Source organism: Apodemus sylvaticus, chromosome 2 (assembly GCF_947179515.1).
Source record: "Apodemus sylvaticus chromosome 2, mApoSyl1.1, whole genome shotgun sequence".
In the NCBI taxonomy this organism is placed as follows: domain Eukaryota; kingdom Metazoa; phylum Chordata; class Mammalia; order Rodentia; family Muridae; genus Apodemus; species Apodemus sylvaticus.
Window position 1 is genome coordinate 128,248,796 of NC_067473.1, and position 72,089 is coordinate 128,320,884.

The following is a 72,089-nucleotide window of genomic DNA, read 5'->3' on the forward strand; positions in this document are numbered from 1 at the left end:
TTGATTTTCAAATGAGGCTGAATGTAGTGGGGACACTCTCTGGTGGGTAGTGAAAATACTGTAGATTCCAGGGAATTTTACCTGTCCATGAACTGTCAATTTCAAAGGCTACTCTTGTTTAATTTTTATGTTATTTTTCTATTCTGCTTGTTTAGGTGATCATGATCACGTGTATATGCATCTCCCATTCTTTTCCTTCTTGGCCCCTTGTAGTTCCAGCATGTCTTCTGTAAAGACAACCATTAAATTCTGATTCAAGGCTGACTAGCTCAAAGTTTTCAAAGCGCTTGTGCAAGCCCGATGACCTAAGTTATGCCCTAGGATCTCACCACCGAAGGAGAACCCACTCACTAATCTTGTTCTCTGACCTCCTGGACACCTTCATATACACCTATGACACCTTCATATACAATATTAATAAATGGAAATTAAAGATCCAGCCTGTATTAATGGTGTCAAAAATAAACATGCTCAGATACATACAGTTCACAAGGCTTGCATGTCTTATAAAGCTATAATAAGCCATTATGAGAACTGAAACCAGAACTGGTGGTTCAGGCCTGCAGTTTCAGCTACTCTAAGGGCTGAGGAAGAAAAAAAGAGGAAGTGTTAAGACGACAGGGCTATTAAGTAACCACAGAGATGAATGCTCACCTAACATGTACGAGACCCCAGGCTCAATCCCCAATAACATACAACATACACATGGACCGGGCATGTTAAGGAAGGCCTTTCTTTAATCCCAGCTAGCATTTTGGAGGCAAAGGCAGGTGGATCTCTGTTAAGTTTGAGGCCAGCCTGATCTATGCAGCAAGTTCTAGACCAGCTAGGAGACACTGTGTTATATATATGTGTGTGTGTATAATTTGTATTTAATATATGTATATATGGTATTTAATGTTTAATATGCATACAATTTGTGTTTTATACCGTTCAGTATGTATTAATGTTAGCATGTTATTTATGTGACAAACATACACTGAAGAATACTACAGTAGTTTTTTAAATGCAGGTACACATGCACACACGTGTATACACACACACACACACACACACACACACACACACACACACACACCGGCCAGGAAAGGGCATCAGATTTCTGGAACTGGAGTTAAAGTTATTAGCTGCTATGCATGGTGTACCAGGACCTGAGCTCCAGTGCTCTTAACTCAGCCACTAACCACGCTGGTAAGCTGGTAAGCACGGCAAAGGCAATGGGCCCAGGCCCTTGTGTGAAGTGACCACAGCAGCTACTTCGGGAGACTGCTCCAGCTCGTTTGCTACCATCCTGGTTTTGTTGTTTTTCATCCAATACAGCTTTCCTGTTACTTCAAAACATGTCATTATGGTTATTTTGAATTAAAAGGAGCTTGAGGTGCAATGATACACAGTTAAAAACAAGTACCTAGAGTATATGAAACGTTTGCTATCACAGACTAGACCGATTGCAAAGATAAACTAATCACACTGGCATGCTATCTACATGGGGCTCTTTCAGATACTAACATATTAAGGAGTCACTGAGATTCATAGGAAACAAAATATGGAATTTAAAAATGAGACTGAGTTCTGTATTACTGTAATAGTTATGTCCAATTTCCTCAAAATATATCATTGTAAAAATTTAAATTTTGACTCTTCAAAATGATCTTTTGAGACATGACTTCTCTTTGTAGCCTGGCTGTCCTGGAACTCACTCTGTAGACCAAGAAGGCCTCAGAGATCCGACTGGTGGGATTAAAGGCGAGCACCACTGCCACCCGGCATAAATTGATATTAATATAAACTCAAATGCCCCCAGCAGAAAATTGAGTGAATAAGTTAGCTCTGTTAGCTTTTCAGTCTCTGTAACAAACCTCTAAAATAATAAGTGATTTTTTTTTGTTGTTGTTTAAGCTCAGTTCAAGGACTACAAAGATGACTGAATAGACTTGCTACATGATGAGGAGAACCAACCATATTTAGAACTTTACAGGAACAAAAAAAGTAATTGGCAGTGTCTTTGTACACTGCACTTTACTGAGTGGAAAATGCCGTCACTCACTTACCTGAGGGGTACACATCATCTACACACACACACACAAATATACCCACACACAAATATACATACCAAACCCACTGACACACATAGACACACACACACAATAAACAAACACAACACACACCTCCCAAACAAGACACCACACATGTATCACACATATGTCTACACATACACGTACATATACTTCACAGATGAAATATTTAAAATGTTTACTAAAAGGAAGGACTATTGGTATAAGAAAAGGGATCTTGAATGATGCAGACAGTTACATTATAAAACAAAATTTGAAAACTATGCAACAATCCTTGAAAGTTGAAATGGACCTAAATGTTCCCCAGTTGCTGCATGTAACTAACACAAAGGAACTACTCAAACAACTTTAAAACATACTCTGTATCTCCTTAGCGGGAGCTACCTTCAAAGATGGAGATAATTAAAAAACCTAGGCTATTCTCAGCAATTGGACAGTTAGTGACAATCCTGGCATTGTATGTCAAGCCAAGTGGAGTGGCTAGGATGAAATAGCTGACACCGTGAGGGAAGAAAGATTCAGGAAGTCATACGGATATTCTGCAGTTCTAAATTTTCTTGCAAGTCTCAACAATCTCTCTTGCATATCCCACCACACAGGTCTGTGTATAAAGGCACACTTCTCTGAATTACGGTAAAATGAAATATATAAGCAGACTTTGAAATCTTTATTTAAATCAGATCCATGCTTATTTACATTACCTTTCATTTGGAATTAAAATATCAATCTGTAGTTTAAATCATACTTTTAGCCCTTTACAAAATATGTAGTTTTTTTTTTAAACTGACCAAGGATAAAAAAACTTGGACAGCTTTTTTGCAATGAGAAATGATCCCTAGAACACACGTCTATACTAAACATTAGTAAAATAAGACATTTTACACCTATTTCTTCTTAATTTGGGTGCTTTCTTTTAAATACTATAAATTGTGTGCATCTAAAACATGTTTTTACTCTGTGTATGGACGTTTTGTCTGCAGCTAGGCCTGTGCACCACTATGTGCCTGGTGTTTGAGAACACCAGAAGAGAGTGCTGGATCCCCTGGGATTGGAGATACATACAAATGGTTGTGAGCTACCACATGGGTGCTGGGAATTGAACCCAGGCCCTTCAGAAGATCAGCAACTGCTCTCTAGACCAAAATCATGTGCTTTTTTAAATAAGCATTCATATAAAACTTTCAAGTACTGAAATAACTGATGGGAAATATACTTCCCAAATATTCTTTACATTTACTTAACTACAAAACCCAAAAATTCTTCTAAGTCAGAACTCATCCACATTTAGAATATTTTGAATTGTAATGCCAATGTATTTGGTACATTCCACATGCTAAATGCTATAGAGTGTTCTCAAGATGCCTAGCAGCAGCAGTGTTCACTCAGCGTCCCAGGGAGGCACAAGGATATGATACCTCCAAACACCTGGGCCTCTTAATTCCAAGTATCTGAGGGTTTTTTTCTCCCCCAAGAATGGAAGCATCTAACTGCAAGCTATTTTATGCATTAGAATATTCTACTAGCATATGGGTAGATAATTTTCAATGATTCATAAGAAAGAAAATTAATTAAAAGAACAACCAATGTTTAATAAGTCTTCTGCCACTTACTGGATTATTTACAAGAAATTTATTCAGTATCGCTTATCAACTTGAAATGTACTGAAAGGTCTAAGTATATTCTAGCCGACACAGAAGCAGTGTGAACATCAGGTATTAATTTAGAGATGAAGCAGATACCAATGGTTGCATGTCATTTTATAAATAAATAAGTTGAAAACATTTTAAGATTTTAAGTGTGCTGATTTTATTAATCTTATTAAGGACCAAGGAAAATATTTAATGTTGTTATTATAACATTTAGAATTTAATACAGGAAATTGTAATTTCAAAATCTTTTCTCTGCCACATTTCCAAATTATTTGTTTAAAACGTACTTTACTTTCCCAAACTACGGAATTGCCCAGAATTTTGAATTCAGGTATCCTGTCTCTTCTAACTCTATATATTTATTGCTATCAGACTTATAATCTTGCCCCTGAATATTAAAACATTTTAAAGCTAGCAAAAAGTTATGAGGATGCTTTCTACCACTAAAATACAGAAACTTAATTTTATGACTGTTACCTTCACCAAAAGAACACTTATTCAGGCTACAGATCTGAGCTCCCACAACAGAAACATAAGAACACAAGAGGAAAACAAGGTCACTTGAATTACACCCTAAAAATTCTCCATTCTGCAAGATGGCTACTCACAGCTGTGCTCTTAAGTATAGCTTAAAATATCACCAATGTAGTTTCTACTTGACCTCCTGCCTTCTCGTGGTGGGAGACAGTTTTGAGACCATCACGGATGCCTGAAACAGTACGAGCTAGCGGCTTCCAGCAAGACAGCCAATGTTGATGCTCACCTTTCCATTAAGGAAGCACTTCTGGCTAACCTTTGGCTTGGTCACTTTGGGGCCATTAAAGAACAAAGGGATTGCCTGAACACAAGCACGTCCATACTATTACAGTAGACACAACAGCTGAGGTGGCTCGGTGATGACACGGGGGTGGGAAGGTCCTGGACACATGGAGGCAAACAGTGAGACTCCAGCAGGCTACTCTGAGCAGCATACACTTCAGCATTTATTAACTCTTTCTGGAATTTCCATGTATTTTTGGATTATTTTTTACCTTAGCTAGAACCACAAGAAGCAAAAAACAGATAAAGAGGGGCCATGATAAAAAGCAATTAAATAATTTTTGTAATAAAATCTATCAAAATATTTTTCAGGTCTAAAACACAACCTAATTAATTTTTAAACAAAGTGACATTTGGAAGAGGTGAAAACTATATTCTAAAGTTATTCTACACTACTCTTTGCTCTTCTTTTGTTTGTTAAAGATTCAAGGAAAAACTGTTAAACTACACAAAATTATAAAATCCCCAATTTAAACACACCCCTATTACTTTTCTGTTTTACTATGGAGTTTGTTTTAAAACATTCATTTTTAATGTTCCAAAATATAATTATAAGAAACTAAACAAGTAATTTTAAAAGAGTAAACTGACTAATTTTAAGAGTAAATTTTATTAATGATTTTATTTTGTTAGATTCATTTAACCATGTAGTAAAATACTTCAAAATTACCTGCTACTGATACTATCACAATTTACTAAAAGCAACATTTCCCACTACTCAATTATGCCTAGTTAATATTGAATATTTATAGCTTTCTTTGGATAAGTAACAAAGAGCATCTAGATTTTGCTCACACTTCATTGTGGAAGATACATGGAATAAATTTTCAAAACAGAAATATTTTTAAGTTTAAATTACTCTTTAAATTTTAGACATGTCAGTGTGACTCCTGCTTTTAAAGGAAAACCTTAGTTTATAATTTAGTAGTCATAGGCTTAATAACCTTTATACTCAAATATTTAAAACATTTTTAAGAAATATGTTGAAGATTTCAGTGTGAAAGATTTCAAAATTTCAATGTTAACATTACTCTGTAAATCTCTCAATATGTACAAACACATACAAATTAGATACAATACAATTAATTATATATCCACAATAATATGAAAACACCAGTCTCCTTTCCTGTGGATAAAGTAATAAATCTCTGTGCTGTTCAAGGCACCAAAAAAAAAAAAGTTTTAAAAAATAAAATTTAAAGAATAGTTTCAAAAATAAAATTCAAATATTACATAAAATAATTTAACTGCAAATATTACTACATACTAGAAAATAATTTTTTAAAAAGTTTTTTACAATCTACAGCAAATCCCAGTTTCTAATTCTGTAAAAGAATTTATTGGAAGTCTTTATTTATATTAAGTGTTTACATTTAGTTTGATGGGAATCCAAACTTCACAAGTTAACTGAGCCTTTGTCTTAGAAGTTCATCTATTTGGGTTTTATACATATTTTTTACATCTTCAAGATCCAGGCGAAGCTCTTCCGCTTCTTCTGCTTTTTCTCCATACATCTGCAGAATAGTGTTGTATCTTTGATCCAAATCCTAAAAAAAGTTTATATTTTTTAATGATCATACAAACATCTACAGTTGTTACAAGTCACTAAAAAAAATATAAACTCATCACTTTTAAAAGTTAAACTCATAGCCAATCTATCTAGGAAGACAGAGCAAAACACACACACAAACACACACCTCACCCACAACACATACAGACACCACACACACACACACACACCTCACCCACAACAGACACCACACACACACACATCACACCCACACACAAACAACACATACAGACACCACACACACAGACATCACTTACATACCCCCCCCCCACACACACTCCAACCATACTTCACCACTAAATGTACAATTCTCTCCAACTAAGATTTTGCCAGTCTCCTTGATGAGATTTTTGTCTTCGTGATTAACTTGGTTTAAGTATTGCTTGGTGTTTATCGCACAGGACAAGTCTGCCCTAACATTCAGTTATATCATAGTGATGTGATGAAACAAACATCAAGTCAAATACTGAAAAGGCATACATAAAATCCTGTTCTTTTGGTTAGAACTAAACATTTTTATCTAAATAGTTTAAACAGCAACACAGGCATCTTTAACATTCTTTACTCAACTACTGACTCCTTAATTTTCAATGAAATTACCAAGTCATCCATACACATTTTAGGTAAAATGTGTAAAAACAGGGAATTTAAGAACTAGATCAAACTATCTTAGACTCATCCCTAAGTGAAGACCACTTACCCGCAGCTGAACTCGAAGCTTGGGTATCTCTTTCACTTTCTCCTCAAGTTCATCGTTCTGATTTGTTAATTTAACTAGTTCCTCGGACATTATGGATCGAGTTTTTTCTAGGTTACTAATTTCTAGCTGAGAAACATAATCATAAAATGGTTTCAATAAAAACATACTTTGTTTAATGCTCTTATTAATATAAAAATAATCAGTGTGTCATTTTTTGAAGACAAACATATCACTATATAATCCTGAAGCAGTGGGAAAAAGGTGGCCCCAACCTTCTTTACAAGTTTATTAACTAGAGAGTTTACTAAGCAAGCAAGAAGGAAGAAAATTCAATGATCTGTTGCAAAAATACAGTCAGATTTTTCTCCAACAATGCACATTTCCATTATCCTAGGTTACAGAAAAGGTCATAGGAATGAGAATATAATGCCGTCCCTCCCAACAGTCTGGGCTTTATCGCGAAAAGCTTTCACTGCTCTTTGAGAATCTAAGCAGCACTCTCAAGCACAGCATCCTGGGAGATCTACATCAATCCATATTAAGCTAGTCATTTTCAGTGTATAAAATTTATCATCATAAACTGAAAACAGCTTTGCTAATCCTCACTCCATAAGCAATACAGCTTCGCCTCTCTGTTGCTTCTTCCATGTGCAGGTCTCTCTCATGTTATTCAGTCCCTGCAGTGGGCAAGTTAGAGAGACTGTTCCTGTGGCATATATGGAAAGAATGAAGCAAGCATGCTATTTCAGGGCTTCCTTTTTCCTTGTTGAGAAGAGACACTGGGAAGGAGGGGTCCTTCCTGATCTTAGATACCCTAAGTCCTCTCTGGGGAAGGCCAGGGCATAGGCTCTCAGCATGTCCTAGGACAGAACAGATAAATCTACCTAATTCTGGCAGTCAGCCAGTTAGGAGAGTCAATCATTTGACTCTAGCTTTATTAGTATGTGTGATACACACTGGGTTTTACATGTCACCAATTCCTGTTATTTTTCAATGTGCTCAAAATCCAGATGAAATGAAGGCTACTACTTATTGGGACCCATTATTTCATTGGCTTCTACAGCATACTAATTTTTTTCAATACCTGTAAATGACTAATTTCTCCTTCCCTCAGCTTTAGCTGAGACTGCAGATTTTCAATAATGCTCGATCCGGCTCCCATCCTTACAGCTTCATAGAGATTGCTTCCACTGGCTGATGTAGACATTGGCCCAAATGAATGGTCATGAGACTCATCCTATTCAGTTACAGAATACACACAGACAATTAACATATAGTATGTTCTATTACCAAGTTCAAAGATCCTGTTTGTTCTTGCTTTGAAATGTCTATTGAGTTTTCTCAAAAGGAGAAAATCATGTGTATTTCTTCACTTCAATTAGCAATACATTCCCCATGAAGGTCATGGTGAGCCAATCTGGTAACTGCATGTTCCCTTCAGCATTATTCAAGGTAAGAACTAAATACCTGTAAGAAACGTAAGCCATTACCTGAGACAGGAAGGATGCTTGCAGCCCTGCAGCATCTACTCCACTTATAGAGCTGGAGCGTGACATGGTGGGAGTGCTAGAAACAGAAAACGGCTTGTGGTCCTTAGAGGGAAAAAAAAACTCTGTAAGACTGAGAAGCACAAAATAAAGCAAGCAAGAACATTTTCTAGAATTAATGAAAACAAAGGCATTACATTGTCCATAACATTATAGATATGATTTCTCAAAGCCACAAGGTCTTACTATTAGGAACTGAGCTGGCAAGATGGTCAGCAGGTAAGAATGTCAAACCTGATCTAACCATGACCCATATAGTAAAGAAGAAATAATTCTAGCCTCTAGCATGTTGTCTTCTGACCCACACAGGATGCATGCACACACATGTACACACACACACACATACACACACACACACACACACACACACAAATATGCATAATAAAAACATTTTAAATTAAAATTTAAAGCCTGGGGGCTTGAGAGATGGCTCAGCAGTTAAGAGCACTGGCTGCATTTCCAGAGGTCCTGAGTTCAATTCCCAGTAACGACATGGTGGCTCACAACCATCTGTAATGGAGTCTCTCTTCTGATATACATGAAAACAGAACACTCATATACATAAAATAAATTTTAAAAAGCCAAAAAAAATTTTTTTTAAAATATTTAAAGCCTGCCTTGCCCCATTTATAACATAATTAGCCAAGGTTTTTGTTTTTTTTTATTAGAACTATTTATCTATTTCTTTATCCATTTATTTGTTTATTTAATTTATTTACATTTCAAGTGTTATCCCCTTACCAGGTTTCCTCTCTCCTGGAAACCCCCTCTCCTAATCCCCCTCCCCCTGCTTCCATGAGGATGTTCCTCCACCCACACACCTACTCCCACCTCCCCACCCTTTGATTCCCCTACAATCGAACATCTATAAAAAGTCTTCATAAGACCAAGGGCCTCTCCTCCCATTGATGCCTGACGAGGCCATCCTCTGCTACATATGCAGCTGGAGACATGTGTACTCCTTGATTGGTGGCTTAGTCCCTGGGAGCTCTGGGGATCTGGTTGGTTGATATTGTTATTCTTCCTATGGGGTTGCAAACCCCTCCAGCTACTTCAGTCCTTTCTCTAACTCCTCCACTGGGGACCCTGTGCTCAGTCCAATGGTTTTTTTAATGGAATCAGAATGCTTTGGTTGAAAAGTCTACAGAAGCTAACTATATCATGCTATATAACATTTCAATTACTCTTAAGGTTGCTAAAATATCTGACTTATTCCTTTTATTTTAATGTGTTAAACCCAAAAAATGGCCAGGCAGTGGTGGTGCACGCCTTAATCCCAACATTTGGTAGACAGAGGCAGCGGCAGGCAAATCTCTCTGGGTTTGAGGCCAGTCTGGTCTACAGAAAGAGTTCCAGGACAGTCAGGACTACAAAGAAAGAACCTAACTTAAAAAACAAAAACAAAAACAAAAACATGTTTTGTGAAAATGACCTTTAGAAGCTAAGGAGGTGGCTTAGTGCATAAGGCATGGAGACCAGAGTTCAGACACCAGAACCCATAGAAAAGCCAGGCAAAAAGGGTGGCTCATTATAATCCCAGCACCCAGGAGGTAGAGATGGGCTCCCTGAGACAAGCTAGCTATTACACTAGCTCTAGGTTTAACAAGAGACTTGCCTCAATAAAACAAAATAGCGAATAACTGAAGACAACCAATATCAAATTAGGGCCTCCACATGCATGTGGACACAGACACACATGTACATATACAAACACACATACACATATTTCACATCCCACATTAATACACATGCAAAAAATAAACAACAACAAAAACCTCACTTATATTTACTAATCAGAAAGATAAACAAGACAATGCATTCTGAAGTTACCTTTGGACCATTTGCTGCATTACTTTCAGTGATACATAACAAAATTCATTTTTAAAAGTATAAAAGTTTCTATAATTCACATCCAATCACAGACCAATTTGAATGTACTTCAATGCGTTCAAACCTGCTCCTGTGGAGTACTGACAATGCTGCCACACTCAGTCCAGTAATTTTAGAAGGGGGAAAACTTAAGACATCAGGACAACCAAGCCACAGACCAACCCACAGTCACCCACAACAGCTTAGCTATACATATTAGCACATTCAGTACCTTTTCTTTTAGTGCTTCTTGAGTGAAAATGGTTTTCTTCCTTTCTTGTTCAACTTTCATTCTTTCCATTTCTAACTGACTGCTCAAAAGCATCTACAGGAGAAAGTACAGCGAGATCATTTTGAGATATTAGCCCATGGCACGAACATGAGTCAACTGCAAAGCTCGGAGTGTCAAGTGCAAGCTGCCCCTTCACCCCTTTAGACAAGGTTCCAGCTCACCCAGCTTAGCTCCGCAGCAATTTGCTGCTGTCCCCATCCATCTCTAAGGCAAGTCCCAGAGGGAGCAAACACTAAGAAATACCTTTTCTTTCCTTGTCTCTTCAAGTGTTCTTACATATTCATCTTTTAAGTTTTCCAACTCAACTTGGTACCTAGTAAACCAGAGGGAATTGAACAAAATAAAAAAAGGTGACAGGACAGACTATTAAAACCTCTCCACTTGTCAAACCCCAGTTACATTGCCAGTAGTCATTTTGTCACCAGCTCAGCATCAGAGACTTTCCAGCTGACTGCTCCAGATCACTGAGACTCAAAAGTTCTACTCCACCGCCATTTTTTTAACCAGTACTCAGAGATTTAAAATGAGACATTTAAACAGTAATTTAAGTACCACCATTTCAAGCTCAAATATGGCAAAAAAAAAAAAAAAAAAAAAAAAGAGAAAGAGAAAGAGAAAGAGGGAGGGGAGGGGAGGGGAGTGGAGGGAAGGGAAGAGGAAGCAGGGGTCAAGGGTAAAAGCATATCCATTATGACTTTATGTAATTTCAGATAGATGATTTTACAGGCCATGGTTTTAGGAGAATCCAAATTCTTATTTAGAAAAAAATGGAAGACTGCATAGCCACCACCCTCTCTTTCCTTCCTTCCCTCCCCAACCCTTTGCTTTGGTTGGTAGCATTAGCCTCTTTTTAAAAAGCTATATTGATAGGACAAATAATTTACCTGGAAAACCACAATATATGTAGAATATAGCATGCAGCCTCACAAGACCTACAGTGGATCCCTCCCTAGCCTGATGACAATGCTGCTAAGGACCCTAACTTTAAAATACTGCAAGGTGTTCAGTTCTCCATGCAATGAAACTAAGACCCAACGAAAATACTTTCCAAAAGTTCTTTACAATGTCAAGAACCACAGAGACTATCATATAAATATACTCACCGACTATTTTCATCCTCTAGTTTTCTTAGTTTATTTTTTTCTGACTCTAACTGGGCCTGAAGTCTACTGTTTTCCTGTCGTAATAACGCATTCTGTGACTCCACTGAAGACATCTGGATTTTGTTGGCCAGGAGTTCTTCTGTAGCTGCACGTTCTCTTTCAACTGCTGCAGCCAACAAGGTCTGTGATTCACCTGATTATAGAGGAAGAAAAATCATACACATACACCAAGGAAAAATCAGATACCAGGTTGGTTCTGACCTCAAATTTCTAGTGACTCAGGTTTCCAGACTAAGACAAGAAGCCAGCATTGCTCAATGCACAAGTTAGCATTCTCTCCTTAGTGTATCTACTTGAAAATACTGTTATTCAGTAACAGAGTAGTGAGTCAACAAATAGCACTGAAGCAGCCAAATATTCACGGACAAAAGTAGACTAATAAAAGACAATGGAGTTTCGCTGGCTGTTTACTTGTATAGCAAGCATGAAGCCATGGTTTCATCCCCAGCACTGCATTAATCAAGGTCCCTGGTATGCATCTATAATCCCATGACTTAGCAAAAGCAGGAGGATTAAGAGTTCAAGGTCATCCTTGGCTACCTAGAAAGTTTGAGGTCAGTTTGGCTATATGAGACCCTGTCTTATTTATTTAGTTGTTTGTTCCTAATATAAAAAAGACAAGCTACAAACCGGAAAAAAAAATGCAAGACACATGTATAGATTTAATACTTAAAATACAGGTAGGCCGGACGGTGGTGGCGCATGCCTGTAATCCCAGCACTCTGGGAGGCAGAGGCAGGTGGATTTCTGAGTTCGAGGCCAGCTTGGTGTACAGAGTGAGCTCCAGGTCAGTCAGGGCTATATAGAGAAACCCTGTCTCAAATAAACAAAAAACAAACAAACAAACAAACAAACAAACAAAAAAGTACAGATAGACCTCTCAGAAGTGAAACTGTAGACAGTTTACTTGAAAAATGAGTAAAATGTAGGCAGTTCACCTTACAGAGTGGGCAAAGCTATGGACAGGCGGTTAGTTCACCCTCAGAGTGGACAAAGCTATGGACAGGCGGTTAGCTCACCCTCAGAGTGGACAAAGCTATGGACAGGCGGTTAGCTCACCCTCAGAGTGGACAAAGCTATGGACAGGCGGTTAGCTCACCCTCAGAGTGGACAAAGCTATGGACAGGCGGTTAGCTCACCCTCAGAGTGGACAAAGCTATGGACAGGCGGTTAGCTCACCCTCAAAGTGGACAAGTGGAAAACAAGCATATGAAACAATGTTCAGCATCAGCTCTCATTAGGGAAAAGAAAGTTAAGATGATGAGATAGAAGAATTTATGAATGATAAATTAAAACTAAACAAAACACAACAAAAACAAAATAAAACTGCTACCAAGGTTGTAAACAAGCTGGATCACTCCCGCACTGTGAAACAGGTCAGCATTTTCTCTAAAATCTAATGTGCACATGGCCCAGCAACTACATATTTGGTCCTTTATCCAGGGACATGAACGTTTTTTACACCCACATTCACTCCTGAACGGACATTTACAGCACCTTTATCTAAATCTGGAACCCGTCCTTCCCCAAGTGAATGGGGACATAAACTACAGAACAGACATTCTAGACTAACAATAAAAGACCACACTACTGAAATGTTTATAACTTTTTAAAATTTTGTTTGTGTAGGCTAGAAGTATATGAATAGAGTAATACTCTCTATTCAGTAATTTCCCTCAGCCAATTTCAATGTCCCAAAGTTTAATTAACAGAACAGGGACACTGCCCTGAACTGAACTCAACACTTTGGAGTAATAACTTCTATGTGCATTTCAGAAAATAACACTGAGACAACAGGATCTGAGCTGGGAGTGCCAGCACTCAGGTAAAAGACAAGTACAGTAGTATATGCCTGTAATCCCACAGCAAGGCAGGTAGACAGGAGGATGCACATGGCTTGCTAGCCAGCCAATCTACCCAAATGAGTCAGCTACAGGTTCAGTGAGACCCTGTCTCAAAAAATAAGGTAGAGAAGCAACCAGTATATTGAAGAAGATACCGGATATCAACCTCTGGCCTCCACATACATGCACATACATATGGGCACATGAAATTTCACACATACTAGTACATACAAACACCCACACAAACACAACAAATGAAATGGCAGGCAGTATGTGGCACACTGTGTAAGAAAAAAAAATGCTTTTAAAAGAATCCTGTAGCCGGGGGGTGGTGGCGCACGCCTGTAATCACAGCACTCTGGGAGGCAGAGGCAGGCGGATTTCTGAGTTCAAGGCCAGCCTGGTCTACAGAGTGAGTTCCAGGTCAGCCAGGGCTATACAGAGAAACCCTGTCTCAAAAAAAACAAACAAACAAACAAAAAAAGAATCCTGAGGTATCCATGAAAAGATGTATCTATACATTAGACACAAACGTCACCCTGAGATAGGGGAATTTCAATGTGATACCACTATTCTACTTCTACAGACAAGACAGAAAGTCTCCTGCATCAAACATAAAATGCTAAAGACGTTACCAAGTCTATCAGAAAGGCTCTTCTCTAGTGTCTCCCACGATGACGTCTGGGATCCCAGAGTGGCTTGTAAATTTTCTATCTGTCGAAGTAACGGTCTTGTTGTTGATGAAACACTTTGACTTAGCTCTTGGTTTCGATTCTCTGCTTCTTGGAGTCTCTGAATCAAAAAATTCTTACTTTATTACCACTGACAGAGGGGAAAAATGCTAAAAACACTCGCAAACCTAAACTTTAGTTAAATTTTGCCAAAAAAAAAATTATTAGCTCTCTTCCTTTCAAAAGGAAACAATACTAAACGTGCAGCAAGCCTATTTCTTTTCAGGGGATTACTTGTGCTTGGCGCACATAAGCTACAAAACTGCGCCCATGGCGGCAATGCTTTCCATCCAGGAATACTAGCCTCCTGAGTGGTCACGTTACTTCAAGAGACACACTTTTGACCGGGGGCTTGGAAGAGCATGACAATACCTGCTGAAGTTCACTGATCTCATGGCGTAAGTAATCCTCTTTTCTGGCAGCTGCTTGCTCTGCCCGCTGCAGTGCTAGCCTGAGGTCCCCCACCTGCAGGATAAACAACACTGTCAGAACACTAGCTGTAACTTCCTGATGACATTTGTGTTGACTTTTTATGTATGACACTTCATGCTTAACAATGGGCATACATTCCATTCCTCAAGCAATGTCAAGACTATAAACATATTCACTACCTAACCAAAAGCAACCCATTATCGAAGAGAAGTATGCAAATATGTATAGTCCTGCCATACAGTAAGAGAGATGAGAGATCAGAACTAGACTGATGAATAAACAAACAAAAAAACAAAACCTAGGTACTAAACTAGGGATGCTGGGACACAGCTGTGAGACCAGTACGAGCATTTCAGTTTCCAGGCCAGCCTAGGCTGTCCAGATAGCTCTGTGCTCAATAGTAGGCCCTATCTAAACAAGAAAAAAAAAAAAACTAAAGAGAGAGCGTGACGCTGTGTGCTTACAGTCACAGCTACTTGGGAGTATGAAACAAGAGCTGACGACTGCTTATTTAACACTATTTCAGTACAAGAACAAGGAACAAGGTGCCACTCACACAGCTACACACTATGTAACTGCCGTACCTTTTTTAGTACTGTTCCATCATATTTAAATAACTAGAAAATGGTACTGGCATCTATCTGGTCATTGCAGTACTGAAGATTAGTCTGTGGAGCATACAGAGTTGCCCTGGGGCATTAGCAAGCCTGGCAACACCAAGGTGAAGGCAGAGCTCTAAACAGTATCAGTACTGTGACTTGTTTTCAAATGATGATTCACAAGCATTAAACATTATAATCAAGGCATAACATATTTATTCATCCAAAATGGAAGATTATCAAGTCTATGGTTATTCCTAGAGGGAGATAATGTTAACAAGTAACACACAAAATTAGCAATCCTTATAAACCAAAGTGGTTTCAAGAATGACAATCCCAGGCTGGAAGGATGGCTCAGTGGTTAAGAAAAGCACTGGCTGCTCTTCCAGAGGTCCTGAGTTCAATCGCCAGCAACCACATGGTGGCTCACAACCATCTATAATGGGATCTGATGTCCTCTTCTGTCATGCAGGCAGACATGCAAGTAAAACAGTTATATATTATATACATAAGTAAATAAATCTTAAAAATAAAAAATTTTTAATAATGACAGTCCCATACCCTATTCCTTACTTCCTCAATTTTTCTTTATTATTCTAATGTATTTTTAGTATAAAAGAATTTTTAAATATTAAAAAAATTGGGTATTCGTGTGTGTGTGTGTGTGTGTGTGTGTGCACGTGCACATGACATGTGTGTACAGGTGCCCAAGGAGGTCAGAAGAGGACACTGAGTTATGTGCAGTGTCCAGGACCTGGAACTGAGTTATGTGCAGTTATTAAGGAGCCATGTGAGATCTGGGAATCAAACCTGGGTTTACAAGAGCAGTAAGTGCTCCTAACTGCTGAGTAATCTCTCTAGCCTTAATTTAAAGTAATAATACTCCGTGTACATGTCTTTTTTTTTTCTTTTTAAAGATTTGTTTATTTCATGTATGTGAGTACACTGTAGCTATCTTCAGACACACCAGAAGAGGCCATCAGATCCCCATTACAGATGGTTTTGAGTCACCATGTGGTTACTGGGTGATTGAACTCAGGACCTCAGGAAGAGCAATCAGAGCTCTTAACTGCTGAGCCATCTCTCCAGCCCATAAGTACTATTCTGTATATACATATTTCCTTATATAAGCTAGCCTCTTGAAAGTGACTGGGTGGCAGAAACACATGGATATGTGAACCACAGCATAATTTCTAACACAAAATATTGAAAGCAATCCAAACCTATCAAAAATATACCTGAAAAGTACATAGCAAAGGGGCATAAAACTAAAACTCTTAAGTTCTACTATTATACAACTAGCAGAATATCCTGGAGATGGCTCAACCATTAAAGGCTACATGCAAACTATAAGACTAGTCTAGTAGGAACCTAAAGCAAGTTGTAAAGCAGCGATCTTTCCTGTACGGAGAGCACGGGAACGCAAGTGTGGCTGAGTGGCTCTCTCAGAAGGCAGACACCTGGAGCCCTGCATGTATGACAGAAACACTGAAAAGCTAAGGCCAACCCTGAGAAAGTAGTGATGCTTAGACCACGAGGAGAGTCAGGGAGGGGAGACGTTAGAAGCCAAGCTTTCATCACTAAGTCATTTATCCACCAAATAAGTGAAACAAAACCAAACATTAATTGAGGCTGCTGAGAATAGTTTTGCAAGTTTTGAACAGTGCTTGGAAAATTAGATGTCTATATACATAAGACCTACTGTGCAATGAAGCTGTAGTTCAGTAGGGCAACACTTCCCTAGTACAAAAAGGCCCTAGGTTAGACCCTCTGAACTAAAGAAATCAAACAAAACAAAGTGCAATAAAGATTTACAGCAGCATTATTAATGTTAGCTAAATGATTTATCTCAAATGTTCAATATATACAATATTATATTTATACAAATAATAATTTTTTTTGAGACAGGGTTTCTCTGTGTAGCTCTGGCTGTCCTGGAACTCGTTCTGTAGACCAGGCTGGTCTCAAACTCAAATACTCAGCTTCCTCTGACTCCCAAGTTCTGAGAGTAAAGGTATGCATCTGACAATAGTTGACAATTTTGTAACCACAGTATGCCAAACTTTTTTCTTCCTTCATTAGGTTCATGAACTGCCAGAAACGTTACAAATATGTTCAAGAGTCAATAATATAATACAGTCTCTTGAAACTGTATGGTTTTTTTATACAGATTTATTTGTTATTATATCTAATTATATATAAGTACACCGTAGCTGTCTTCAGACACACCAGAAGAGGGCATCAGATCTAATTACAGATGGTTGTGAGCCACCATGTGGTTGCTGGGATTTGAACTCAGGACCTCAGAAAAAGAAGTCAGTGTTCCTAACTGCTGAGCCATCTCTCCAGCCCAAAACTGTATGTTTTAGTTATATGAACATATATTACTCTGGCAACAGGATACCTAGTTTCATAAAGCATTCTTTCCTCTGACAGTGAGCGTGCAGCTCTATCACTGAACATCTCACAACACCACATACTCATAAACATGTATGAGACCCACAGAAAGACAAGCAATAGCAGCACGGTGTGTGCATCACACTAAAGACACTTTAAAACACGTGAGTTTGTACAACTCGTACTCTAAAAATGCCAGTAACATAGTCATAGGAGTCTCCTAGATGTACCTCATATAAGAACAGACTCACATTTGTTAGTAAACTATTCACTTTGCAGAAATATGCAAATACAAAGAATTTAACTTTAACCACCATGCCTACCTGAAGCGCTAATGCCTCTTGCTGCAGACGGGCTTCTTCCTGGGCCTTCTCCAGTGCCCCAGAAAGTTCTTCTTTAGCCTTCATCTCACGCCTCAGAGCAGCTTCCTGTACCTCACTGTCCTTAGCAGCATTGGCTTTGTGCAGATCAGTAAGTTCTCTTTAAAAAAGTAGATACTTTTTATTTATTAACAGAATGCAAATGCAAACACATACCTAAACTAATGCAATTTCTATGTAACACAGAAATCTCAAAATAACAGCAAGCACACCTGTACAATAACTCTAGTCATTATAAGGATCTTATAATTGGACTCGCTTTGTCTAATAACAAGTGGCACTCAGAAAAATCTGTAAGCATGGCTAGTACCCAGATGATAGATTGCTCAGTATTTAAAAGGAACACTCTTTGCTGTCCTCCTCAGGCATGTGGTACAGAGATATGCATGCAGGTAAAATACCAATGCACATAAAAAAAGAAAAAAAAGAAAAAAGAAAACGGACTTGTCACCCTCCCCATGTGACACCAGAGTCTACCGCACTGCACACTGCATACCTGTATGCGCTGTCTAGGGCCGCCTGAGTGCTTCGGCTCTTCTCTTCAAGCTCATCCATGTCTACCTGAAGTCGGCCAAGATCTTTCTCCTGGCGTTCTACCACCGAATTTAGTTTTTTAATATTTTCTCTATGATGTTTCTCAACCTCCTCTTTGCCATCAAGGACCTATGTTATCATAACAGATAACAACACTTTTCAATAAATGATGCCATGGTACATAACGAATTCCAGGAAATCTCTTAACACTGGTTATAGCTTGAATAGAAAATGTGGCTCACTGGAGTTGGGAGAAGGGGCCTTCAGGGTTCGCCCAGCCCTGCTTCTCTACTTCCTGGATAGTACCAAGTAACAAACACTTGCCACACACTTGGGCTGCCACCACATACCAAGCCTCTGTCACACCTTCCCCACTGTGATGGAATCTCATACTCTGGAACCTTGAGTCAAAGAAAATATCCTCGTCAAGCTGTTTATGCCAAGTGTTTGATCACAGTTTGGTCACACAAGACAACATTAGCTGTTCACTTAACTAGAACCCTTCTCTTGCCCGACACCCCATTAGAACATTCTGAGTACCGCACACACCATGGCCAGTTACAGGAAGTCAGATCCATGCACGTGCAAAGAACAAGGACTGCTGGTCACCTGTCTTAGATGTTGTAACTCCTCTTCCAGCTCCTTAGCCTTTCTGTTCAGCTTTGCAATAACATTTTCATTGTCTTTATCTTTAGCTCTTAATTTCTTAATGATGTTGGAATTATGCAGCTGCTGCTTTGAGAGTTTTTCTCCTGGTAATTGTAAAAAAATAAAAACCAACAACAACAAAATAGTGAGTGTCTAAGAACCTGCACGGAAAGCTTTATCTAACCAGTAGCAAACAGTGACTTTTTAAGACCATAAAAACTTTAAACTCCAGTGTTAAAACTCATTTGAACAGGAATTATCAATAAATATTAAAATTATTACATGGCAGGATTCTAGGTAACAAGATCCTAACAGTCTTCATTTGATCTTTAGCCTCAAACTCAGGATCTTCCTACTACCCACAGCCTCCCAAATGCTAGGATTACAGGTGTGCTCCAACATATCCAGCTCATAGGTATATTTTAGAATTCCCTATGTGCTTATATTCTCTGCTTATAAACATAGGTTCCTAAAAGACAGGGAAGTATATCATATCTAGCATTGTACTGAATACTACACAATATATTCATGTTTAAAGGAATTCTTATGTAAGTGAAAAAAAAAAGTTGGGTAAAGTTAACTTCAAATTAAATGATTGCTTCCAACTGTCCTCAAGTTCTATACCTACTCTAAAACATATTTATATTCAATGACTTAAGAAATGTTTACCCCACATTTGTAATGTGAACATTATAAAAGTAAAAGATCTAACATTAACAATCATTAAAATAACTCAATATCGCCATGAACTTTATACTGTCATAAGAATATACAAAACATTAAATACTACAGTGACACATAAGAAGGCTGCACGTGAAATATACAATCTTAACTATGCTTGAAGATGCAAAGATACACTGAAGAAAAACTAGACCTCCAAGATTTAAAAAGAAAAATAAAAGCCAAAATACAAATATAGTAAAAGTAGTCATCAACTGTTAGAATTTCATGTTCTCAGACCAGGAACTCGCAGCCCTCACAGACCCACACCACAGCCTTCAGATGCCTTTGTTTAGTGATGGGCTCTTTTATGGCACGTTACAAACTTGTAAAGAGCAGCACAAATTTCTACCCAGTTTTTGGAAACTTTAAACAAAAAAATTTTCCCAGAGCAAAAAGCTACATAGAATATTTTTCTTTCACAACATCGCACCCCATTCTCCACAAAATGTGGAGACCACGGTTCTGTGGTGTATGTCCACCTCCTGGCTTTCGTTCTCAGTCTCCTCTCCCCTCCTCTCCCCTCCTCTCCTCCCCCTCCCCTCCTCTCCATCCCACTTTCTCCTTCTCCATCCCACTTTTCTCTCTTCTTTTCCTTCTTTATTTTCCTTTTGTGTATGTGGGGGTGGGAGCTGCTGTTGTGTTAATCAAGTTTATCTTCACCCCCTGGGCTCAACAGATCCTCCGGCTTCAGTGTTGCAGGACTACAGGTGTATACAACAATACCCAGCTCAGTATTTATTAGGAAGCATGTTCCACCTATTATATACTAAGTATTTTTCCTTTTCTTAGATTACTTTTAATAATCAACAAAATACCCACCTTCTTCCATTAAACCTTGAATCTGTTCATCTTTTTCCTTCAAAATGTCTGCAGTTTGACTACTATTTAATCTAGTGGCAAGTTCTTCCTTTATGGTTTTCATTTCCTAATTTAAAAAAGCTGTGGTTAATATAAAGAATTATTTTTCATCCTAGGTATCTTTTTCCAGCCTTCCCCCATTTGAAGGAGCCACCCACCCACAATCTCGTTCCAATATTAAAGCCTATCAGTTTAGTCAACCCACTTGCAGAGTTAATACAAGTAAACAGCTGTGAATACCACATAAGTCTACACTCATCATTTCTATAAGCAAGTTTTAATATGGAAATAAGAGTGAAAATAACTTCCTACACTGTCGTCCTTCAGTATCTCTACACGTGTAATCTGTAGGTTAGGCTTTGCTTTTAGAACAAGACAGCAATATAAGACAGGAAGAGGTTTGTTGGTTAAGCGTCTCAAGTTATTGCCAGTGTCTAAAATGAGCTAACTAATGAAAGCAACCAAGCATAAAACTTCATGTAAGAGTTCATACAGAAAAACAATAAATTTCCATTAACCAAGTATATAGTTATTATTGTTACATACTTTAAAGTACCAATAACAATGGCAACCAAATTACCATTAGTCAAAAAGTAGGAAAATGGCTTGGCAGTTGAAAGCACTTGCCATTGAGGTACGAGATCCACATGGTAGAAAGAGAAAACCATCGACTGTGAACTCCCCTATGAGGGCTACGGTGTGACAAGTGGGTGCACATGCACATGCCCATAAGCATGCACACGTACAGATGCCCACACAGAGAAATTAAAATGTAAGAGATTACTAATAAAGTGGGAAAGCAGCCTAATCTCAGAAAGTTAAATGCAAAGAGCAAGTTATTAATAAAAGCTAGGACTCACATGATAGATAATTTAGAGCCACAGTTTTTAACAACAGTATGTAAGTGCTCCTGACTGGGAGCACACCAATAGCTCCCTAAGAGGCATGGCCGTGCTCCCAAAAGGTATATGGCAGTCCCTGCAACTAAGCAGGGAAGACATGACTGCAGTGACATGCAGAGGCTGAGGGTGCTGCGAAGAACCTAGCAGCAGAGTAGAGGAGTCTCCATAACAGAATTAGCCTCCTAAATGCCAACAGTATCAAAGATGAGGAATGTCAGCACAAGTCAGTACTACATTAGCCCCTATAAACTACACTTTTCATTTAGACTTAAAGAAGTACATGTTTGAAGTGGTAGAGAAATAATCCAGGGGCATAATGAGTACTTTTAAAACTGTACATAGTACCACTTAGGTTTAAGTGTTGCTTATTCTGATGCAATTATCATTTTTGGTTACCTTAATGGTCTTTGCAAGGATTCATATATAAATTACATAAATACCTGTTTTGGAAAAAGCGTATGTATGCATGTGCACATGTGGAGGATACAGCAGCCTTCAGGGAACTTCTCTGATTACTGCTCCACATTATTTTTTTTGAGACATGGTCTGAACATAGAGTTCACCAATTTGGCCAGGCTGGCTGGCTGAAGAGCTTTTAAAGCATCCACCTGTCTCTGAGCCACCCCCCCCCCCCCAGCGTGGGGGTTACTGACACCTGCCATTATGCCTGGCTTTAACATGGGTTCTGGAGATCCCAAACTCTAGTCCTCATGTTTGCCCAATGGGTGCTTCAAAGCCTGCTGAACCAACTCTTCAGTCTCTAGATTTCCTTAAAGTATCAAAATCTACCAATTTTAATATACCAAAAATCTACAATATACCTGTTAATATGCTACATACATTTTTAACATTTACTTTTTTCTAATACCCAAATGTGAGTTCATTCATGGAACTCTACAGTGTTTAATTTCAATTACCTTCTTAGCGGCATCTCTCTCTTTGCAGGCTAGTTGAACTTTCTTTTCTGCTTCTGCAATTCTCTGGGTAAATTCATCTTTCAGGGAAGAAATGCTACTACTTTCTTCTTTTACTCTGAACATTTCACTAGATTCAAAATATATGAGAATGAAGATAATGTTTAACAGTCTAAAGGAAATGAGGTCAGTTTCCAGAATGCAGACAGCATTTTTTTCCAATATACACCATATTAAAATAGAACTGGGTGAAGTCGAGTAACTTTTATTCTGCTCTGTTTGTAAGACAAGGTCCTACAATACAAAGCAAGTGTCCTCCTCCTCCTCCTGTTTCTTCACTGGGATTTAGGATGGCATGTATGCCATCATGCCTGGCCAGTTACTTAATCAAAGAAAAATGATTTGCAAAATTAACTTCATAGATTTATTAGTGTTGCTCAGGGCTGAACCCAGGCAAGGCTGTGCATTTTAGGGACGTTCGACCACAAACCCATATCCTCAACCCTACTAAACTAATTTTAAGAAACCTCAAATAAAACCCAGTGGTGAAAATGTCACCAATATTAGATGTGCAAATATAAGACAAAAATAAATGTTTCAATTCTAAATCTTTCATGTCACACTTCCTCAATCATCTCAAAGTAAACCAATTCAGTGTTAACTATAGGACTTCAATTTTCACTAAACACATTTTAAATCTCTAATACTAAAAGAATAAGAAGATATATGTGTATATATATATATATATATATATAATAAACACATATGAATGTATTTTTATAAAACATTGAAAATGTCAAAGATAATATGGTAAAGATAATTTGAGAAAAACAACAAACTTTAAATATGTTGATAATTGAAACACTATATAACTTTTAATGACTATAAACAAGTTCAACTGCAAACCACTTTGTAAAGATTTATTTATTGAGTTTTTATACACATGCATATACATATACTACATCCAAGCCTGGTAGGTACCCTTGGAGTTATGTGGGTGCTGGGACCCAAACACAGGTCCTCTGCAAAAGCAGCAAGTGTTCTTACCACTAAGCCACCTCTCAGGTCCAAATTGTGAAACGCTTCAATTTTAAAGCATCCAACTACAATGGCCTATATGTACTTTTTGATATCACTCATGTGCGCTGAATACTTACTCCTTCAGGTTATCATAAGCTTCCTCTAGAAGTGCCTTTTCTTTACTAAGGGACAATAATTGAGTCTCCCTCTTTTCTAGCTTCTCATTCAGAAATTCAACAGTCTGGAAAAAGAGAACAAACACAACCCAATCATTTGTGATGCGGAAAAAGCTGTAAGAGTAAGCTGTTCACAACTCAAAACTAATGCTGAGGACACGGGAGACACAGACAAACTCTAACCAATGGCTAGGAGAGCACAAACCAGAGCAAGCACATAACTGTGACTGCACATGACTGCACGCTGATGAATGAGTTTGGGAGAACAATTAGGCAGAATCTGCCTACATTTAAAGTAGTTTGTTTCTTTTTATTCTTTTTGTGTTTTTTTTTTTTTTTTGAATTTGTTTTTTTTCTGAGACAGGGTTTCTCTGTATAGCCTTGGCTGTCCTGGAACTCACTCTGTAGACCAGGCTGGCCTTGAACTCAGAAATCCGCCTACCTCTGCGTACCAGAGTGCTGGGATTACAGGTGTGCACCACTACCGCCTGGCTGACAGTTTGTTTCTAACAGAAAAAAATCTACTTTATTTGTATAGCCACTAAGGAAGGAATATTAAAAAACAAAAGGTCAAGTAAGGGTTCCAAACTTCTTGTAATGTTTCACATCTTAATTTAGTTGCAGCTAGATATCCTACTATATTCTTATTATCCTTTAACCCAAATGTAATTCTTTTTACTATTATCCACTATACTTGAAAATAAAAGTTGAAAAAAAAAATCTTAAGCATGTAATTTGAATTTTCCAGTATGTGTCCACACAAAACTAACGGAAGTAATTCTCTGAATATCTCATGTCTAAGTCTTGCTAAAGCAGTGGTAAACTTATCTGTAAAGGGAGAGAGGGTGCCTTTCCAGCTTCAAAAGAGTCTTTGTCTTGAGTCAGGACAGACTAACAACCTCTTGCCTTCCTAGAGTCTGAAAACATGAACAATAACTAGTGGTGCCTTCGGGGAGTCAAACCACCAGCATATATCTACAGTTGCTGCTGCTCACTCAAAAGTACAGCATGACATTTTGTTCCTGAATAATACTAAACCCAGGGAATAGAACCTGCTGCCTTCACAAGTGAGCATTCACAGTTCATTTCTCCACGTTATACACACATTTCAGACGTCTATTAAAGATGCTCGCTCCTATTTAATGTCCAAGACTCAGGAAAAACCAAAGCTGTGCTCTAACATTAAAGAATCAATACCATTTTCTCTTGTATGGATTTGGGGAGAAGTCACTGGTCACTTCCAGGATTTACTTTTGCTCCTTGGGCACTTCATTTTCTCATTCATATAAGACAGCTATTAAAAACATATAGCAAAATTGGTACAACCACTCTGGAAATCAGTCTGGCGGTTCCTCCGAAAACTGGGCACCTCACTTCCAGAAGATCCTGCTATACCACTCCTGGGCATATACCCAGAGGATTCCCCACCATGTAATAAGGATACATGCTCTACTATGTTCATAGCAGCCCTACTTATAATTGCCAGATGCTGGAAAGAACCCAGGTATCCCTCAACAGAAGAGTGGATGCAAAAAATGTGGTATATCTACACAATGGAGTACTATTCAGCCATTAGAAACAATGAATTCATGAAATTCTTAGGCAAATGGATGGAGCTAGAGAACATCATACTAAGTGAGGTAACCCAGACTCAAAAGGTGAATCATGGTATGCACTCACTAATAAGTGGATATTAACCTAGAAAACTGGAATACCCAAAACATAATCCACACATCAAATGAGGTACAAGAAGAAAGGAGGAGTGGCCCCTTGTTCTAGAAAGACTCAGTGAGGTAGTATTCAGCAAAACCAGAACGGGGAAGTGGGAAGGGGTGGGTGGGAGAACAGGGGGAGAGAAGGGGGCTTACGGGACTTTCGGGGAGTGGGGGGCTAGAAAAGGGGAAATCATTTGAAATGTAAATAAAAAATATATCGAATAAAAAAAAAACATAGAGCAAAAGTAATGTAAAGAAAAACCAAGCCAAAACGCTGTAAAAAGTATACTTGTTATATCGATGAAACATCAACATTAGAATATTAATCGCAGGAAAGCATCAACAGTATTCATATAAAACCAAGAAGATAAAATCTAAAATTTCCCATAGAATATACATGCAAAACACTTTGATATAAAAGTAATAACATTCAGACTGATATTCCACGTGTATCTTCAAGAGAATACACTGTGACATAAACAGTCCTTTGCAAACTGTTAGAAGGATGAACAGAGCATGAAAGAATGTTAAAGTGATAAGAATGCAACAATAAAGATAGAAAATGGAAACATTAAGCTTTTATATAATATCTACTTAGTCTAACATAGTTGCTTTGCAAGAATTTCAAATAATTTAACATAATTATTCATTTTAAGGTTTAAAATTATTCATTTTAAGGTCCTTAACTGTTTAAATGATCAAACATCTACTTTTTCAAATCACCACACATCCACAAAAATATCTATCTGCAACTCTGAAACATACCCCAAAGCCCTCTTCTACTTTGTAGTTACCTTGCAAACATCTTCTTTCTCTGGTGCTTTTGGCTGGTTTTCAACAGCTTCACACTGCTCAGTGGCTGGTTCAGAGGCAGGGTGCCCGCCACTTGACAGTGTAGGAGAAGACAATGTATCCGGCTGTTCACAGTTAACTGGAGTAGCACTTCGGCCACTTTCCTCTAATTCTGCTTCCTCAGAAGGTGCAATTAATGTCTCGTTTCCTTCCTCTTCTTCGGCATTCTCTTCAGTAGATTCTACTACTTTAGTCTTTGGGGCTGAAGGGCTCACTACTATAGGTACTAAAGCATAGCCTTTGCCTGGCAGTTCATCATCCGAGTTGATTTCACTTACGCTCCGGCTATCTAGAGACTGCACACTAAATGAGTCTATTCTTTCAAAAGCGTCCGATGAGCAGCAACTCTCATTGAGCTTTTGGAAGTCATCTAAGCGGCTATACTCAGGACAAGCAGATGCAGAGAGGAGCTGAAATGACGTCTGCATGAGGTGAAGACTTGACTTTGCATCCGAAGTCTCTTGCCTTGAACTAGCTGAGCTCTCACTTATTACACTTTCATGATCTAAAACTTCAATGTCACTAGTGGTGGAAGTGCCCGACGAGAAGGAGCTAACAGGAGGAGAAGGTGTGTTGCTCTGTCTGTCTTCGTGTTTTTGTTCTTTAGTTTCCAGAGCCACATCCTTGGTTTCTGACTGAGTGGATGTGGTAGATACATCTTCTGTTGTGCTTACATTAACTACATTTTCAGACACCTTCAATCTCACAGTGGGCACCTTCACGTCAGACTCTTCACCAGTAGCTTCTTCATGCTTGCCTTCAGGTACAGATGAGGGAGTGCCTACGGCTGGAGTTTCTCCTGAAACACACACAGAGTCTCTCACTTCAGACTCAGCTGTCTCAGAAGTTCTGGACTGGCCAGGACATGATGACTCTTGTAAACTGCTTTTCACTTCTTCTTCTGGCCGCTGTGATTTAGCTGGAGGTTTTGATACCACTGGACTCTTCTGAATGGTCTGGACATCCGATGGAGAAAGAAAGGCACTGAAGAAACTCTCAGATTCATCTACTACAGTCCTTCGAACTGGCTTTGTAATTGCTTGAGAGGCTGTGGGTGGACTCTGAGGTTCAGTGCTTGAGTTCAATCCCCAGGTTGAAGTATCCCATCCTCCACTCACAGGGGGACTTATTCCTTAGACAAAAATAAATTCGTTCATTAAATAAAGAATATTAGCATTAATATTTCAATCATCATCAGATGTATCAACTGCGAGAAAAGAGTTTATAAAATGCACCCTGTAACTTGGAAAGGTTAGACTCTTTCCTTACAGCATCGTTAAGTTTCCAGGGTAACTTTGGGTGTAAAAGAACCTAAGTGGTTCTAACGAGCAAGTACAGGACCAGACTTGGCTTTGCCTAGCCAAAGCAAGTATGCCATCCCCTCCGAAGACATGCTTAAAGCAAAAATAAAGGCTGTGTAGCCAGTGTGAATCCCAGATACATGGCTCAGCTCACAAAAACAGTCCAAATCCTCACTAACAGGCACATGTAGTAACAGCACTATCTAGCCACACAATCATTTAATTCTTATAACATTAAAATAATAAAACTTAATTATAAGCTAAACAGACAGCAACACTTAAAACTTAACCTGAGATAGTAAAGACAGTCTTTTTCAAAAATCATAATTAAACTGATGTGAACAGTGAGTTCTAGTGAATAAATTCACTTTTATGTACTTAATCACCAGTCTGCAAGTTTCTCTCTCTTAAAACGCAACGTATGTTTTCCACATTTTTTTAAGATAGCAAAATCACCAAAACTCTCCATTTAAAAGCTGGTGGAAAGGGCACACAATAACGTGGAGGAGGAGGAGGAGGACGATGACGACGACGAAGACAAAGACGAAGAAGAAAGAAGCACTTTAAAATCTGCCCTTTAATAGGACCCCACAGCTATGAAGAATGAAAAGTGTTGGGGAAACTGAACTGGGGGCAGAGTTTTACATTTATTTGTTCAGTGTGTGAAACCAAAAAACAAAGCTTAAGGCAAGATTAAGTCTTCAAGGTAGTTAGTTAGCATCCTCATGGATACCAGGGTTTAAGTTTGCCTCTTGAAAAAGGTGGTACGAAATTATAGTAACCACATATCCACTTAAACTATCCCCATTCTTCAGACCCATGTCATTTTGTAATCTGAAACACAACAGGTGATCAATGAAAATAGCATTCAAGAAAGCATATTCCATTCCAGACAACCTGCCCTTAAAAATAAATTATACAGCACTATTCATGTCTCAGGTTCCGTGCGGGGCGGGAGATAATGAGTATCTTTATATTTGAAACTTACTGGACTTCAAGTTTAGTAATTCCAACTCTGGGCACCATCCACAAAATGGTGAGCTACTCAACAGCTAGGTAACACATGGAATGAAATAAGATCACGATATATCTACAATCACACATAAACTACGATAGCAATGATTCAACTTAGGTCCCGAGTTTTCAACAATGTACACCTAAAACCAGAAACCAGAGAATGGTTAACTACTCTTTTCATCCAAAGGTTTGCACTGTGTCCGTTGCTACACACGTAAAAAATGCTCAAGATTCCCTCAGACAAGTAACCGAAAACCCTGGAAAGAGTCATTTCAGCCAGTCTGAAAGACTGGTGCTGCAAAGAGTGCTACAGTTGGGAACTCTTGGAGCACAAATTGGTACTATTTGGTACTCTTGGTACTATGCCCAGTACCGACTGTGCCTCACCTGGAGAAAGTTACTTAGGTATTCTGAGTTTCGGCTAGCTCTTCTGTAGAACACGGGTACTACCATCCCTAACTCGGGTTGTTTTGAAAACGAGGAAGCTTTTGGAAAAATCTTTGTGTTCATTCAACGCTACCCGTAGGGCTCCCTGACTGGGGATTTAGACAGTTCTGACTTAGGACGCAAAGGCGGAAGACGCGTAGCAATTAGGGATGGGGCTGTGCTCCGGGATCTGCAGGAAGGGCTTGAGGCCGGGACCAGAGCTCGGGCTGACACTTGAGGTCAACAGGACCCGCACCGGGCCGAGGCATGCGAGACTGGGGTCCGACGGCAGGCAGGCTCGACTCCCCGGGACCCGCTTACCCGGCTCGCCGTACGGGATGGCCTCGGCCCAGGCACTCGGCTCCTCCTCCTGGATGTCCAGGACCCTGTCGATGGACTTCTGGGCCTGGGACAGGGCCTGCTTGGCGAAGCTGGACAACTGCGAGGCATTGAACCAGCTCATGGCCCGTCCTCAGCGCCGGCTCCAGCCGGCTCCGGCGGCCTCAGCGGTGGCCCGGGCCCACCGCCTCCCGCGGCCCCGCGGTGCTCAGAGCCTTCCGCACAGCTGAGCCGGGCCCCTCTGCGCATGCGCCGCCCATCCACGTACACAACCACCAGATCCGGGAGCCGAGTAACGCCCAGACGGAAGGACGGAGGCGGGAGCGTGAAGCCACTTCCGGAAGGGAAGGGAAGCCCTTAGTTACCCTTCTCAGGGATGATCTCAGCGTAAGGATGCGGTCAGCGACTGGGACTTGACCTCCGGGAGCGACCTATGCGTGCCCCGCTGTAAACCCGGCGTCTAGGCCTCATATTTATTTCTCTTGGTACTCAAAAAGTAGTTGACCAGTTCTCGCCTGGCCTGGACATCTTTGCCTGACTTTATGGACTCCGTGCCCAGGTCCTGGAACATTTACAGAACCTTCCTCACAACCGAGTTCAGTCATCCGAATGGCTTTCATCAGCACATTCTTAGGTTAGGAAGTGGGGCTTTTAGGAACTTACTGGGTCACGAGATGACGGTGACACCCATGGAAAAGAGATGAATACCCTATTAAAAGGTCTCACAGTGCCTACACCCTCTCAGGCATAACCATGAATCAGAAACAGATGCCCTCATCAGCTGTGTCGGACCTCCCAGACACAAAAGCTGTAAAAATCAAGTTTCTGTAGCTTCTGAGGCAGCCACTTTATGAAAATTTGTAACAGCAGTTTGGATGGACTAAGCCACTTGGTAAGCAATAAAATATTAAACCCATCAGTACATACTGTGCACACTGCCTAAACAGTACATACTGTATATGCTCTTTTCTACACTTGATCATGGGAGGAAATGTAAAGTCGATGGTCTTCCTTGTCCAGTCAGCAGCAGTTTGGTTTGGATCTAAAGAAGAAAATTCTACCAGCATTTAATGGCTAAATTTAATTCAAACATCCAGAGTTTCATGAGCCCCTTGTGGAAGAGAATCCAACCCTACACAAAGAACAACAGGTACTTAAGGAATGCTGAAGCTAGTAATGGGAGAAAGTCTTCCCCAGGGAAGATCACACCAACTGGTTATATTGATAGGGTTGTACTAACGTCATTAAGAATACATATATACACTTAACAAAAAAGAGACTATTAATTTGAAAGAGAGCAATGGAGATCTATGATAAGGTTTAGAGGGAGGAAAAGGGAAATGATGTAACTCATCCCCCCCCCCCACAAATATTCCTAGGACTACTAACAGGGTGGCTTAAAATGACAGAAATGCTTTCAGTTTGGAGTCAGAAGTCTGAAGTTGTTCAGTGGAGCTATCCTCCCTCTGAAAGCGTCATGAAGAATGCACTCTGCTTCTCCTAGCTTCACATCTGCAGGCAATCTTTTTGTTCCCTGGTTACACATACACCACTCCATTTTCTGATCTCCCTCCCCACATCTCTCACCTTTCTAATACGGAAGCCTACCTTATTAGATTGGTGTCCCTGTATTTGAGAATGACCACACCCTATTTAATTATATCTGCAATGACCTTATTCTCAAAAAGAAAAAAAGAAAAGAAAGGAAAGGAAAGGAAAGGAAAAGGAACTTTCCACATCCTTAGTCATCAGAGAAATGCAAACCAAAACAATCCTGAGATTTCACCTCACACCAGTCAGAATGGCTAAGATCAAAATCTCAGGTGATAGCAGATGCTGGAGAGGATGTGGAGAAAGAGGAACACTCCTCCATTGCTGGTGGGACTGCAAACTGGTACAACCACTCTGGAAATCAGTCTGGCAGTTCCTCAGAAAATAGAACACAGTACTAACTGGAGGACCCAGCTATACCACTCCTGGGCATATACCCAAAAGATGCTCCAACATGGAACAAGGACACATGTTCCACTATGTTCATAGCAGCCTTATTTATCATAGCCAGAAGCTGGAAAGAACCCAAATGTCCTTCAACAGAGGAATGAATACGGAAAATGTGGTACTACTACTCAGCTATTAAAAACAATGACTTCATGAAATAGGGAAATGGATGGAACTGGAAAATATCCTGAGTGAGGTAACCCAGTCACAAAAGAACACATATGGTATGCACTAACTGATAAGTGGATATTAGCGCAAAAGCTCCAAATACCCAAGATACAATTTACACACCATATGAAGCTCAAGAAGGAAAACCAAAGTGTGGATGCTTCAGTCTTTCTAAGAAGGGGGGACAAAATACTCATGGGAGGTAGAGAGTGGGAGGGACTTTGGAGAAAGAGAGGAGGGGAAGGGGAAAACAGGAGCAGGTGTGGGAGGAGCCTGGGATGGTATACAAAGGGTCAGGAATTTGAACAGAGGTGTGTGGGGAACTGGGGGTAGCCACCAGCAAGTCTCAGATGCCAGGAAAGCAAGAGGCTCCCAGGACCCAACGGGAATGAGATTAGCTGAAATACCCAACAAAGGGGAGGGAGAACCTGTAGAGACCATGGAGGTTAAGCAAGGCCCATGGTTGGGGCAAGGGGGCCACCCATTCATCTCCAAATTTTTAACCCTGAATGTTGCCTGTCTAAAGGAAATACTGGGACAAAGTGTGGAGCAGAAACTGAAGGAAAGGTCATCCAGAGACTGCTCTACCTGAGGATCCATCCCATTTACAGACACCAAACCCAGACACTATTGCTGATACCAAGAAGTGCTTGCTGACGGGAGCCTGTTATAGCTTTCTCCTGAGAGGCTCTGCCAGAGCCTGAGAAATAGAGGCAGATGCACACAGCAACCATGGATCTGAGCACAGGGACCCAATTGAGGACTTAGAGAAAGGACTAAAGGAGCTGAAGAGGTTTGCAACCCCATAGAAGAATGTCAACCAACCAGACACCCCAGAGCTCCCAGGGACTAAACCACCAAATGGAGTGACCCAAAGTTCCAGCTGCATATGTAGCAGAGAACTGCATTGTCTGGCATCAATAAGAGGAGAGACCCTTGGTCCTGTGAAGGCTCAATGGCCCAGTGTAGGAGAATGCCAGGAGTGGGAGTGGGTGGGTGAGAGGGTAAGCATCCTCATAGAAGCAGAGGGAGGAGAGATGGGACGGGGGAGTTCCAGAGGAGAAGCCAGGAAAAGGGATAGCATTTCAAGTGTAAATACATAAATTATCCAATAAAAAAAATTTAAAAAAAGAAAGGAAAAAGAGGCTTATTGGAGATACAGCTTAGTGATAGACTATTGGCCTAGTACAAGGCCCTAAATCTGATAATAGAAAAAAAAAAAAAAGAAAAATTGTGTTAACTCTGTAACATTTTGGGTAAAACATATAAATGTACCCTATGTTGTTTTATAATGAACTAAATTTATTAAGAGGGAGCTAGAGACGTGGGTATAGCACCATGACGGACCTGATGAACGTGGGGTCCTGGTTATATCCCTGCGGCGTTCCTACACCACAAAGAAAGAAGACAGACAGATTCCACCCACTAACAGTCTAAATAAAAAAATTGCAACTAAATAAAAAACAAAGAAAGAAAATCAGGTACTATTTGTTCCAACATTAAAACATTACAACTGCATTATTTTAGTATTTGTGCTCCACTTTGATTTTAGCATTTTTGAAAATAAAAGGCATGCTAAGAGAGAGACTTTACTTTAAAAATTAAGTCATTCCATTTCATCTACTAGTTAGAACTAGTGAACCTAGTCTGTGCTGTGGAAATCACTACAGGAAAAATTTAAAAATTTAACTCAGGTGCAATAAAAGTCTGGAAGTAATAACTATTAAACATTTAAAAATTATCCTACATCACTATAAAATTATTTACTATTATCGACATACTTTAACATTTCCAATAAAAAGTATACAATGTACAATTTTATTAATAAATAGTGCAAAAGCATCAATGATAACTGCTTAAACATTAATTTTCTTTGAACAGCCATGTTGGTTTAAATTTGTGCATACTGGTCTCTGGCATTGCAAACAAATACATGAAAATATTTTGTATTTTCATGCACAGGTATGAATCTCTAATACTGTTTACAAATTATCATGGACAAGTTAAACTCTGCAATAATTAATACACACATGGAAAGTCACAATTATGGGAGTAGTAATGAAGAAACTGCCTATGTTTGATATACTCTAGATGTCAGGTTGTAAATATTTAATGTTCTTAAGACATAATTCCTCATTTCCATTCAAGGATACATTTCCATACAAGTGGATGCTCAAATGCTCATTGAGGAATATGCTGACCATAACAAACTCACACAAAAGACAGTGTTTGTCCTGCTTTAAAGAAGCAATACATTTGTTCATAATCTTTCCTGGAGGCATAGTTTTCCATATTATTAAAATGAAAATGCTTACTAGCCCAACCCCAAAGTTCAGTCTTCAAGAGAAACTTATAAAGTTAAAAAAAGAGTCATTCATTTTTATATATATGTATATATATAAAAGTCAAATTCCAGCCACACTAATGCTAAAAATGACATCAATTAAAGTTCCTTTCTTGGGTGTTTCCCTCTGCCTCATCTTCCCAGCTCTTCAATTCCATACCATTTATAAAGTATACTATTTCTATGAATTTCTATTATGTGCAGATTTATTTTCCCTAAGTAAAATGAAGTTTGAATAGAACAGTCTGTGGTGTAGTGATGTCAGCAACAGCCAGTTCTTGTCCATCAACTAGTCCCAGTTCTAAAACAGAAAAGAGTGTCATTAGATCAAGCAAAATAAATACTTCAATAAAAAGAATAACACATATATATGCACAAAGTATAGATTTATAGTTCAGGTATGTCTTAAAATTTGATTTCTTGGAGTTTTAATTATTTTTCTATTAAAAGAGCTATCAATTCTATTATTTTTAGAGAGATAAATAATTACAATTTGGTCATATTTAATTACAAGTAAATCTAAGTTTAAAGCCAGCATGGGCTACAAGCAAGTTCAAGGCTAGCTAAAGTCACACAAAGGCATCCTTTCTCCAGACATGAGGGCTGAGGGGGCAGTGGGCACAGGGGTGAGGCACCTGCCAGCCAGCGATAGTACTTTGACCCCTGGTACTAGGAACAGACCCCTGGTACTAGGGACAGACAGACTGCCCCCCACCACCACACACACACACACACACACACAGAAGGAGGAAGGAAGGGAGGGAGGAAGGGAGGGAGAGAAAGAGGGAGAGAGATAGCAGACATTTACTAAAAGAAAACTATTAGTGTACACATTTACTTAAATACCTTTTAATGTTTTGGAAAGATTGGGCCTTGTTCGTTCTTCAATAGATGTTACTGACTGGAGAAAAACATTATTTTAATGTATAGCGCACTAAGAAAAAAATATCCAATTTTCTTGGAAAAAAATTAAAAATTAATACTACTGACCTGTAAGTAAAGTGTCCTGTTTTTCCCCTCTAATGTGGCTGTGATAGCTGGAGACTTCATTTGTCTAAATAAAGTAGCAAACATCTTAAACAGCTGTTGCCTTTGTACTGTAAAGTTTAAAAATGACTTTTACAATATTAATGGTCAACACTTACAGAGCAGCACTATTGGTTAGGTAGTCTAAAACCTCTTGTAGTTTAGCTGATGGGGAAAATTGAATGTTTTGAGGAAGTTGGCTACATGCAGGACAGTTTTCCTACAAACATAAAGGAATATTTTAGAGGCACACAAACCAGTCTCAGTCTCTTTTTAAGCAAAGATATGGAAATCAAGTTGTTTTATAATCACATATATTTCCTATGAAAATGTTTCTGCTTTAAAGCTTGCTTTTGTAACTGGTTACTTGCTCTGAATTATTACGCTTTACAGTATCTATTTCAGCTGTCCAACAAAAGATACATAGAATTAGCTTTAGTAACTCATAGCTTAAATAATTATCTTCTAATTCCTAATAATTTATATATAAAAGCAAAGACTGTATAGTGAAAAATATTTTTATTACTTTATTGTTACTAACCTTTCTCTCTGCTTCAAATGTGTAAGTGTACAGTCCGTCTACGTCATTGAATACTAAGTAGTTATTAAGGGGAATGTATGCACTGTAATGAAAAAAAGTTCATTTTATCTAACTGAGCAAGGTTATAATGTGCATTTATACACATATTAAAAATAAAACTCATTACCTTGTAGCTATCTTGAAAACCTCAGTAGCACACACAGCTAGAGAGAAAATAAAGGCATTTGAAATCAGTAAAAATTACATACTTTAAAAGTCAGTGATAAATCAGATAAAATTATAATTTCTATAGAAAAATTAACTCTAAAATACATAATTTTAAAAACATAGAAAGGAACAAGTTTTAAATTTATTTTATATGATCCAAACAATACAACATTCCCCACATCTTCATCAGATTAATAAAAAGCTAACCCTATGAGCAAAACGACACGCCAAAACATTCCTTTACTGTGAGCACTTTGTCTAAGAGAAACATAAGGCCCTGTAAAACACAATGAAAGAACAACCTCAGAGGAAATAGGAGCATATTTCATTTGGGTGACGCACCCAAGATATCAAATTCCTAGAATGCAAGTAACTACAGAAATATCAATTTAGATATTAAGTCAAAATCAAAGCAAAAAGTAAAGCTGAAAGTCCTTTTCCCTCTTACCTGCAATGACTGCATTTGTAGAAGCTACTGCAGGAATGATTCGTTTTACTACCCCTGAAAAATTTGTCAAATAAAATATGGTCATTTCTTTTGTTTTTCAAGATTTTCAATAAGGTCAAGGGAAACGTGTGTGTGTATGTGTGTGTGTGTGTGTGTGTGTGTGTGTGTACACACGCGTGCATGTGTACATGCATATGCAGGCATGTGTACATGTGAGTGTAGGTGTCCTCAGAGTCCAGAAATTTGTCTTATTCCCTGGAGTTGGAGTTAGATGTAGTTGTGAATAATAAGCACTCTAAACAGCTCTATTTTTTTAAAAAAAAAGTCACCTTAAGTTAAAATCATGTAATTAAATCATCTAAAGTCTTGACTGCAAAATACCATTTTTCTGAAACTTGATTTTTCAGGCATTCAAATCAAGAAATAAAACTAGGCATAGCCAGGCGTGGTGGTGAGAAGCTGACAAAGACACTATCTCAAAGAAAAAAAAAAAGCAGAGACGTTTAAACACAGACTATCATCTTTGATTCTCAACAGTCTATAGTATGCTGAAACCTTAAGCAAGAGTACTGAAATGAATATTTTGTAGTTTTCCATCACATCAAAGCAGAAACATATCAGTGTTTCCTCATACTCCAGGTATAGCGGGAATACTACATATTATTTAATGTTCCTGACATGGTGATACTAGCCATACCATCCTTGTTCTAAAAAGAAGGGAAGAAGGCTGAGTGAGAAATTAAATATCATATCCACAACATTACCCCTAGCAAGTATAGAAATGGGCTGTGTCCACACATGCCCACCCCACATAGTCTCATACACAGTACTAGACTCTGAAATGCCTGAATAACTATAAACCAAGTTTCCTAATGATTGTTGATATAGTTAATCCAAGTAATTCCATCCACAAAACGTCAGGATGGAAAAACTAAAACAAATTTTTAAAAGTATCTTTCTTTTACACTACGGTCATGACCACACAGAACAAAGCACAGCTTTCTAGTTTGACTTATACTAACTTTTCACTTCCATATTCATATAAGCAACGAACAAAACATCTCCCATAGCACAAAAGAAAGACGCGAGTCTTCAAACTGCACTTGAATTGCTCACTCTAGAGAAACCACATGAACCTGGAGGGTGAGGCAGCACCACAAGATGTGTTCCCAGCATGCCAGCCAGAGGAGCACAGAGCAGCCCCGGGCAGACCAAGGTGAGGAGACAGGCAGCAGGCATGAACTGAATTTAAGGGATGATAGCAGAATGAGTAAAGAAAATAGTCACAGAAAAGAAATGACAAATTTGCAAAAAGAATAGACAGGTCTTTCTAGAGACTATGGCAAAACTCCAAAAGGGATGAACTGTAACAGGTCTAGAACACTGATCACCAAGGCTGAGCAGGACTGCTCACCATGAGCCTGTGCTAGAGGGGGCACGTTCAGTGACTGTGACTAACCCGGCAACGAGGAAATAGGAGAACACAACAACCAGCCTTTGGGAGAGCATCAGGAACGGTCTTTCATGGTATCTTTGTGAAGACAGTAAAGAAGTCTGAGAGACTCAAGATCTGGTAACAGACAGAGACAAATCTAAAAAAGTCTGCTAAGGCCCTGGGTTTGATCTCCAGGACAAATACAAAATTTAGTAACAACCCCCAGAATATTACTTTTGTGAGAAAGGGGAGATGGGGAGGGAGAAAGGAAGGCCTAGCCACTTGACTGGTGAAACGATATGCAAATTTTAATGAGTAGCAACATCAACGATGCAATAAATAAGTGATAAGACATCAGCTCTCCTTTAAGACTGTTCCCAGTATCAGAGGTATAGCTAACCCTAAAATGCTGTACTATGGCCTAGGAGATTCCAGAAGGTTAGATAACTGAACTCTGGTCAGAGAAGCACACCAAGACTTAAAGCCTTGTGACCTACCAAAGAATTGAGGAATCAGGAAGACTTGTGAGTGGTAAAGCATTAAAATGTGGAAAGAATGTGACCACCATGCTCAATAGTTAGAAACTACTATTTAAAGGGGAATTGGAAGCTGGAGAGATGGCCAGAAGACCCTGCGTTCAGTGTCCAACACCTATACGCTGCTAAAATCTTTCTATAGCTCCAGTTCCAGGGAATGCAATGCCTTCTTTTGCACTCTGCAGGCACCAGGCATGCATGAAATGCACATACATACATGCAGACGAAACACATAAAAATTTAAAAGGAAAAATCAATTGGATTATGTAAGATACTGGCCAAAATTCAAACTAAACAAGACACAGAGTAACTATCTGACAGTCTTTTGACAGTTCCCAAGAAAGGATAAATTCCTCTTCAGTGAAAGATGAAGTGAACAGTTAGACTTTGAAGATAAGGATTCTTTCAATGGTACAGTTGTATATAACCATGAATCAGTGGTACATTCAATTTCCACTAGCTGAGTAGTATGTATTCGACTGAACATAGTTCCTTACTACCTTGGAGTAACCAGAAACACACTGCTTCCATAGTTCAGATGGATGGTGATCTCTTAATCTCTTTATATCAAGCATTCTTTCCATAAAGCTGTGGTTCTCAACTTTCCTAATCCTGCAACCATTTAATACACTTCTTCATGTTGTGGTGACCTCAACCATAAAATTATTTTGTTGCTACTTCATTAACTGTAATTTTGCTATTTTATCAACTACAATGTAAATATCTGATATATGATAGTCTTAAGAACGAGGCTGAGAATCACTGCCATAGATTATTTCCTGACCAATCCCACAAACATGACAGTTCACCAGCTCACCTTGAGTGAGTCTATAGGTAACACCTCTAATATTATATTGTGATGCTCTCTCAACGGACTTTTGGAAAATCCACTGAATATGGTCAGGGTCATCTCCGTCTAATGGAACCCCATCTGTTGTGGAGGAGACAAACATATAATCACAAGGTAATTTTTAAATGAAATTCAAAATGAGTAATATGTAAAATATTCTTAAGGCTAGAGTGTTAAATTACCTCCAAACGGCTGCTCTTTAGGCCACTGCAGCATCCTCACATACTCGATACAATGTTCTGGGAGCCTGGGCATAGATGCAATGGTACACATGGGGAAATTGACCTAAAACCACAAAATTTGTCTTTCTTAGTAACATTTAAATGATTAAAACATTTAATCTGTTTTAAAATGTAACTTCTAGTTTTGGTTTAGTTCATCTCGGCTCTTGACTTATATAAAGCTCTTCAGCACTATAAAGCATTAAGACCTGTACACTAATTGGAGGTATCAGAGTTCTTCCGGCTGAGCTGCCTGTAAAAAAAGACACATTTATTTTTAGAGCATATACACTCAAGCTCTATTGGCAATGAAAAGAACTAAATAAACTCTGAAATGTAAGTGATTTAGTTTTACCTGTATTTAATGTAAACCAACACAAAAGCACAGAATTATATCAATTGTAACTTAATAGTCAAAGAGCTGCTAACATTTATAAATAAAAATAAGTATATAGGCTAAAGAGCTACATCTTTGAAAAAGATCATTCTTAATCCTATTTTTAAATTCTTTATTACATTTATTTTGCATTTATGTACATGTGAGCACATGCTATATTGTATGTATGACAGAAGAAAACTTTTAGCTCTGCCACGGGGATCCTAGGATTGAACTCAGGGTCTGTATCTGCTAAGCCACACCACCAACCTGTTTCCTAGTAGTTGTGTTCTCTGTAATAATTACAGTAGACCTTCCTTATTCATTAAAGTTATGTCCTAAGATTCCAACAAATATCTGAACCCTATGTATATACACTTACCTTAAGCTTAACATTAAGGGAAAGTATATGAAGAAAACAAACAGAATATAACTTATCCCAACATAAAACTTTGTAATTTTTCTTAAATTAAAAAAAAAAAAAAGGAGCTGGAAAGATTGCTCAGTGGTTTTACACTTCTCTTTCAGAAGAACTGAGTTTGGTTCCCAGCACCCATGTCAGGCAGCTCACAGCAGCCTGTGACTAGCCTCAGAGGAATCTGTCACCTCTGGTGTCTAAGACCACTGTACTCACATACCTACACACTTACACATATACACATGATTAAAAGGAAAACACACTTAACAAACTAATAAAAAGAAAAAAGTAGTAATATGAAACCATAAAAGCAGATCTGATATCTTCTGGTATCTTCTCTCAAACACATAAAACTATCATACTTTATTCTTCTAAGCAAATTTAAAATTTTGCTTTTGTTTTAAGGCTGAAATATACAAGTCTGACCCCATGCCTTCATTATGGTAAATACTAACCTATATCCTTAACATATATTTAAATATGTTTATCCCCAATTACAAACCCTAGACATTGACAAGATGTAATAACCAACACTAATTATCACCCAAGATACTAAGAAAGAAATGTAGAAACTTTTCTGATTACCTGTGGTGGGTAAAGTTCCAGAGTACACTCAATACAAGCGGTCATTCCAGGCAAGATCACTCGGGCATTTCCTTTAAAGCCTTCTGTGCCCCCATCTATCAAAGGTACAATGGAGCTGGGATCCAACACACCATCTTCATAATTTAAAAGAGATATCTAGGAGAATGTTTTCAAGGGCTTAGAAAAAGAATAGGAAATGGGGAAAAAAACAAAAAGAAAGCAGCAGCAGCAGCAGCAGCAGCAGCATATTTCCAGCAAATTCTAGAAGTCAGTTTGGGATTCAGTAGCAATATCAGAATGAAGGAATTACATTTTTAACAATAAACACATTTCATTGAAAAATCAATGAAAGCAATAACAATGTGTATATCTACTTAATTTAAATGAACAATTCTGATTTGAAGTATGTCAAAGCAACAGCAAAGACCTTTAGAGAACCCCAAGGCTGAAGTCTTTACCAGCATTCCATTGATCCATCTTCTGGCTATGATAGAGTCCAGGCCACATACAATAATATGAAATTCTACAAGAGAAAAAAAAAACGTTTAATTTTTGATATAGTCTATGTAGTCTATCTAGGCAAGTCTCAAATTCTCTAGACTCTTGCTTCAGCCTCCTCAGTGCTGCCCCCCCACGCCCACCAAGTTACTGTGCTTACAAACACACTACCATACCAATGCTCTAGCATCAATCTGTGGACCACTGCTAGTAAGGAAGTCTGCAGTGGAAATTTAGTAGTCATTATATCTAGTATGGACATCAGAATGAAGCAACTGTTTTTAGATGTTCTTGGGCGTCAAACAAATCACTGTGATAGGTAGTGGTTGTTTTCTGCGTTGGTTTTCTGAAGGAGCTTCATAGCCTCTACATGATCTTAGTCACGAGACATTCTTAGCAAACCAGGAAGTCTTGCACTATCGAGCACTACAAACAGCGCATGAGACTGCAAAGGTGATATGTTCCTTCTAGAAACACACATTAGATCAGGGGCTCTGGTATGAATAACTTGCCTCACTCCAAAAGGAAAACAGTCAATATACATGCTTCTGGAAGGCTGCTTGGGGTTCTGTTCATTGAGGTGGATCCCCCTGCTTTCTCAAGGCTTCACTGCATCTGAATGTCTCTTTCTTCCATCATCCCACACAACTCAGATGACCAACAAGGGCTGTCTGTGTGATGGGACAGAAACGCTACTTTCCACCCACCTTTGTGTGACTCTAAAACTGCTTTGAACACAGTTTAGCAACTTAAAAATAAATTTAAATTTACTTTGTTTAAAAAATAATAATTTTATTAGAGTTCCCCACCCTCCTAATCCTTCAGTAATTTTTAATTCAAGCAAGCAGCTAGTGGTATCTACTAAGAATTAGTGCTGTGGTATTTCAAGTACCCAGAATGGGGGAAAACAAAACAACAAACTGGAAAAATTACAAGTACTTAATATCAAGTGAAGAACTTACGTCGGTAGAAAGTATCATTAAAATCTTGAATCTTGTTGAAATGTCTGAATCCAAGTAAAGGAATCTAACATGCTAAGTTGTAAACTTCTGAAGTGATGTTAACAATGTCATGAGGAACAAACTGTGTTTACTTATCCACACTGAGAACTAATCAGGAAGTCTGACAAAACAGGGTTGTCCCTGTTTTCTGCCAAAAAAAAAATGTAGGTTATTTTCCTTATTTTATGCATGTAAGTGCAGAAGTAGAGGCAGGTCTGTCTGTCTCTGTCTTTCTCTCTCTCAAACCCACACTAAATAAATGTGTAAAAAATTTAAAGTTATGGTATCTTCTGTGACCTTTGTGTTTCATTTTGCTTTGACATTTTTTGCATTATTGGTCTTTTGCTTGCTTAATTTGTGTTTCAGTGGGGGTTCTATTTGTTTCTCGGGTTTGGTTTCTTTTTTGAAGAAAGAAATATAAAGCCAGGCGGTGGCGGCGCACACCTGTAATCCTAGCACTTGGGAGGCAGAGGCAGGCGGGTTTGAGTTCGAGGCTAGCCTGGTCTACAGAGTGAGTTCCAGGACAGTCAGGACTACACAGAGAAACCCTGTCTCGAAAAACCAAAAAACGAAAAAAGAAAAAAAGAAAAAAAAAAGGAATATAAAACTGGGTGGCCAGGAAAGTGGCAAGGTCTGACAGTTGAGGGGGAAAATAAAACATGGTCATAATATATTGTATGAAAAGAATTCTTCTCTCTCTCTCTCTTTCTCTCTCTCTTCTCTCTCCCTTTCTGCCTCTCTCTCTCTCTGTCCCTCTCTCTCTCTGTGTGTGTGTGCGTGTGTGTGTGTGTGTGTCTTGGTCTCTCTCTTTCTCTGTGTCTCTCTCTGTGTATGTGTGCATGTGTTGGTCTGTCTCTCATCTAAAAAAAAAAAAAAGAATTCTTTACAGCAAGAAACAGACTACCAAAAACATTTCAAGAGTTTTATATACACATATAAACGTATATGTGTATATGTAAGGCTTATATAAAAACAATCCAACAAATTTCAACAGCTTTTCAGTTGCTAGTACAACTGAATATACTGGGTTTACATAAAACTCTGGGCCTCGATGTGAATTATGCATTTTTTGTAACTGGTAAAAATGAGCTATAGGTCTCTTTTTTACCAGTCAGCAACTTTTGGTCATTGTCCGGCACTTGCAAGTCACACAGATCCCCGTTATGTTAGTTGTGAGAATGAATCAGTCACAAATACAAATACTGCACACGTTTAATCTCAGCACTTGGGAGCCTGGTCCACATGAGAAATTCCAGAACAGCCAGGGCTACATAGAGAGACTCTCAAAATACAAAAATGCACAAGTATGTACAAAATACATTCATTTTTTCTAGTAAACTTTTATACAAATGACACTACTCTAACAATGAACTGTTTTCAACAGCAACACAAAGAGGGACAACAAACAATGTGTATCTAGACTCCTATCTACAAATGAAGGAATTAAAAAACACAACAATTCATATCTCACTTCACCCACTTAGAACTCTCTACCCCTTGAATGCAGCGACCAGCAGTCTAAGGCACACTGATAACCAGGTTGAAAAAGAAACAAAGGAAGCAGTGGAGGAGCCCCAAAGGGGGAACTAGGAGGCAGTCCAAGATATTCTTTCTCTCTTGGGCGGATATCTATAAAACATCTTTCCCAGGTCTCAACAATAGGGCTAGATGAAACATGAATATCCTTCCTTTTAAGTTGTTTCCTTACAAAGAGGCCTGTATTTCTAGTTTTAAGCACATTTACTTGAAATCAACATATAGTCACCAAAAGCCGTAAAAGCAGTACAGAGAAGCTGCACTTTGAATGCTCACCATTTACAGAAGTGCACTACCCAATAAAGGCAACCCAATAAAGGCAACACTGGCATAAGATACAACTCTCCACTACACCTTGAGTACTTCTGTGTGGAGGGGGTGTGCCATAGTATACTTTAGAGGTCAGAAGACAACTTCGGGGAGTCATTCTCTCCCTCTACCACGGCGGTCTTGGGAATCAGGCCACCAGGCTTGATAGGAAGGGCCCTTAACCACTACCTTGCGAGCCCCATTTCTTTTGAGAGTCTCACTATGTAACTTGAGTAGCCTGGAACCTATATGGAGATCAGGCTGATCTTCAAATTGCAGCAATTCTCAAACCAAGTGCCACAGCATGTGGCTAAAATATTTCAATGCACATCTATAATTATTCCAACTCCCAACTTTCACCTACACTTTGGTGATTTCTAATCTGTTCTCCATCTTCCTAAGTGTTTCATCTCAAGAACAGGATCTAGATGGAATCCTATGTATACGACCTCTTGAGGCTGGACATTTTCTCAAATGCCCATGAGCTCCCTCCCAGGTGGGACATGTTTTATTTGTTCCTATTACGGCTTAGGAGTACTCTATGGCACAGGTGAACACAGTTTACCTACTAAAGCAGGTCCTGGTTATATTTCCTGTTTGGAGCCTCTACAAATAAAGTTGGTGTGAGCAACCTTGTACTGACTTTTCTGAGGACACATGTATTAATATCACTAAAATGTCCCAAAGTGAATCAACTAGGTGATAAATTTAAATTATACTAAATTTTTTTAAATGATCAAACTATTTTCTAGATGGTTACATTATTTTACTATCACTAATAAGTAACCACATTATTCTGTTATTTCTGCCAGCCCTAGATACTACTACTACTACTACTTCTACTTTAATTTAAAAGGTATATAACATCTTATTCAAGTTTTTTTTGGTATTTTTTCTGAATATTGGATAGAATTAGGGCCACATGCAGGCTAGGCAAGTACTCTACAATTGAGCTACATTCCAGCCCTTTTAATTGTATTTTGACTAGATCCACTAGTTATCCAGGCTGGCCTTAAACTCCCTCACCAGTCGGGGTCACTGCTGTCTTCCTGGATGACAAGTACCTTTTGTAAGATTTTTGTCATCTGTCTCTTCAATGAACTAGCCCTTTGCAATGTTCATCTACTTTTTAAATGGATGGGTTTTTTTCTGCTAAGTTCTAGAAATTCTTTAATAAACACTCAAGCGTCCATATCTGAAGGTGTTCCATACATAGATTCAACCAACCCTGGGTCAAAAATATATGACAAAAGAAAAACTGTCAGTAGTGAATATAAACCGACTTCGTCTTTTCACTATTCCCCAAATAACATAGTATGGTAACTATTTTAATAGCATTTAACCACAGTAGGTATTATACATAATTAAAAGATATTTTAAGACATCAGATATAGATAAATATCCAGATGTGTTGTGATGGTTTGTATATGCCTGGCCTTGTTGGAGTAGGTGTGTCACTGTGGGCATGGGCATTAAGACCTTCATCCTAGCTGCCTGGAAGTCAATATTCAGCTGACAGCCTGCAGATGATATAGAACTCTCAGCTTCTCCTGCACCATGCCTGCCTGGATGCTGCCATGTTCCCACCTTGATGATAATGGACTGAACCTCTCAACCTGTAAGCCAGCCCCAATTAAATGTTGTCCTGATAAGAGTTGTCTTGGTCATGGTATCTGTTCACAGCAATAAAACCCTAACTAAGACATGTGGATAGCACAAATATGAAAACGGTATACATTTTTAGTATGTATTGTATAGTACTGGGGGTTGAACCTAGGGCTTCATGAATGCCAGACAAGTGAATTACCAGTGAGCCCCATCTCTGGCATGCTACCTTTTTGCATGTAGACTTGAGGATCTGGATTTCTTGAAAGGATCTGAAAGCAATGCCCCACAGATACCTGGGAATAACTGAACTCTAGATGTGTTCTCTCCAGTGTCTAGCCTGTCCATTTAGCCCACTACTATTAATTTCGAAGTGATCTATGTGTTCTCCATCAAGGCCTAGAACAGAGATGTTCTGTACTATTCCAATTTTACAGCTTTACAAATTATATCTGTGATCCACTGAGAGTAAATTTTTGTCTAAGGTATAAGGCGTAGGTAAAGATGCATCTAATGTAAATGTTAAGACTAAAACTAGGATATAAACAGATAATGACATCACCTGTACAAATAATTTAAAAGTCTGGCCAAAACCATGAGCATACATAAAGGGAAGACTGGGCTGGAAAGCAAATGATCAGCATCTCCTCAGTAGAAAGGGGCACGCTGCAGACAGACCTTCTCATTAGCTGTGTTCTCTACTAAGAACTTTTATAATAAGGGAGGAGTTTTAGAAAAATACTCTTTCTTTTGAAAGGATACGGGACCACGTTGCAGTTAGGAACTCTGTCGTTTAGGAATTCTGCAGCAACTTCAGCCTTGGGTCTTCCAACATCTTTAGGCCTACAGAAAACATTGTATTAAGCTGTCGTCTATAATATGAATTTAGATTTTGAAATGAAAAAATGGACAGATTATTTATAGCATACTTTGAAAAATATTAACATTTTGTTATTCTTAAAATTGTATGTGTGTGTGAGTGTGGATATGTACGTGTGAGTGAAGACACCTGAGGAGACTAGAGTCATCAGACTCCTTTCAGTTGGAATTATGGGCAGGTATAAACCATTCGGTATTGAACCTGAGTCCTCTGCAAGAACAATCTGTGCTTTTAACTGAAGAACCAACTCTCCATCAGCTCCTCAGTATTTTTATATCAGTAATAAATTAAAATGCATAGTTACTAAACCCTTGCTGACAGTCTATGTTCCAACTATGACACTTCCTAACATAGAAACATCCAAGACATAGGGCCTTCCAAGTACACAGCCTGAATCCCACTTCATTCTGCTATTTGGCTGTTTGAGACAGGATCTTACGCAACAGTTCAGCCTGGTCTTGAGATTATTATATAGGCCAGCATGGCCTCTAGACTTTTAAGCAATTCTCCTGCTTCAGCCTCTAAAATGCTGGTGTTACAGTTAGGAACCACCATGCCTGATTCACTGTGTTTATATGCTGGTCTTAGTAAAAATATACACAAAGAATTTCACTCTGGGGAAGAAGACCCTCTAAATGTTACCTCCATCTTTTATGTGCCACTTAAGTCAGAATCAGAGGTCCCTAAACCATGGTGGGATTTGGTATACTTTGTTTGTTTTGAGACAGGTACATTACTACATAGCACAAGCTCACCCAGATCCTCCTGTCTCAGCTTCCTTCCTGCTGAGATTACAAGAATGCACCACTAGCCCCAGCTTCCTTAACCACGTTTTAAAAGAGAGAACAAATTTCAAAGACAAGAGTATTTTCAAAAAAACTAAAGTCTGAAAACATCCCTCTGAGATAATAACCAGACATTAAGTACAGAAGGACACAGTGTCTCTTCAAGTATGTGAATATTTTCTAATATCTCCTCACAATTCTCATGGAAATAAGTCACCCATCACATATGAAAGTAAGTGCTTCAGTGTAACTTCCTGAAACACACATACTCCAGAAATTGAACCCTTATTCTTTGTATCCTTCATATAGGACAGTATAAGTTTAAAAAAAAAAAAAAGTAAAAAAAAAAATAAATAAAAGTTTTATTTAAAATTAGAACTTCAAAGAAAACATTTAATCAGGTCATTTTTTTCTCTTCCCCAATAAAGAATTTCTTTTCCTATTTAAAGTTACTAAGAATTTTATTCTTCATCCTTACTTTCATAGAAAAGTACTATGAAATAGAAGTCTTGGTTTGAATCCCACTGTCACGCACTCTGCACAGACAGCTCTTCGCATATGGAAGAGGAAACAGAAAGTGCCAAGACTTCTAAATGTATTTTTGTGCTTTTATGGGTCTCACACAAAAGAACTCCAGCATGGTTTTAATGAAGACTGTTACATTAATTTACAGGATCAGAGGACCTGACAGCTGCAACTAAGACACTGTCATAAATAAAATGTCAAGTCACCCTTCTGGCAACATGCCTATGTTAGTTACTTCTATAAGTATCATTATTATTGTAACCATGTTAGTTATAAATTAAAAGTATGGCTCATTATCAATAACCAGTCTATTTCAAAGCTGTAACACATTAAAAACTTGTCAGAAAGGAAAGGCACACAAAATGCACATATGTGCTAATAAAAAAACCATCACCTGAATACCCAAATATGTATTCCAATTTCTAAAGTATAAAAGTAGGACTTCTTGGAGCTGGAGAGATGGCTCAGTGGTTAAAAGAACTGACTGCTCTTCAAGAGGACCCAGGTTCAGTTCCGAGAGCCCACACGGCAGCTCCCAGCTGTCTGTAAATCCAGTTACAGGGTTTCTAACACCGCACACAGACATGCAAACAAAACACTAATGAACATTAAAAAAAAAAAAAAGCAGCTCTTGTTTGTGCAAAATCCAATTATTACCTTGCAAAGAACACAAATTTAAATGTTTATCAGAATTTTTAAAATATCAAACTTACCTAAATAAAAACTGCCTGTTTAAATTGGAAACATCTATAGTGTCCATGTCTATAACATGAATCTGTCTAAAACCAGACAATGCCTGTGGAAAGAAAAGCAATCTAATTAGGCAACAGTTTTCTTTCTTTTAAAACATAACACAGATTTTGAAAATCTATATCCTCAATCCATACATTTTCAATAATAAATTCTACATAATTATACTCTTTGGCTTAAAAAAAAATCTATGCAAGACATAAAAAAATTCAAGAATTTTGTTAAAGAACAAAAATGCACAAGCATTTTACTCAGGTGTAAGGCCTCTATAACCACAAGAAACCTCAGACTTTTTACTTCTTTGTATCTGCTGGCCCCTCTGCCTACAGCCTTTCCTTCACAATGTTCTTCTAGGACGCTGCTCACCCCTTATGAAAACAGCACCTTTGAACCCTGTCCTCACCAGCAGGCCCCCTACCCTCGGACCTTCCTTTCTTCACCCATTTATTACCGTCTGACATTCCATATACCTTTCTTCTCTTTTTTTTCCCCCAAAGAAAATCTGAGTTCCATAAACAAACACCTGTTTATATTTTCCATTTTGAGTCTTTATCACCAAAAATTATGCATGGCATTTACAAGAGCAAACTCAATAAATATTTGGTAAACCGGTGGTATTAAAGTGATAGTTTCTTCTTTTTTTAGAGTGAGCCTTTAGGGGGCTTACAGTTAGTGAAAGGAAAGTGAAAAAAATGCATGTCTTCTATGGTTATATCTAAAGCAAAATAATTAACAACAAAGTGAAAGGCCTACATCCTGTGTATGTGCCTAAAGAAGCAGAATGCAGATACCATGGTTCTCAACCTGTGAGTCATGACCCTTTCACAGGGGTCCCCTAAGACCATCTTGTATTTCAGATATTTACATTACCATTCTTAGCCATAGCAATTTTATAGTTATAAAGTAGTATCTAAAATAATTTTATTCTTGTGATCATCACAACATGTGAAACTGTATTAAAGGGCTGCAGCATTAGGAAGGCTGAGAAGCACTGGTATAATAAATAATCCTCAGATCTAATCTGAGTATATATATATATTGCAGTGTATACTCATGGCTTCAAAATGAAAAAAGTTAAGCTTTAAGGAACCCGTAGATGCCTAATGGAAAAAAACCAAACAAACAACAACAAAAAACAATGCCCAAGCTCTGCAAACCTTTCCCTTTGGCAAGTTTTATGTTTTCACACTAGAGTAAGTCTGAGAGGGAGCTGTCGTTTTGGAACACCATACTGTTCCATACATATTATTATTGACTTCATTAAGATTTGTCTCCCCAAACTTAAAATTCACAGCAGAGATTGCAGTGACTTACAATTCCCATAAAACTAACATAGCATTAAACAGAGTGAGTGAGTGTATTTCAATTCACAACTTCAGTAGGAGTAGCACTATAATCAGTATGACTGTGTTGATATCTAAATTTTAATCACCAGATTGAAGAGATGGCTAGGCAGTTAAGAACATTTACTGTTCCTACAGAGGACCTGGGTTTAGTTCTCAGAACCCATATGGCAGTTTCAGGCTAACATCTAACCTCTTCTAACCTCCCTGGGTAGCAGGCACCCATGTGGAATACATATGGGCAGACAAAACACTCACACACATAAAATAAAAATAAACCTTGGATGTAAATAAATTTAACTCTTGGCAGGTCACAGGTGTCTTTCATATGGCTGTGGTCTGCTTACTATTTTCTATTTTTCTACCCAGTGAGAAATCAGATACACAGCAGCTCTACATTAATTCTCTCCTTCTTAAATCTGTTAAATTGACAGAAACTTATGCAAAGCTACTTCATAGTTATAAAGACTCAATGAAAGCAATTACATCACAACGATGTATTTCTAAATACATACAGAAATAGTTTTACTATAGGTTCAGGTGTCCTAAATCATGGGCATTTATTACTGCATGGTCATCAAAAACAAACATCATAGTTCATGTAGGACTTCTGTTAAAAAAAAGAGCACTTTATATAAAAAAACTGATGACTTTGATTATAGTCTAGGAACCTCACTAAAGGAAAAATGAGGGAGCCTTTTAACTTTGCTGCACCTCACTGTGTCATTTTGGATAAAGTGATATAAAACCCCCCATAACTGGGTTATCTGGAGAAGCAAAAGAAAGAAATAATTATTTAAAATTACACATTAAAAGAAAAACTACTTATTCTGCTATTTAGTTCAATAAAATGATATCAGCACTAGGCAAAAGGAAACAAAAAAAAATAACAAATAAAAATAAGACGTAATTTTAAGACTTTTAGAGCTCCAAAATAATATTATATATTTTTATTGTCTAGAATTTTACCTGCTAAATTTACCCAGTAAATGTTCAAGAAAAAAATTAATAATTATGAAATGATGACATTCTTTATATGACAGAAAGCAAAAGAACTTACTTATCTCTAAGAGAATAGAATTATACATATATATTACCAGATTTTTCAGAAGCTCACATCCTAAGCCACCAGCTCCAATGACTAGAACTTTGCATGTATCTAACAAGAACTGGAGTGACTGTAACGAATAGAAAGACGTATTAAAATCCTGGTGATCACCTCGAGAACCACAAATAAGGCAACAAACCACACAATAGTTGTTGGTGTAGGCACAAAAAGAGTCAACGATAAGAAACACGCCAGGCAAGTTATGAAAGAGATCTAATTACAAATTTTAAAATCCTAATAACTTCAGAGTTTCAATTTTAATATTTTAAATTTACTTTTACTATAAGAAACTAAAGGGCTGGATGGCTCAGCAGATAAAGGCACTTGTTGCTCTTGTAGAGGACTGAGGTTGGATTCCCAGCACACACATGGTGGGTCACAACCATCCATAACCCAAGTTCCAGAGAAAAGGACACCCTCTTCTGATCTTTGTGAGCAAATGAGGTACACATATAGACATGAAGGCAAAACACTCATAAAATGAAAATAAATTTAAAAACATTCTTTAAAACTATCCTTAGCTGTATCTTTTTTCAAGCGTTGGTATACCATTTTATAAGTAATACAGCAACTTTTTTTTATTATGGTATTCTCTATTTTCCTTCTCTACACTTTATGCTTTTTCTTTTTTTCTTTTCTTCTTCTTCTTTTTTTTTTTTTTGGTTTTTCAAGACAGGGGTTTCTCTGTGTAGCTCCAGCTGTCCTGGAACTCACTCTGTAGACCAGGCTGGCCTCAAACTCAGAAATCCTCCTGCCTCTGCCTCCCAAGTGCTGGGATTAAAGGTGTGCGCCACCACCGCCGCCCGGCTATGCTTTTTCTTTAATTTTAAAAACTTAAAAGTGTTTGCCAATCTAACAAAAACTAGATAAGAGCAATTATACCTTTCCTTGAACAATGAAAGGAGCTTACAAAACTTGAGAAATCAGCAAATTCTAGACCAACAGAAGTAAAATTTGGAAATACTGCTTAACAGAAGTGACAACCTTAAGCTATTATGCAGAAATACTTTCAAAGTACAAGAAAATATGATGTATAACTCTATTATCCAAAGAAAGAATTACTACTATGCACTGTGCTGACCACTAAAGGAGGAAAAGGATTTATTCACACAAGCTACTGAACCAAAATCAAGAGTTTACACAACTTTATGAGTAGCATTTCTATTTCAAAATCTCTTCATGGGCACAAAAGGTCATAAGACATATTCCGTGATTACTTTGTTCCTACTTTGTGATAAGAAAGAAATTTTATCTAATCAAATATTTGCTTCAAGTCAGACACAGTTCAAAATACATATGTACTGAAAGCACATTTTTAATATTCAATTAATTATAGTCAATACTAAGTAAAGATTTCCAACTAAATTTTAATACCTGAGTAAGCATATCTCATAGTCTTATTAGAATTAATTTACCACATCAGGGCTACAAACAGGGAAATGTGTCTTAGGAATCATTCTTAACTAGATTTTTAAATATACCAGAATATGACATCATCAACTTATCCTATTCTCAAAAATGTTTAAACTTATATGAAAAATACAAAAATGCATTTCTAGTCATTTACATAAAGTCAGTTGTAAAGATTCAACTCAATACTCATAAGGTAAATTAATTTCACAAAATAATTTTATTAATTATCTGTATTATAAAAGCAAATTTTAAAGAAAGCATCTTATTCTTTTTGAAATGTAAAACTATCAGCGCAGTTCTTTAAAGATAAATGTCTCTCACTTCAGAGCTTGGTTCGAAATCGGGGTGTGTGAAGGGCCCAGACCGCTCGAGGAACTTCTTCACATGGCTCCAGCGACCGTCCCAGTCTCCAGTGTCCCCACACCCACCATCGACAGCCATTCTGCACAGAACACAGTAAAGTCAGATGCAAACATCAGTAGGAAAAAGCCACGCCCAGAGCTATTAGGTCTCCCCAAATGTAAAGGTAACCACACACCAGACCTGCTCAAATAAAAAGGAAAACTGAGCTGTGGTTATATTTTTCCACCTTTGGCTTGATGTTATAGGAAAGCACTCTTCACCAACTTGATGAAATTAATTGGCCTCTGTGTTCCTAGCTTCCTCAGCCCCCAAAAGATCAAAGTTGGGACACTAAAGATTCAATGAGAAAAGGACTTCCCTCTGTTTGGTATTTACAGTCACTCTGAATTTCCATCATGTTCCTTCAGTAGAAATAAATGCATAGGGTGAGGGGGGGGCGTCTCTGGAAACTAAGGTTCTTCGATCTAATACTATCTATGGCTCCTCCCAAGTTGGAGAAATGAGATCCACTTAGCATTTTAGATGAAAGCAATGTTCATACATTTCTTTCCTCAGAAGGGTCCCAGTATTAAAAAAAACAAAAACAAAAAACAAAAAAAACTCTCTTAATACTGAGGTTCATTTGTTGTCACAAAACACACATACAAAAATATTTAGATTACAATTATGCCACAGACAGGCATTTACCATCAAGATATCTTTGAGAACATGCAACTAATAAAGTGGAACTCCTCTAAAAAAGAAAAAAACAAAAACGAAAAACTCAAATGCATTTTATAATCAGATTCATTCATGTTGATTGTAATAACTTTCCTGTAACCCCAAAGTTTCTACCTTCAAATATATTAGTGATATCAATTTTTTACAAAAGGGACCAGCAAACATTGCATAGCTGATGTTCTGATATTCTGTTGGTGGGTTTCACTCCACAACCAAGCGCATACTAATTTTGAGAAGATTCCTTATCTGTCAGAAACCTCAATTGTCGATTGCAATTACTTCTGACGAAGTAAAGAGATAATCACGCATTGAACTTAGGGACAGCACTTGACTTACAGCAAGCATTCAAACTTTGTCATTTCATGCAAAACAAAACAAAACAAAAAACCAGGTAATTAAAAGATGGGAAAGGAATGTGAACTCTTGCATTTGAAATTCAACCATAGGGAGGGGCATGGAAAAGACCAAAGTACTACATAGAGCTGACACAGAAATTATGAATTCACCACACCCACTACAAGAGTTTTTTCCCTTTCTCACGGAGGGAGGGGAGAGGAATCACCTAGGATTGGCCATATGAGAAGAATTTTAAAATCTGTGGCACCAAAACACTTAAGTATTTGATACAAGTTGTGTGGTAAATGAGAAAGCGAGTTGCCTTTATGACCCAATTACCTTGCAAAAATGACAAGTTTGAACACAATTGCCGATTCACAGAGTGTTCATGAAAAGTTTATGTGTACTATGGTCTCAGAGTTCACCAATGACCTAAAACAGGCCTCGTGTCCATCTAGATTTAGATTGGATTCACTTGCCACAAGGTCACAGCTCTGACAATTTGGGTTGGAGGAAGAGGGGGGTACCGGGTGGCTTTTGCAGGAGCACAGCCGGGGAGCAGCCGGCCGGTGGCTTGGGCTGGGGACGGGGTCAGAGATGAGGACGCGCGGCCTGCTCCAGGTGCCCCCCTCCCACCCTCCCGGGCCCGCTGCGGCTGGTCCCCTAGGCCTGGGATTAGGGGGAGGCGGGGGTCTCCGAAGAGGACCCCGGCCTCCCAGCAGCACTAACTTCTCAGCCAGCAGCTCCTCTATTCTCCTTCTTTTCTTCTCCCTAAAAGAAAGAGAGAATAAAAGAAGGGTCAGCATCAAGCTCCAAAGAGGGCGCCGCAAGGGTATGGGGGGCGAGGGGACGGGGCAGGGGTTGAGGGACCCCTGGGTGGCAGCGGTGACCGCCTACCGCCGCGCTCTCTCACAACCCAGCCCAACTCGGCGCTCCGGCAAAACCCCGATACTTACGGCTCCTCGCCATCCGCCATATTGTTCCCCGCCTCTTCCCAGAGGCCCTCGCGGCGAGCGGATCCGCCCGGGAGGGGCGGGACTGCAGGTGAATGGAAGGAAGGAGAGCAGAGCCTGGACGGAGGGGAGGAGCTTCAGGTAAAAGAGTGAAGGGGCGCGGTGGGGCGTGGCTTCCAGTGGAGAGGCGGAGCTGGAGTTTCGGAACTAGGCTTTAAGGAGGGAAAAGCTGAGCAGAAGTGGAGGGGCGGGGACCAGTGCGTGGAGACTGACCCTTTAGAAAGAGCGAGGGGCGGAGCCAGTATTAGAGGCGTGGCTTCAGAGGATGGGGGGGTGGGGGCGGGAGCGTCTAGGAAAGCTAGCTTAACAGGGAGAATTCGTGAGTAAATTGGCTGCTTAGGCTCCCTGGGGCTGTGCAAGCATTTCACAGTGTAATTAAAATCTTTGATTAATTGTGCCTACTTAAATAATGTTATACCATCTATAATGTTGCTATGCCGCATGAACTTAGATGTGTTACTTATTTATACACTTATACATTGACACATAATTGCATAAAATGTTCATCTATTCTATTTAAAAACTGAAACAACCACCCTCCGGGAAAATTCGTGAGAGGAATTTCTGTTTTCCATATTTCAGGAAGATTCAAAATCCTTGCCTTTATGGACATGAAGTTTAAAACATTAAATAGACATAGGGTGAAGAGTCTTATTTTCTTTGTGACACTTTAGTGTCACACCCTTCTGTCAGAAAACTATTCTGTTATACATATATAATCCAGATATATGTCAGATACGTAAATGAATGCTAGATAAGATAGATGATTAGATAAGAAAAGTATAGAGATGTATTGTATAACCCATCACCTGAAGGTGTTAATAAGTGAATGAAGTTTTTGACTCTGTTCTTCGAAGTCATATATTGTATGCAAATGAGTGATTCTGGTAGACAAGAGAGGAAAGAATAGTTGTGTTTGTATATTTCAAACATATCTCTTTTACTGAGGTGAGATTTAATATATGTGCTGCCGAAGCGAGCACATGAGGTGAGATTTAAAAAAAAGGTTTAATATGTAAGTCTGAACTGAATTTAAACCCTGGCCACCCAGTTATTAACTATGAGCCCTTGGGTATTTCCAGATCCTCATTTGTAAAGTGAGAATAACAACATTCAGGATTTTAAGATCGAAAATTAAGTGAAATCTTGAGTGATTCTCAAATATAGTCTTTGATTGGAATCACTTGAAGGTTACAAATGCCAGGTTTGAGTCTTACCACTCACGGTTTGAAAACCAATGAAGTGCAGCAAATAAAGCTTCCTGGGCACTCATTAAAGGAGGGGCTGCTACTCACCTGTCTGCCCTTTGTCCTACTCTCCACTGAACGAACTTTAAGGAAGGCTTGACTGTTATGGTCCCCCAGCTATGTTCATCAATAGCACACACTGAGCTAAAAAATTCAGTCAGAGCCAGACAGTGAGAAGAAGAAACTGAGCCTTAGAAATAGAATAGAAATAGCAGAGGAGGAGGAGGAGGAGGAAGAAGAAGGAAAGGAAAGGAAAGGAAAGGAAAGGAAAGGAAAGGAAAGGAAAGGAAAGGAAAGGAAAGGAAAGGAAAGGAAAGGAAAGGAAAGGAAAGGAGAAAAAAAAGTCTGGAGAGCTAGCTCAGCAGTTAAGAGCACTATAGCTCTTCCGCGGATCCAGGTTCAATTCCCAGCACCCACACAGTGCCTCACAATAGCATGCTACTCCCTGGCACCCAGCACACAAGTGGTGCAAATGTACATGCAGACAAAACGCCCAAAAGAAGTCCACGAAGATGTCTGTCCTGAGCCTGTGTGTCAGCATGACTCACTATTTTGACAGCTGACAGCAGACATCATTAGATCTGCCTAGCTGATTACAGCTTGCCACCTCCATTTGTTAATAATGACAGTAATAGTGGCAAGGGACCAAAATCCTCAGTGGATTTATTTTATTTACAGTGAAGCACATCATAAACTATTAGACATCCACTATAGTCTATGGCCAGACAGGGATTATCAGGACGGTGCTTACTAAAGCTTACTAGTCCTTGTGGAAAAGCCTCAAGAGATTGCTTTTTAAAAAAAAAGTTTATTTATGTGTATGTATGAGGTGTGTGTGTGTGTGTGTGTGTGTGTGAGTATAAGTGTGTGTGTTCCCACAAAAGCCAGAAAGTGTCAGCCCTACTAGAGCTGTGGGTGCTAGGAATTGACCTCTGGTCCTCTGGAAGAGTAGTCAGCAGAGCCTTCTGTTATAAGAGATTCATGCAGTGAATATCTTTACTCCTACTCCCCCCACCTAAAAATAGTGACATAGCTGCTAATAATAGCTCTAAACAGAGCCTGGGATAAAGCTGATTCAATGGGTGCTCATTTGCATTTAAAGTAGATAGATGACAAGGTATAAAAATATAGAGAAAACAAAACAAACAAAACTAATCAAACAAAACTGACCATAGTCCAACCAGAGACAGAAGCATACTCAATGTTTTCAGAGAGAGGGAAGGGGACTCATCCTGTGAACAGAAAACGAAAACAACAATGACAAACACAGTCCTCTTTGGATTCTCTTCTTTTTTTTATTTGTAGTCATGAGGGATGAACCTAAGGCTCAAGCCTGAATTTGCAATCCTCCTGCCTCAATCTGCAAAGGAACTGGGGATAGAGGCTTGCTTGCACCACTATGTTGAACTGTCATTGGAAGTTTAATCACATATATATATATGTGTGTGTGTGTGTGTGTGTCTGTGTGTATGTGTGCATATGTATATATATATATATATATATATATATATATAGAGAGAGAGAGAGAGAGAGAGAGAGAATGTGTATTGACTATGGATTGCTTGTGATGGAGGAACAAGCACGCTGCTAATTCACTTTGACAGTCTTTATTCCTGCAGTTCTGAGCAGTTGGAGAAAGTTCACTGTGGTTGTCGATGCTCACAGATTTCTCTAACAGGTGTTGGGCTCTGTGTTCTCTCCCCTCCACTGCACCAAGATCATTTACTCAGTTTGCCCACACTGATGCCTTTTAAAATTCTTACGCTCCAGGAATTCCTCCACACCCTCTGATTTCCTGTAATTGAATAGAGAGGCCTGGCATGGCTCTTTTTAGCACGCACCTCACTGTCTCTGAGTTTAGTATTTCCTGCAGTGCAGTCCCTCAGAAGGGAGAGCACGGCAAGCGCTTCCCCTTTGTGTCTCTCCACAGAGCCTTCATAGAGGTTGGACAAGCTTTAGAAGCTGGCCTAAGCAGTCTCCACATTTTTCTCCCATTTTTTTTCTCCCATTTTATCTATTCAGAGGCAACCACAATGATCAATGTCAACAGGACAGAGAAAAGTCAGCAGGTGATTACTATAAAAGTATAGAAAACAGGTTAAAACACTAAACATCAACCAGGTAAATTAAGGACTCTGCTAGCTCTTTTGTTTGTCTGTTTGTGGCACTAATGGGGTCTGCATGCAGGACCAACGTTGCTCCATGCCAAGCAAGTGTTGATCACTGAACTATATATTTCTAGCACTCTCCTTGCTTTTTACAATTTTACCAACTTACTCCAGCTGGCCTTGCATTCACTTTGTAGGCCCTACAAGCCCTGAACTTAAAATTCTCCTTTCTTGGCCTGGAGTAGGCCTGCTTCATCATGCCAGTTTGTACTATCGCTGATCACAGTAAAATCTATGAGTGCTACATATACTAAACACTTCCAAATAGCCCTCATTTAGCCTCTGTGGCAGATTATCTACTAACCCCAGTTTATGAATAAAGAAAGTAAGGCTGGAGGAAGTTAAGACATTCCTCCACTGGGCTGGAGAGATGACTCAGTGGTTAACAACATTTGCTGTCCTTTCAGAAGACCCAGATTCAAGTCCCAGTTCCCACGTGGCAGCTTAGAATCATCTGTGACTCCAGTTCCAAGAGCTCTTGACACTGTCTTCTGACCTCAGCAGGCACAGGACATGGGGTGGGGCACATGCACAACACAGGCAAAACATTCATTCACAATAAATAAGTTTTTTTTTTTTTAAGGAAGGACTTTTCTCCAAAGCAAATTACTAGATTTGTTTGTGCAGCTATCCTCCACACCAGTGGCCGAAGAAATTTTCAGAAACCCACCATAATTTCCTCAACTGCCTTTCTAATCAGCAAGGACAACTAAATTTGACTTAGCCTCAAGTATGTTCTATTACTCTTTGTTTTAGGGGAAGTTGGTGGTCTCAGTAGAACACTTTGAGTTTGGTTAAAAATTAACAGTTGCAAATTTAGAAACACTGTTACTAAGGCACTGCCCTCATAGAAGCCTGCCTTCCATACTAGGAATCAGGGGGACCCTGGACACAAGAAAACAACCCAAAGAATCAACTCAGCAGGGCCATAGGAGCTCACAGAAACTTTAGAGGCTAGCACAGGGCCTACATGTGTCTGTGATGGTCCTCTGTTTTTATGTTATGGCTGTGTAGCTTGGAGTTCTTGTAGAGGTTATGTTTTCTTAGGTAAATGTTATTTGTTTAATATTGGAATAAAACTAAGAAAACTTTCTGGCCTGGGAATTCATGTTTCTGCCCAGAAATACAGACCACCGCAGGCAGCTGTTTCTTTGAAGCTGCTTAGAGGTAACTCAGGAAGAAGTGACGTCATCCAGTACCTATTATCAATCTATAACGAAGCACAGTGGTCAGTGATCTTGCCACAGGACAGCAGAAATGGAGAGCGAAGAAAAAAGCGAGCTGACAATCAGTGGTTCATCACAGTCAAACCTCCCCTCCCATTTTTTTTTCCCAGTCCGATTTCACACAAAGTGACTCATGAAAATTGCATGCATATGTGGGGAGATTAGCAATACTGGACTTCCAGTGACACTGAGGTCATCTCCCATTCCATCCCACTTAGATTGACAGCTGAACAGATACAAACGGTGTGTTTCAAAGCGACGGTTTGTATTTAAACTGCCAGAGAGAACTGACCCACCTTTAGTTTAGGTAGGGGATTTCCGCTATTTAACTTTTTGTCCGTACTCGGCTTTACAATTGGTAAAGCCCTCTGTTTTCACTAACCACTTCCAGCCAATCACAGACAGACCAATACACCCGCCCGCAGCCAACTTCCTGGGCTCTGCGGTGCTCTAACCGCAGAGCCAATCCGAAGGAGCCACTGTCATCTTTCATCCAGCTGGTTGCCGCTGCCGCCGCCTCCAGATTCTGAAGGCGAAGCTCGCGAAGCAGAGGAACATGGAGGTGAACCTCGCCCCGCTCCGTGCCTGGGACGATTTCTTCCCCGGCTCTGATCGTTTTGCCCGACCGGACTTCAGGGACATTTCCAAATGGAACAACCGTGTAGTGAGCAATCTGCTCTATTACCAGACCAACTACCTGGTGGTGGCTGCCATGATGATTTCTGTGGTTGGGTAAGTGGGGTCTTCTGCCTGGAGCACCTGTCCTAGGGTGAGGACGTAGGGACCCGGAGGTCAAGATCGCAAGACGCAAGACTAGGTCCACACAGAGCGCCTGCCCCGAGGTCTCGGGAAGTGGCCAACCCAGTGGAAACTTGTTCTCAGGGCGAGGCCATAGCTATCTGAGGTCCTCTTTCTTTCTCTTTTTTGCTCTGGAGGCTTGAGCAGGGGAGGGAAATGGTGAGGGAAACGCTGAGTACTCGGGACATTGAGAACTACCCACCCCTGTGTCCCCCATGCTGAGGTCAGCCGCCTGTCAGATGTTTGTAGCACAGTGGGTGTTTTAAAAAGAAGAAAAAACGTGGTGTTGTAACCTTGTCCTCGGGCTGCCTAGAAAAGCCTGGAGTGACAGGGTGTGGACCCAGGGCTGTGTTTAAGTGGCCTCTCCGCCTAATATCTGTCAATACAGTACATGGCTTCAGCTCAAGAGGGTGCGAATCTCCTGGTGGGGCATCTTCCCCTGTGAGGTGACTCTGGAAACGAGGCCCCCTGACATTTCCCCCCAAAAAGTTGCCAAACGTGTTCGCTTTAGCTTTGCTCCTTAGCCTGGGGTCTTAAACTTGTCTGAAGGCCTATTTCTATTAGTTCAGAAGTCCCAGGTTATACACGAACATTCTGCCGCACATACATGTGCACATTTCTGCTGCACCTGTCTCCCGAGAAGCTGCATTTCCTTGTAGGTTACCCTTTAAAAATGCTTCTCCCACCTTGTAACAAAATAAGTGGTTATATTCACCATTTTATTATCTCTAATACGAATTTAAATAGTAGGCTTTACAAAGGACCCTCTTGCCCTTAAAGAATTCCTTTTCTAAGGTTTTTCTTTCAGAACAAACCCAAAGAGAAAGAGAAGCTGCTAGGGGGGAAAAACCCGAAAAGGAGAGAGGAGAGTTTCAAACTTGGAGTGCTTAGGAAGGGGTGAGTGATAAGACGCTGTCTTAAATTGGCCTGAGGTTAGCTGGCTTATTTACTTAGCTACCTCTGGGCACCAGACCCCATGCCAAGCTCTGAGCACACCGAGATGAATCAGACTTGAATTCTGGCCCAGGGACACATGGCATTTGCTGAGCCTTAAAAGGAGCAAAGGCACAGCACAGAGGAGACTGGCAAGTTTCCCCATTTCCGGGCGTGGTTCGGAGAGGGCACCAGTTCTCCAATGCAGGTTCCATGTGAGATCTCAGCTGTGTGTGGCTGAAGGAACGGCCAACTCTGGGGATGGCCTAATGTGCAGAGGACACAGGGTCCAGGGGACTCTAACTAAAAAGGCAGCTGAGGAACCATTAGTCAGAGGAAGAAAGCCAGAGGCAGTAGTCCCTGAACCTGCCCCCAAAACTATGCTTCTTCCCAGAGAAAAACTTCACAAAGTCACTTATTTAAAATAAAACAGTTAACTGGGCACTGCTGGTGCACGCATTCAATCCCAGCGCTTAGGAGGCAGAGCCAGTCGGATCTCTGTGGGTTCAAGGTCAACTTGGTCTACAGAGCAAGTTTGAGTATTGCCAGGGATACACAGAGAAACGCTATCTTGAAAAAACCAACAAAACAAAACCAAAGAACTGTAATAATTGGGTTTACATCTCTTGTAGACTTTCATTTTTTTTTCCTCTTTGGTGGTTATGTAGTTATGGGGGGGGGGTATTATCTTAAATAGAAAGGTTTGACACTGACCAATCAAATATACAAGGAAAAAATAAAATCCTCTCCCCTCACACTCAAAGCACTATGTGTCTAGCCTCCAGCACAACCCTGGTCACCTTGTGGCCTTCATAGAACCCATTTTTTCACAGTCAGCTCTTAACTAAAGATAGCTCTCTCATTATGGCCACTGAACCAGGCAGTCTGGAGGCTTCACCTCTCTCATTTCTGTTTCGCATAGAATTATTAATTGTTCTATGTGAAGATGAAGAGAAAAGTACCTGTTGGTACTCATCTCAAAGAACCAGGCAAGACATGGTGGCTCATGCTTATAAACGCAGCACTCAAGAGGTTGAGGCAGGAGGATTACATGAGTTCCATATCAGCCAGAAATATGAAATTTCCTTTATAACCCAGGATAAATTGAGCTTGTAACCTTTACTTGTTTTTTTTTTCTATGCATCTCCAAACACTTTCTAGCTTTCTCCACAAATTCTTCTTTTCTTTCTTCATAATTCCTAATAATACATTTTTATAGAGGGCTCGGTGTGCTAAGTACTTTGCTAAGTTGTTAAGTATTTTTACTGCATTGTGTCATACAGTCCCACAACTAAACCTTTATTATTTTCACTATTAAACCTGACACTCAGAGAAGTTGAATGACATACTTACAGCCACAGACCCAGGTTTGTCCCCTTAACTACTGTGGCATCTTCCTGGGAGTCAGGAGGTTTAGAATTATAGTGCCTGAAAGGTGGAAGAAATCCAATACCTTTGGGATCAGAGAGTGTGGCTGATTCTGGAACATTCCCCCATTCTAAACAGAACTGTCCTCTTTGGATGCTGCAGAAGATGGGGGGAGGGGTCTGGGCACTTCTGCGAGCTGCTATTCTAGAGCCTCTGCTAGTGGGTAACATTTCCCATGATGAGGTGTTCAGTGATTCCAGCCCTGTGGCCAGGCAGCTTGTTGGGGACATTGGATGGCTCTTAAAGTCCTCTTTTGTTTTGGATCGGCTTGGCTGAGGATAGACAGGGCTGTTTTTTCCAGACCTCAGCATGGGGGAGGGAAGACTGACTCCACATGATATAGCTCCAGAAGCACTGGGAAACACTAGGCTGAGATGGAGATGGAAAGGGGTTGAGATAGAAGTAGACATCCATATTGTGTCCTGACCAGGAAGGGCTCAGGGGTCAGAAGTTAGGTCTTCAAGGAAGGCATGGTGGTGCATGTTTGTTATCGCAGCAGTAGAGAAGTCAAGGCAGGAGGGTAGAGAGTTTGATGGCAGCCTGAGTTACACGGTGAGTTTTATGTTGTGTAACAAGACTTCATCTCAAAAAGAAGAGGAAGTTTGGTCTTCGTGTAAAACCATGGTTTTATTCGGTACGTGACTTCCATGTACACTGTGCATCTCAGATTCCGTAACTCCTCTTCCTCCCCTCCTCCTCTTTCCTTTTTCTCCCTCTCCTCTTCCTCCTCCTACACCTCACTCACCTCCTCCTCTTTTTCCTCCTCTTCCTTCATTTCTTTCTTCCTCTTTCTCTTTCTTCTTCTATTTCCTCTTCCTCCTCTCTTTCCCCTCCTTCCTTCTCTCACACTCTCTGCTTCTCCTCCCACCATCTCTGTTTTTGTTTTTCTTAAGAACTCAAGGTCCTCCAGCTTTGGTCTCCTAAGGGCTGCCATTACAGGTGTGCATCACTTAGCCTCCTAGCCCCTCTTACAACAGGCAGTTTTTATTTTCATCTGTCTCTTTAAGTAATGTAAGTTAGCAGTTATGAGCCAGAGTAAGTGTGTCGGAATCCCAGCTGCCAGGCGCTAGCCGGCTGAGCACACTGCCTCATCCTCACAGCAGCGCCACCTCACAGGCCTGCCTGAAGACCTGCCAGCATCCCTTACATGATGCTTTTACAAGAGCTTCCTCCTTTCTACTGCATAAAATGTTACTTATCTCCTATCACTGTGGCCAACTAGACAGTTCAGAAACACAGCTTCTTTAGACCCATGACCTCCACCACCAGAGTCCAGCCTGGGTCTGTTTTCCCACTTCTCAACTTTGGCATCACTTCATGTCAAAAACACTGTCCCAATGTCTCTCTCATTGCCAGTGTTAGTCAGACCCCACATCTGTAGTTGTCGCTTTCCTGTTACCCCAAAGTCTTTTTGTGTATACATATACAAGAAAAAAGAGTTATCTAAGATCAGAGATCAGAAACTATCTTCCCATCCATGACAAGAGCTGTCCATGCATTAAGATACTATGTTTGCTTCACACATGTCAACAGAAGTAGTCTTAGTCATTGTTCTATTGCTGTGAAGAGACACCATGGCCACAGCAACTCTTATTAAAAAACTCTTATTATTTAATTGCAGCTTGCTTATAGTTTCAGAGATCTGGTCCATCATCATCATGGCAGGGAAGATGGTGGTACCCATGGCCCTGGAGCAGTAGCTGAGAGCTACAGCCTGATCCAGAGGCCAATGAGGGGTGGCACTGAGCCTGGCATGGGCTTTTGACACCTCAAAGCCCACCCCCAGTGACACTTCCTCCAACAGAGTCACACCTCTTAGTCCTTCTAATCCTTTCAAAGATGTCCACTCCCTAACTGAACATTCCAATACAAGAGACTATGGGAGCCTCTGGCACTCAAACCACCCCTCAGTCTTTGCTATTGATTTTGTTTCTCTTTTGCTTTGTTTCCCCAAAGTTAAAAACCACAGGTGACTGTTAATTACACTTAATTATGCCTGCTCTACACTCTAGCTGTGGGTGAGGATTTCTGTATGCTTGATGGAATGTCTACAGGTAGGAACTGGAAAAATCTATCCAAAGACTGAGCAAGGAACAATAGCAGTTCACACTTGAGAGTTTACCAGAAATGAAGGTTCCCTGGCTCATTTCTGACCTCTTGGCTTTATATTTTAACAAGGGTCTTGGAGGATTCGTTCTTATATTAAAATTTGGTCTACTCTGACTCAAAAGAAACACTGATATTGAATTAATATCATAATTAAATGGCACAGTGACTTATGGCAATGCACTTTTACAGAGTCTAATTGTATCGTTTTGTTGCTAGGTTCAGGAATCTGTTGATTTTTCCCACTTCTGTCTCTCCAAGTGACTATGATATGTATACCCCAAATCTGAATGAGAGCTAGGAATCCTGCTGAGTACCCACACTTTTGGAAACATGAAGGTTTGAGGTCATGCAGCCAATTGGAACCTGAACTGCTTATGGTAGCCGAGGTGATTGCTAGCAGGTGAAATGACTTTTCAATCAAACCATATGGTAAATTTGCTAAAGTTCCTGCTTAATCAGATTTAACTATTTGAAAATTACATCATTTTACTGCTATGCTAACTTATCTTGTTCCTTCCTAATATGAAAGCTCATATTTTGTATTTTCTGGTGTGGCCTCAGAGTCACTAACCACACCCTGTATTTGCAGCTTGTAAATGCTTCTCCTTGCCTACAAGGCACACACACACATTTTCCCCTCCCCCCAACACAGAGTCGTGTCACTGCTGGGTGAACGAGCCCGGGTTTTGTTGGCAGGAGTCACTCTGGTGTCCTGATCATTTGGCCCATGACAGTGTTAAAGGAAGGCAGGATCGACAGCTGCTACTTTATGCTTCTGGCTTTTCAAGATGGTAAGACATTTCTAGAAGGCTAGTAATTATAGACTTGAAAAAAAAAGTATTAAGGTTATTCTCTTCAAAAGAAGTATGATTCTGTATATGCCCAAGGCATATGGCTGTCAGTCTCTGGTACTGAGAATGCTCACACTGTGCTTTTAAATGCAAAAGAAGAAAGAACTGGTCGCCAGTTGGTGAGGGAAGAAAGAGCTAAGAAAGTCCTGGGTGCCCTGCATGGGGATATATTTAAACATTTGTGGGAAGAAAAGGCTTGGCATCTGTGTCCTCTCCTACTGGACTCGAAATAGCCCTTGAGGTTGCTCCCTTGTAGCCACTGTTCTTTCCCCTGGCTTTGATCAGGTAAATCAGATCATTTTAGGTTTTTGTTTGTGGTTTTGGGGTTTTGTTTTTTGTTTTTTGTTTTTTTTTTTTATAGTGAAAGGTGGACTGTAAGACAAAAGATTCTTGGAATTTTTTTCGTAGACATCTATTGCCATTCATAGACAGTCAGTACGCCCTCCACAAGCCTCTTCCTGTGTTACCCAGTGCCTGTACACCAACACTGTTTGTAAGTTTATGCTGGTAGCTTTGTTTGCTTACAGGTTTGTTTGTGATTTTTTTTTAACCTTTTTTATTCTACCAGTGTAATGAATGGAAAGAATGATATGAAATGGAAACTACTAACAATTATTTTAATGGTTGTTTGCAAATCGAATAAATTGCAGTCTGTTTACGCTTTAAGATTAGTGAGTGCCAGCGGTTTTTCAATGGATTCTTATTCATGTCACTTCCCTCATTCACTCAAGGGGAGTGGGAAGCATCACCAGCCTTTCTGATACTGGGAGGACGTGGAGAATAGGGCACTGTGATTCCTTTATCAATATTAAGGTTCAGAGGGTAGTAAGACAATGCTGAAAAGGTCAGAACTCATTTTTATACACATCAACCAAGCCTACAAAAAGACATAACTACAGCCAGGTGGTGGTGGTGCATGCCTTTAATTCCAGCACTCAGGAGACAAAGGCAGGCAGATCTCTGAGTTTGAGGCCAGGCTTGTGTACAGAGCGAGTCTTAGGATAGCCAGAACTACACAGAGAAACCCTGTCTGAAAAAACAAACAAAAAAGGAAAGGAAAGGAAGGAAGGAAGGAAGGAAGGAAGGAAGGAAGGAAGGAAGGAAGGAAGGAAGGAAGAAAAAGAAAGAAAGAAAAGAAAAGAAATAGAAAATTACATAGCTACACATTTTAATTCCACTTAGAAAATTCTCCAGTGTTGGGAATAGGGGAAACAGTGTTACATGGATAGGTTAGAGGGTTATTACATTTTCATAATATAATATAATATAATATAATATAATATAATAATATAATATAATATTTCAATCACAACTCACTTCTTGGTTGAACAAATATTAAGTGGGGTACCTAGCTGGAGCCCTGAGAATAAACACCCCACCTGCCCAATCCTCCCAGTTTTCATCTCTATCTGCCCCATTCTGCTTCTTAAATAGACTTCATTCAGGGAAGACACAGTGTAGGTGATGTCTTCTTTTGGTGGGTTTTGAGGTTTTTTTGACTGCAGACCTTTAAGAGATCTGTTAACATTCAGATATTTAAACTAAAGATCTTTTATCTGAGCTGAGGATGCTGCTCAGAGGGTCAGCAAGCTTTACATGCACAAGGCCCTGGGTTCTATCCCTTGTAGGCAAAATTACCTCTCATCAAATGTCCTTGGTGTCATGTATGTTTCCTGGCTTCGATCTGTCACCCTCTCTTTTTTGTTAAAAGAATTGGTTTTCTACCCTGTCTGGGTCAACTAGTTGGCATTTCTGTTACCTTTTTACTAGGAAAAGATTTACAATGTTTTTAGGTAAAGTGAAATAAATATATATAGTCTGGATTACTGAGCCTTCTCTCTCTCCTTCCTTCCTTCTTTCCTTCCTTCCTTCCCTGCATTTATGTATGTGTGAGGGTACCAAACCCCTGGAACTGGAGTTATAGACAGTCATAAGCAGACATGTTTCTGCTGAGAATTAAACCTAGATCCCCCTGAGAAAGCAGTCAGTACTCTTAACCCTTGAGCTGTCTTTCCAGTGGCCTCCTCCTTTAGAAGTTGGAATTGTGAATCAATTTAGGGCTACAGATCTCTGGACAATGTTGGGATTCTACCATTTTATAGTATATTGTATTATATAATTTTCCTCTGGACTGTGAATTTTATCCTTTAGCATTCATCTTTAGAAGACTTATCCTTGATGTAGCATCTGTTCAGGGAATGCTTTTGCAGTGTCTGCTGAGATAATACCTGCAGTTTGGCTCCCACTCAACAGCTGTTTACTGTAAATAGGGTTTCAGGTGATTGTCATGAATAGGCACATGTCTCAGCCTTCCCTTCCATTCACTGGCAGGCCAAAAAGGCCATTTAATATAGAAAATGACATTTTGGTTGCTATTTTTGTTGCCCAGATTACTAGCCCTGATGTTGGAAGTTATTGTGAGATAAATAAGATACTCCGGGGCTTTTTTGTTTGTTTGTTTGTTCTGTTTTTCAAGTCAGGATTTTTCTATGTAACAGCCTGTTTGGTAGACCAGGCTATCCTGGAACTCACAAGATTCTCCTGCCTCTGCCAGACACTCTATGGAAGGGAACTTAGTATCACCAACCTCATTAGCATGTTTCCAATCCAACTCCCCTCCCTTGCCATGTGACAATTATTCTCAGGTTTTCCTTTATGGGCTAAAAGCACTCAGGAGGACCAGTTTGTCAATAAGCAAGTGTCTTCTATCTTCTATCACCCCCAAAAGGTCCTTGGCTGCAGGAAGGAGCAAGAGCCGAGGCAGTGAGGAGATTATGAGCGTCACTCTTCCATTCTCTCCAGCGTTGTAGGTGATGAAGGCAGGGCCCCATCTTTTTGAAAGGACTCACTGCAGTCTAACGAGTGCTGACCCCTCAGGGGAGATTAGTTATGGTTACTAATTCAGGTCCTACTGATTAGCTTATCCACGGTAAACTTGCCAGTGCTAGGTGTGGAGAAGTGAAGTGCTTGCTGGGGGAATGTGAGATCGGAATTTGGACTCCTAGCATCCTCATAAAAAGAGCAGCCTGGGGATGCTGAGACAGGGTCCCTAGGACTTGCTGGTGACCAAATTGGTGGTCAGTGAGATATCTCGTTTCAAAGAATAGGATAGAGAGAACAATGGAGAAAGACGCTTGATGTCAACCTTTGACCTCCATGTACATATGTATACATGTGCACACAAGTACATATACATATAGATAATAAGTACATTAATAAATAAGCAGGAAGCTTAGTAAATGTCAGATGAAACACAAGAGGTTAGCAAAGTATGCCTTGCTAGAAATATGTTGAAATACCAACTGCATAGACTGTGGGGGGTGGAGAGAGTGCTTAGTTGAGTGGTGCAAAGCTTGCAGGACTGTAAATTCTGTGAGCCTTGCTAATTCAACCAGGTAGAGAAACCTCAAGGTTCTGTTGCTTGGACCTTCTGTGACAAGAGAGACGTGCTCCTTTCCCTCCTAAACTTTCCTTTGTCCTTCTTGAAGTTATCTTTACCCTGATCCTTGGGACCAGGAGATGATGGTCCCATAGAGCGGAGACTGATTTGTGTCTAAAGCTCCTAGTTACACTTTACAGTCAGATAGAGATCCTCCAAGCTGACTGGATTGCTCAGTGGCAGTGGCACTTGCAGAGAAACCTAATAGCCTAAGTTTGATACCTGCATGGGAGGAGAGAACTTACTCCTGAAGTCGTCCTCTGACCGCTACATCAGCACTGGGGTGAGTACACACATTAAATACATAAATGTAATTTTAAAAGATAAAGAAGGAGAAGGAGGAGAAAGAGGAGGAGGAGAAAGAAGAGGAAGAAGAAGAAGAAGAAGAAGAAGAAGAAGAAGAAGAAGAAGAAGAAGAAGAAGAAGAAGAAGAAGAAGAAACAACAAGACAAGAAAGAAGAAAGTAAAAGAAGGAAGGAGGAAGGAGAGAGAAGAAAGAAGAGAGAAGGAAGAAGAAGAAGAAGAAGAAAAAGAAGAAAAAAGAAAGAAGACAAGACAGAAGAAAGAAGAAAGAAAAAGAAGGAAGGAGGAAGGAGAGAGAAGAGAGAAGGGAGAAGAAGAGAGAAGAGAAGGGAGAAGAAGAAGAAGAAGAAGAAGAAGAAGAAGAAGAAGAAGAAGAAGAAGAAGAAGAAGAAGAAGAAGAAGAAGAAGAGGAGAAAGAAAGAAAGAAAGAAAGAAAGAAAGAAAGAAAGAAAGAAAGAAAGAAAGAAAGAGAAGGAAGGAAGGAAGGAAGGAAGGAAGGAAGGAAGGAAGGAAGGAAGGAAGGAAGGAAGAAGGAAGATAGTCCTTGTCAGAACAGAAGCCATGTTGGGCAAGCAAAACAGCCACTGGACACTTAGGGTGATCATGAGACACAGAAAGGATCCTCAAGGGACAGGTCAGCAGCCCACTGATCTCTCTCCTTTGTCCCTGATGTGACCAGCCTGTTTTGGTCACACAGCCTGCAAAGAGCCTTCCAGAAAGCTCACTGCCTTGCTTCCTCACTCAGTCTAATCCTACAGGAGCAATCCCCCCCCCCCCCCCCCCCCCGCATCCCCAACCCCACTGCCGCCCCCAGTGGTGCTTTTCTTACTTGTCCTTTTAACAAGCTCTGTGAAGAAACACAGGCTGGGACTATTTCCCTGTCCTATTTAGTATACAATGGGAATAATTGTGGCTTGTCTGTGTCAAGTCTCATGCTTCTTAATGGATGGCCACAGAAAGATGCTGAACTTAGTGAAATGGTATGAAAACATGTAAGTCTCTCTTTTTTTTTCTCCTTTAATCGACACATTTATCAAATGCACTGTGCTAAGTGCTAGGGCCAAAAATGGGACATCTCTTCCTCCTGGAGCTTCCTACATAGGAGGGGCTAGAGATGTGTTCAGTACCCACCCACGTGGATGTAAAGCTGTCACTGTGGTAAGGACTGTGGGAAAGAGACATATGGTGTTCAGAGAGGCTGAGAAAAGGCTGCTGAACTGAGCCTTAAAGAAGATTGGAGTGAACCAGGCAGAGAAAACAGCTCCTGCACAGGCCAGTGACTCCCCAGAAAAGCTGGGCGAGCTCTTGCAGGCTCCTGAAGCCTGGTCTAAGTGCAGAATCAAGATATGACATCAGGAAGCTGGCAGAGACGACTGCTGCATGTTGGGTACCGAAAGGGCCCCTTAGTAGATGTAGACTAAGCGAAATACTGAGGTTGCTGAGTAGAGAGAGCATGGACCTCACCCTGCACCCTGCAGCCAAGCTCCCTGTCCCAGGGGCTCACACCAGGGTCAACAGTGTGCAGTAGTCTGGGTAGACCTTGCAGAATATATAGAGTGCTGTTTTTATAAAGGCCAGGAGAAGCAAGAAAGGGCCTGGGTGTGTTCATAACTGGCGTGGGCCCCTGGCTGGGTAAAGACCACAGGAAAACCTCACCTTCTCAGAGAAGCGCCGCCCCTCCCCCGTCTTCCATGTGAGTCAGGCTCCACCGGAACCACACCTCAGAAATGGCTTCTGGGTTAGAAGTCAGTGTGAGGCTGTCGCTGCTTCATTTCTGGGCCCTGTGGGTTCGCCTTGGTGTGACAGAATTTACTAACTGTTCTTGCGCTGCTCTGAGCCCTCCCCTCTGCTTTCTTTAATTGTCCTGACAGCTCTGCAGTTGGTGGCCTTGGCACATTTACTGACTTCCTTAGCTCACTTCTTTGTAAACTGAGGGGCTCTCAGAGATGCTCCTAGCTCCAGAACTCGGTAATTGGGTGGGATTTTCCTCCCTCGGCAGTGTGTACTGAGTCTGTAGATCTGGCCAGCAGCATCATGAGGGCAGTGTTGGGGTGTATTTAACCACAGAGCCACCTTCCTTCATGCCTCCGCCTCCGCCTCCCCTTCCCCCTCCATATACACACACTGGGCAACTGCTCTACTGCTCCGCCTTCTCTCACAGAGAAATAATCTAGCAGAGGGCTTCCTACGGTGGAAGAACAGAGCAGCTTGGAATGGAGGGGTTAAGTCCCTGTCTGCATTAAGGCGTGGTTAACACAGAAGAGTTGTAATGAAGCCCAGGCCCATGGTGTCTCCTCCCCAACATCTCCCTCATGACTATGCTTTTTCCATTTTTTTTTGAACCTCAGTTTTGTCTCATACCACACAGTGGGATTGTTTTCCCTCACTCTTTAAGATGGCTTCAGAAACTCACAGTGGCATTTTGAAGGTTTTTACCAGCAAGAACAACCCCACCTCAGAAAAAGGTTTATGATTCAATAAAATGGGGTAATCTACAAATATGTTCATCTCAAATTGAAAGCATATTTCATATTTTTAACTTGCATAATTCGGCTTGTGTTCTACAAAGAACGGAATCCTAAATGTCCTGCCTGTTCTCCATCCTCTATCTTCTTCTACTAAGTACTTTCTCTCTCCCTTTTCCTCCCGTTTCTTATTATTCATGGATAACCAGTAAATAAACCCACACCCAGCAGGCAGGGCTCTGTGAAAGATGAGTGTCTTGTTTACGGAAACCACTATTCCAAAAATGGGTTT

The 72,089-nt window shown here is 39.8% G+C and overlaps 3 protein-coding genes and 1 non-coding gene across 5 annotated transcripts in view; 1 reads left to right on the forward strand and 3 right to left on the reverse strand.

The window, feature by feature from the left end:
- Positions 1 to 4,637: 4,637 nt before the first annotated feature.
- Positions 4,638 to 29,752, reverse strand: Tmf1 (TATA element modulatory factor 1). The gene is made up of 17 exons (XM_052174388.1): positions 29,475 to 29,752; positions 26,352 to 27,541; positions 23,804 to 23,907; positions 22,650 to 22,776; positions 20,792 to 20,897; positions 19,211 to 19,353; positions 18,564 to 18,730; positions 18,011 to 18,167; positions 14,632 to 14,724; positions 14,164 to 14,320; positions 11,625 to 11,817; positions 10,765 to 10,834; positions 10,462 to 10,554; positions 8,304 to 8,405; positions 7,898 to 8,050; positions 6,814 to 6,939; positions 4,638 to 6,090 (listed from the first exon to the last, which is right to left on the reverse strand). The coding sequence occupies exons 1-17, from the start codon at positions 29,614 to 29,616 to the stop codon at positions 5,947 to 5,949; spliced, it is 3,267 nt and encodes a 1,088-aa protein (XP_052030348.1). The 5' UTR covers positions 29,617 to 29,752; the 3' UTR covers positions 4,638 to 5,946.
- Positions 13,306 to 13,436, reverse strand: LOC127679514 (small nucleolar RNA SNORA36 family). Its single transcript, XR_007976816.1, has one exon. It is a non-coding gene; the product is annotated as a small nucleolar RNA SNORA36 family (small nucleolar RNA).
- Positions 29,753 to 33,446: 3,694 nt separating the features above from the next.
- Positions 33,447 to 54,904, reverse strand: Uba3 (ubiquitin like modifier activating enzyme 3). 2 transcript variants are annotated; one of them, XM_052174389.1, is made up of 18 exons: positions 54,774 to 54,903; positions 54,547 to 54,588; positions 52,720 to 52,840; positions 50,975 to 51,055; positions 48,498 to 48,580; positions 46,357 to 46,437; positions 42,106 to 42,149; positions 41,104 to 41,168; positions 40,646 to 40,801; positions 39,228 to 39,330; positions 39,013 to 39,126; positions 36,225 to 36,278; positions 35,736 to 35,772; positions 35,570 to 35,651; positions 35,148 to 35,248; positions 34,993 to 35,056; positions 34,849 to 34,903; positions 33,447 to 34,303 (listed from the first exon to the last, which is right to left on the reverse strand). In XM_052174389.1, exons 1-18 carry the CDS (start codon positions 54,791 to 54,793, stop codon positions 34,218 to 34,220), a joined length of 1,389 nt encoding a protein of 462 aa, XP_052030349.1. In that variant the 5' UTR covers positions 54,794 to 54,903; the 3' UTR covers positions 33,447 to 34,217. The 2 variants fall into 2 exon arrangements, with proteins under 2 accessions (XP_052030349.1, XP_052030350.1); XM_052174390.1 differs by lacking the exon at positions 54,547 to 54,588 and having other exon boundaries at positions 54,774 to 54,904.
- Positions 54,905 to 59,926: 5,022 nt separating this feature from the next.
- Arl6ip5 (ADP ribosylation factor like GTPase 6 interacting protein 5) overlaps positions 59,927 to 72,089 on the forward strand; it is a 22,408-nt gene continuing 10,245 nt past the window's right edge. Inside the window, exon 1 of the mRNA XM_052174392.1 lies at positions 59,927 to 60,203. Coding sequence (XP_052030352.1) covers positions 60,028 to 60,203 — 176 coding nt within the window. The 5' untranslated portion in view covers positions 59,927 to 60,027. The remainder of the gene's footprint in view (positions 60,204 to 72,089) is intronic.

Bases quoted from the DNA above. Each gene is read 5' to 3' on its own strand.
- Tmf1 (XM_052174388.1), bottom strand. From the start codon at position 29,616: ATGAGCTGGTTCAATGCCTCGCAGTTGTCCAGCTTCGCCAAGCAGGCC. The intron at 20,898-22,649 runs GTAATTGAAATT...TTTTTAAATTAG, and splicing joins AGAGAGATGCCGCTAAGAAG to GAAATGAAAACCATAAAGGA. The intron at 14,725-18,010 runs GTAGGCATGGTG...TTTATCCTGCAG, and splicing joins AAGAGGCATTAGCGCTTCAG to GTGGGGGACCTCAGGCTAGC.
- Uba3 (XM_052174389.1), bottom strand. From the start codon at position 54,793: ATGGCGGATGGCGAGGAGCC. The intron at 39,331-40,645 runs GTAATCAGAAAA...TTGTGGTTTTAG, and splicing joins TGGAACTTTACCCACCACAG to GTCAATTTCCCCATGTGTAC. The intron at 35,249-35,569 runs GTTAGTAACAAT...TTATGTTTGTAG, and splicing joins CATTTGAAGCAGAGAGAAAG to GAAAACTGTCCTGCATGTAG.